The sequence below is a fragment of the Cimex lectularius genome, unplaced genomic scaffold, assembly GCF_000648675.2.
Source record: "Cimex lectularius strain Harlan isolate CLEC.00 unplaced genomic scaffold, Clec_2.1 scaffold77, whole genome shotgun sequence".
NCBI lineage: Eukaryota > Metazoa > Arthropoda > Insecta > Hemiptera > Cimicidae > Cimex > Cimex lectularius.
The window spans coordinates 1,081,924-1,154,012 of record NW_019392836.1 but is presented as its reverse complement, the minus strand read 5'-3'; the positions used below and the strand labels follow the sequence as shown (position 1 = coordinate 1,154,012).

Genomic DNA, 72,089 nt, shown 5'->3' with positions numbered 1-72,089 from the left:
TCGGCAAAAAAATAAGGAATTGTCGTTCTGTTGTGACCTCATCGAAGATCCTTTTTTTCAAGTTAAAATAATGAATAATCGCACTGATTAATGGTAATGGAAACATACGTGAAATTATAATATTAATATTCAACCGAGATTTAAACGAACAAGTAAACATAACTAAATGAACAATCTAATGTGATATAATTTTTGTGCAATAAAGTATTAAGTATACCCTTGCACGTATAAATTGTATGTTAAAGTAATGTGATATTTCATGGCTGGTTTGCAATCAATAATTTAATATTACACTTTAAAAATTGGTTGGTTTTTCAATAGCAGAGTTATTTTATATAATAAGTTAAGAACTTTATAGCAATATATAGATTAGATAGGTTAAGTTGTTCAGAAGTCCGGAAATCCGGATAAATCGCCTACATTTGGGGTTGCTGAGAGGTCGGGGGTCAAGATGGTTCTTAAGATGTAAAAAATGTAGGGCATTCAAGTAGCGAGTTAATGTGCCATATTGCAGCCGAAAACATGTAATGCATTTTGTGTCAGGTTTAAATTGATATTTTTTTCTACTAAACTACAAAAAAATTGTTTATTACTGGTCAATATTAATTTGGTAGATTAGACGATTTTTTGTTATACTAGTTTTTAAGTATGTCAAGTTCGACTGCAGGGCCTCTGGTTTCGAACCCGGGACCATTACCTTACAGTATGAGCCGTGTAAACGCGTAAACCGTTGCGGCCGCCGACGCCCCCCTAAACTACTTATTAATTGTAATTATAATTTTACTTTGAATAGTTTCGACAAAATGATAGTTTTCGCCAAAAATTCAGACCTCTTTTGAACACTGTTTCTTAGATGGGAGCAGCTGGATTTTCAAATATTTAAGTTAAATTATGTATGTCGTTTTTTGGATATAAGGACATTGCTTTTGCCATAACTCTTGTTATCTTATAGAATTAAGAATTTTATGCACATGAGTACACCATTTGAAAGGAATCTTCTTATTGACTAACAAGATTTTTTTACAATAAGTGATCGGGTATAACAATGGTTTTCGCCAAAAATTCAGTTCTCTTTTGAACACTATTTCTTAGATGGGGGCAGCTGTTCTAATCGGATAAAAAGCTAATTGTAATGGCAATTGTACATTGAATATATTTATGCTTCAAATGTCAGCAGATATTCTATGATTTTCAAATATTTCAGTTAAATTATTTATGTCGTTTTTTTGATATAAGGACATTGCTTTTGCCATAACTCTTGTTATCTTATAGAATTAAGAATTTTATGCACATGAGTACACCATTTAAAAGGAATCTTCTTATTGACTTATAAGATTTTTTTACAAGAAGCGATCGAGTATAACAATAGTTTTCGCCAAAAATTCTGTCCTCTTTTGAACATTATTTCTTAGATGGGAGACGCTGGTTCTAATCGGATAAAAAAACTAATTGTAAAGGTAATTATACATTGAATTTATTTACACTTCAATGTCAGCAGATATTCTATGATTTTCAAATATTTCAGTTAAATTATGTATGTCGTTTTTTGGATATATGGGCATTGCTTTTGCCATAACTCTTGTTATCTTATAGAGTTAAGTATTTTATGCAGATGAGTACACCATTTAAAAGGAATCTTCTTATTGACTTATAAGATTTTTTTACACGAAGCGATCGGGTATAACAATAGTTTTCGCCAAAAATTCTGTCCTCTTTTGAACACTATTTCTTAGATGGGGGCAGCTGGATCTAATCGGATAAAAATGCTAATGTAATGGTAATTGTACATTGAATTTATTTATGCTTCAATATCAGCAGATATTCTATGTTTTTCAAATATTTCAGTTAAATTATTATGTCGTTTTTTGGAGCTATCAGGTAGTAACAATAATTTTCGCAAAAAATTAAGACCTCTTTTGAACACTATTTCTTAGATGAACGCAGCTGGTTCTAATCGGATAAAAAAGCTCGGAATTCTTCGCGAAAGATGTAATAAATACTTTAAGAATTTTATTTGTACTCTTTCCAATTCAGTCAGTGGTGAGTCTAACATCTTCTGTTTTCGGCTATTTGGAATAAATTAGTAGATCCAAAGAATTGTGTTTACAATTGTCATCACGCTACCTTCAGTAACTGTCCGCATGTTTCTCCCGCGTTAGTTATTTTGCAGTGTTTGAATAATATACTAGATGAACATTGGAACAGTTATGATCAAGAACTACAAAACTGTATAAAAAATTCGGTGGATTTACAGAATTGATTGTGTTTCTCACGCCTTTTTCTTTCCCCATCTAGTAAAAGTAAAATAAATCATTGATCTGTTGTATTTTTTTCAGTGGTTTGGTCGGGGCTATTGTTGCTGTTTGTTTTGATCAAACTTGAGAGCACTCTCACTATATTCGGTGACTGTCCTCAGGGTATTTCTCTCGCTCTAGTTATCTTACAGGTTCTGACTAATAAATTGGTAAAATAGAGGGACATTAATGGTATTCTGCTAAAAACCTGTGTATAAAAATTTAATAAAAATATTACAGGGTTTTAAAATGAAAAACTGTTTTTTTTATTTTTTTTTATTTTTTAAATTTGGCCTTATGATCTTTGCATATTAGCCATGACGAATTCTTATATATATATATGTTGTCCAAATTGGGGGTTATCGGGAAAAAAGGGCCAGAGGTGACGGTGGGAATCGAACCCACAACCGCGGCGTGAGAGTCTCTCATGCTAACCACTCGGCTACCGCGGTCCCCAAAACTGTTAATATTTCCAGATTCAAGGTGTTAAGGAGTTTAATTAATGATGTAATCATCTAGATGTTAAAAAGTTGTACTTATAAAAGAAAATAAATTAATAAATTTTGATTAATTTTGAAGGAGCTTTTCTACTTTAGGGTGGTACTAATGTATAAATTCCTACATGAAATTAATTAAACTAAATAAAAAAGCTTTAATTGAAAATAAAATATTGTTTTGCAAAACGTAGTGTCTAGACTTTAGGTGCTGAAGAAATTTAATGGGATGACGCTATCTTGTTTAAAAAGATAAAAGACCTCGTAGCGCCATCAAGCTCGGCGATTATGAAAAAAGATATAGAAGAAATGAAAGAAGAATTATAAAGATGAGAGTGTTGAAGATTTTAAGATGTGTTACATACACGGCGTTAGTCGTAAATGCGTGCCGTGTTTGCATTACAACTCCTGCTCTATAGACGTCGATCCTACGTGGATTTTCACCATTTTCCCCCTAATCCCTGTTAATTTTATTACACGGGCCGTGATGCAATTGCAATGTCGGAGCGGATGAAGTGACGTCAGGCATTGTCGAAGCACGTCTCTCGTTCCCAGCAGTGGCCACGTAGAAACCTGTCCACGTACCCACTCTAATCCACCGTAACATACTACTGTGGGAACCGGTCAACCCTCAAACATTTACCTCCAGTTAAGAACGGGCCAAATTTTCGTGGGCGGTGATCGTCCTCCAAGAGTCGGCCGCGAGGGTGGAATTCGCAAAGACGCTGGTTCTGGATAGATTGATTATTTGGATTATATTATGTTACCAATATCGCCCGGCCACTGAAAAAAAACAAAAAACTTTCATCTCATGTATTTAAAGATAATCAATCCTACCAAATGAAGTGTTTTTTTTAAGCAAAAGAATTTACATGCTCGTTAGTACAATTATTATTTCAAAAGTGCATACAGTGGCAGGTAAGGGAAATAAAGATGAAATATGAAAAATTCATTCTATAAAAAACAGATATATAGATAAATAAGAAGTTAGATGGATAGATAGATAGATGAGGTAGATAGATGAACAGATCGATACATAAAAAGAGAAAGAGATAAAGAGATAGAGAGTGAGAGTGAGAGAGAGAGAGAGAGAGTGAGAGAGAGAGAGAGAGAGAGAGAAATTAAAGAGAGAGAGAGAAGGAGAGAAAAGTAAGAGAGAGGCGAGAGAGAGTGACAGAGAAGTGAAAAATAGAGAGAGTGAGAGAGAGTGAAGGTGAAGGAGGTGAATAGTGAAAGGGATAGATTATATATTAGTCTTTATTTTAGTAACGTCTTAGAGTGAATGGATATTAGATGAAATATGCCTCTCCCTGCTTATAACCCTGACATCAACGTTTTGCCAACAATTGACAAGAATAACGTTTCTCAACTATTTATTACTAATGCACTTGGTTTTTTGATTAAAAAAAATACATCTACCCTGGCTTTCCCTGTTTATATCCCTGATATCATCAGTCGATCTTTTGCAAATAATAGATAAGTAAAGCGATAATGGCCTATTTATCAATAATAACTTTTCTACACCTCGTTTGAGGGTAAAAATGCAGCTAGTGTCTTGCCTGTCCTACTTATTACCCAGATATCGGTTCAACGTTTTGCCTGGATGCAAGGTTAGTGGTTCTTAGCTATTTACCCAGGACAACCCTTCTAGGCCGCGTGTGAAGGTGAAATTTGAAAAATGAACTGAGTGTGATGCCTCTCCATGCATATAACCCAACATCGGTCAACCTTTTGCCAATTAGTGAAAGGAATAGGTTCTCAACTATTTATCAATTATTAGTTATTACTATTTATTATTCAAGGATTATTTTTCTACATGTCGTTTGAAGGTAAAAAATGTAGCTAATGTCTTGCCTCTCCCTGCTTATACCCTAGATATAGGTTTAATATTTTCCTATGAATTGGCAAGAATAGCTGTTATGAACGATATACCCAAAATATCCATTCTGCAAATCTTTAAAGATTAGATTTTTAAAAAAGTCTTGCATCTTCCTCCTTATTACCCTAATAACATTTTAACGGTTTGTGAACATTTTACAAAAATAGTGGTTCTCAGTTATTTACCCGGAATAACCCTTCTGCACCTTGTTTGAAGATAAACTATGTAGCCTTTCTGAATTTATAACACTGACATATGTTTTACGTTTGGCCGGGAATACGGTTTACAACTATTTACTCATGAAAACTCTGCGCATCATTTGAAGATTAAAATAAATATTGCCTATTCTTGCCTCCCTCTGTTTATATCCCGGTTCAACCACAATTTCAGAGTGTATAGGTCGTTAATTTTAATGTATATTTAACTAATTACAGTAAAATACTTAAACGTGGAACGCTTTGCAACTTCTGTGGATAAATTACATAAGACATTTTTATATTCGATTATGTATAAAAAATTTTAATGAAAACTCCAGGTAATAACTTTCTGGTGCAGTCAACCTGCCGTCATACGCGATAAAACATTTGATGAAATTCTAGAAGTTGAAGATTCATCTCCGGCTCTCTGATAAGCAAGCCTCGAGTTCCGTTTCCTAGATGACTATGCCCGACCTGACCGAGCGAGAGTTCAGTAATCACTGGTAGAGTTGATGATCTCATATCTTCCACTCATATCTCCCTCCGCGATCTAACCTCACTTCAACCCTGCAGAAGGGTTGTCCTGGGTAAATAGGATATTATCGCTTTTCTTATCAATTCTTGGCAAAACGCTGACTGATGATGACAGGGTTATAAGCAATGAGAGGCAAGACGCTTTTTTAACACGATGTAACCTCACTTCAACCCAGTAGAAGGGTTGTCCTGGGTAAATAGAGTATTATTACTTTTCTTATCAGTTCTTGGCAAAACGCTGATGATGACAGGGTTATAAGCAGGGAGATTCAAGACACTTTTTTAACACGATGTAACCTCACTTCAACCCAGCAGAAGGGTTGTCCTGGGTAAATAGGGTATTATTGCTTTTCTTAACAATTCTTGGCAAAACGCTGACTGATGATGACAGGGTTATAAGAAGGGAGAGGCAAGACACTTTATACATTTTTTTAACTTTCAAACCTGATGCAGAAGTATTATTATTTATAAATAATTTAGAACTGCTATTCTTGGCAAAATTGACTAACTATCTCACGAATTTTTCAAAAATCGGTTCAATATTTTTCCACGAATTGAGAACAATAGCGGTTATGAACGATATACGCCAAATACCCCTTCTGCACATCTTTAAAGATTAGATTTTTAATAAGTCTTGCTTCTTCCCGCTTATTACCCTAAAACCTGGGGGGCGCAAGCGGCGCTTGATCCCGCCTGACCCTTGTTGGTATATTGCGAGAATAGATCACGATGTCCAACAGATAATTTGCATTATAAATTGTATAATGATGAAGAAGAAGAAGAAAAACTAGTTTATTTGACCAAATATTTACATATGTGCAGATTGCAACCTGACTCTTTTTACATTTGCGTTAGAAGTCCGAAAGACACTGGGCTTTATAACCTTCTACAACCTTAATATTGTAATCATTTTGTATTATGTAGCCTGTTTCTGCGTTTAGCGGGGTCTCCCTTCATAACGAATAAATCTTTCGCTTTTACTAAAGATTTCCGTGGAGGGGGACTCACTGATGAGTCTGTAATGAAATTTTTTTATAATGATGAACTGTCAATGTAATAATGGACTATAACTAACTTTATGCAAGAAGATCACTGACACGTCCACCCTTTCAGTTTTTATTTTGAGAAAGGAAGAAATGCCTGTACCAGAACGAACCAGCACGGATCGGTGGACCACGATAATGGCAGACGTTTGCTGGAAAAGCTGGAACCCGTCTGAACCTGACGTTGCGAGTTTATGCGGGGTGATCAATTACAATGGTAAACAGATAATTATTCTTATCGGTGGTACACATTTTCACAGCAGCGAGCTGACGGATACAAAACCTCGATTGGAACCAAGAACGAACCTGATCCTAGAAACATAGACACTCCCATCCACCCATTCACTAGTTATTGGTGAATATTAGAAATAACGGGATTGGAAAGCAGAAATCGAAAAGAAGATACAAGTTATAGCCCAGAACCTGATATCAAATACAATCTGTATAAAGCAAAAGGAGAAATGGACTACTTCTAGACTGATCCATAGCATAAATGATTAAAGAAACCTTGTCCAAACAAGCAACCGCATTATTTCGATTAGGCAGGGCAAATCTCAAAAGGGTTAGAGGCTTATCTGAAAAAAGTCACCTACGCAGAATGGATTCAACGATGACTTCATTTATAGGTTATGCAATGAGGAGGACGAAACTGCCACGCGTATTCTTTTCTTACCGTCTAAAATGTTAATTTTTCCGCAATACTGCGCGTGGCAACTGGTAGAACCAAAAATAAAGCTATAACAGTCCTTAAAGGCTTGCTGTTGTTTGTTATGCTTTTGTTTTGTGTTAAACTGTAAGATGCCAGAATTTAATAAAAAAGGAAAAATTAATCAATTCTTTCATTCAAAATGCAAGCTATGCACTCGAAAAGTACTAACAAATGACACGCTTCAATTCGCGCCGACATAACTAACTTGTATCCTAACATCTAATAGCCTACTCCTTTATACGATAGGGGGTGTATATACTACGAATGAGAGTGTAAGGACAGGTTAGAAATTAACAAAACAAATGTATTGGTCTGATTTAATTAATGCGTATTTCAAAATAAAAATACGCGTAAACAAAAACGGCTGTATAATTCATGGCTGCCATGTTGGTTACCTATGCCCTAACGGCTAGTGACTACGCCTTCGACCTAACCATTTAGGTACTACACCATTGGCCCTACCCTGTTAGATCCAGCAATGTGAACTAGCCGACTCTTACATAGTCTGTCATCATTTTTCTCTAACACGACCTAGCAGAGTTAACACAAAGATCGTGAATACCCCTATTGTCTTCGAATGCGGAGCAACGGCTCAATGAAGACATATGGACAGATGGACGAGGACAGTCAAACTAAATAATTTTTATTTTCAGTGGTTTCCATTTCACAAAAGTGATAATTAATCTATATAGGAAGATTATGGCAAGTAAAAAAATTGCATTAAAAATCACGACTGTTCGTGAGTGTCTTCAGCAGAAATCTGAGACTTTTGGAAAAGTCCTGAATGAGAGCTCCAAATGACTTAGCTCCGCCTCAACATTTATTGGCAGGCTTAATAAGTGCTCCAAGGGCTAAATGAAAGAAGGGTAGTCATTGAGACGGTCCCCTTAAACAGGTTGTTGACTGGAAGAGCAGTTGTGACATTTATAAAAAGGCTCAGGTGTAGCAGAGGGAGGTGGGGAATGCATCGGCAAAGGTCAACGAGACAGAGGCTACACGGCTCTTTTTTCTCTTTTTTTCAACAAGTTTCTCGGATCCTATTAATTTTTCCCACACAGGCTCAGGCGGGCATGCATTCACACACACGGGCCGGACACGGAGGCAGACACGCGGGGCATCGACGATTTGGGAATTACAGGGCAATTAGAGGATACCTCCTATGCCTTAGCTCGGGGTCCCGACCCCGACGTCCGTTTACCGAATTCACTGTATTAAATCCTTCTCAAATAACTACCCTTGGCTTAAACTACCTTCAATTTTTTTAAATTTTGCACAAATTGTATTACGTTCACAATAGTATCGACATACTGTGCAGTCAAAAATTTAAGGAGTTTAGTTATGTAACATATCTTTACGAGAAAAAATTCCAAATTTATTTTGTACCTCCTTCCTGTCAAAATCTCTGTAATAAATCGAAAATTAAGATTAATTACCTTATCCACCCATTGTCGGTAATTGATATGACCGCGCCCACGCAAACAAATTCAATTGAACAATTTGACAATATTTAAAGATAACAACCTTTTGAGGACAACCAGTCAAAACGAAAGTCAATAATTTACAACAGGACTAAGTTTTCAAATTTTAAATGCCCCAAAACACATCAAAACCAATTTGGTCCAATCAGTTAAATAAATCGTCTTAACCACGTTTATTTGCTTCACAGCAAAGTGATTTGTTCATTTTGATCTTTCTATCAAAGTTTGGCCAAAAAAGACTGGATCAATCTAGAAGAGAGACTAGTTTCGTTTGGTTGCAAAAGCCACACCCTTCCATTAAGAATAGCCAAAAAGCCCCGCCCCTTTTCTAGTTTTATTTCACCAACCTAACGATATTTAACATATGGATAGACGTAAATGCACTCAATGTCAAAAGCAGTAATTTCAAAAGAAAATTGCCGTCGAGTCGCAATAGTGGATATACAATAAATCTCGACCACCCCCAACAAAATTTAACAACTTAGCCACGCACACTTCTAAACCCCTCAAAAATGAATACAGATATTTATAATTTATTCTTATTCTATTAATTTCAATTAAATTAACCGATATATTGTTGTTAGTTGGATAAAGCCAAATAGAAAATACAAACCAGAAACAAAAATTAATTCATTTTTAACAACAAATTTACTTAAGAATAGTAAAAGTAAAGATTACTCAATTCGTAAACAAATACCTTTTCTCGTCTTTTATCCATTTTAATACAGTTGTATTCTCTTTATACATGGAAAGAAGTCAACATGAACCAGAAGTTCACAATATTATTGTGAGAATCGAGGTCACCAGAAAGTGGATATCGCAGAGGCAGTCGGCGATTCTCAGAGCATTGGCTTTAGCTCGACTCCGACAGACTGGAAGTGCCAACAAGAGGCTACTCGGTCGTCGGCGGTCTTCGCAGCGAGCGCCTGGAAGAGAACGCCAATGCTGTTATGTTTACTGAAGTCGTGTTTACGTCTGTATAGTGATATCAGGCGCCAAAGAGTGTACCAAGGACAGGTACGAGATGCGTACACTGCCCTAGTTCGTGCTCCCTTTAGTGCAGTTTGAAGAAGGCCGGGTAATTGTCTGGGGAGGGATTTACACTGGAGGAACTGGACTCCATATTCTTGAAGGCAGCCTCACTGCTGTACGTTATGTCCAAATAACTATCTAGGAAATCATCCTTCAAACCAGGAATCTCATTGGTTGGGATTTTCGATTGGATGACAATGCCAGATCTCATAGAGACCGAGTTGTTCATTTAGGTTTAGAAAACCTGAGAATTTTCCATCCGTCCCTTACCCCATTGTCTCCAGACCTCAATCCCACTGAGCTCATGTGGGTTGCGTTTCAGAAAAGGTTTTCGATCACATGTTGTCCTGGAACAACTGAATGCAGCGTTGTAACTGAGAGAAATTGTTTATGAAATTAGTGATAATCTAATTAACAGTGTGGCTAACTGGTGCACAGAGGTTTTAACTAACACAGGAAATTATACACGGTATTAATTGTTTAAAAAAAATATGTCCAATGAAATTAACACCTTTTATTTTTATCCCTTAAATAAATTTTCCTTCAGTAAAAAACATAATAATTTCTAATAAATCTTGATGCAATTTATGATAAAAGTGCTGGTGAAAATAAATACTACAAAATCCCTAGTCATTTTTGAGCAGTTTAAGTTAAACGTGGGATTGACACTCAGGGTGTCAGTGTTTGAAAAAAGCCCATTTCTATCGGGTTCGAATCTAGGGGCACTGGATTCGAACCCGGCTTCTTTACCTAATAGGTGCGCCGTGTCAGTGCTTAAGTCGTTTTTCTCCACCCCTTAATTTATGTTTTTGTCAAAAAGATTGGAGAAATAAATCCATTCATTTTATATCCACTTATTGACCACACCTTAAACATGATCACCATAGCCACTTCTTAATCATTGAACAATAATGCAGTAAAACGTTACTAAACATTTTATCATTCAACATAAAACTGATCTTTGACGGACAACTATTTAAAATCAAAATCGATAATTTTATTTGTAAAGAGTTTCAAAATTCCAGTTCATAGGAACACAGTCGTCAGTACCACAGGCCACGCCCACCCATTAATAGCAATCAAGTTAGCCAAGCCCACTCGTTTTGTAGCAAACTCATTAAGCATTCTTAACGTCTTTATTGTTGTGCGAACACCTCAATTTGAGAAAACGTGATGAAGTTCAAAAAGAGTTATTGTTCGATATATCAAGGTAGGCCGAAATAAGCCGGTTTATCTCTCTGTACCGGATATACAATTAAAAAGTTCAAAGTCTTTTAAGAAAATTGTAAATCACGTCATGTCGATGTGGAGAGAACAACAGGTTGCTCCTCTTCGCATCTGCACCAGGTGAAAATATTCATGCAAATCGTAAATTCGGTTCCACCATAAAAAAAATCTCCTTGCTTGTTGAGCTGTTTTTTTCGAACGTTTTTGTCCATATTTTAAAAACAAATTAAATAAATTCAAACGGCTATGTACGTTTTTATTTGAAATGCAAATCAGAAGGAGAAGGTTTTTATATCAAAAGCCAATCGAAATCTGAAAACCCAGGGAAAATTCAATTTATAAACGCTCTATTATTATTATTTTCTTTATTACATGGGATATCGTTTAGTGTTTTGCTATCGCAGTTATGTCCAAATAGACAGAAAGCAGGAAAGCAATCCAGACCAGTCATGTTACTTTTCAAATATTGACCACCCCCACCCGTTAAAGACAGTCGACATAGCCACGCCCATTTCGAAGTCAATGGATAGTTTCTCAACCTAAATTAGAAATTAAGAAAAACTGATCTTTTAAGAAAAGCCAGTAAATGAAAAAAAAACCAGCAGAGAATTGTGTTTTCTAACCAAATGCCTGTAAAACTGGCCCGAAAAATCACTACGCCTACTTTTAAGTCATTCGACACTTGAACGAAACTAAAAAGTGAACAAAAGCAAACGTAGTTAATGCCAAAATAAATAACTTTAAAAGACAATTGGTTCTCTGAATTCACATGCTGTCAAAACAACCAGTAGCCAAGCCTTAAGCCAGGAACATACATAACCGATGCTACGCTAGGCTACTCTACCCGATGCTATCCGTCGCCTTGCCACGTTTTGGTGGGGTGTGCACATCTATCCAACGCAAGCACACGTCGCGGAAAGTCCACAGCGTTTATCACAATAATCACTATCACAATCGCAACGCATCTTTTGTTCTTAATGCACTATTTTGAGCAAAACCTTGTAATAAATTGTTAGTTAAATTTTATGAACACAACCATCTAATAAATTGTTTGTTTAACTTAATTGTTTTAAATAAAGTTACTCCTAACCATCATAATTAAACAACGTTTATAAAAACTTATGAATTTTTGATCTAGTTTAATTTGGTTTACATTAAAATAACATGTTGTAATTAATATAACGACAAAATTACATGTACTTAGTTTGAAATAAACTACAAAAAATATGAGTGTCCTGTTATGATGCTACCCTATGAAATGAATTGTTAATTAAATTTTATGAGCAAAACTGTGTAATAAATTGTTCCAATTTTAGTATATGTACCACCGAAGCGAGTACAATAAATTGTTAGTAAAATTCGTTATATCAAAAAAGTCGTATTCCGGTGTTTTGATTAATTTTCTACCAAACCATTAAAATTAATTTTTTAAATAAAAACTAATTAATATTTAATCACAGTTACTTTGGTTTATATTTAAATAAGTATGTTGTAATTAATATAACGAGAATAATACATGTAGTTTGAATAAAAATATGAGTGTCTGGTTCTTTTGTCTTCGACTGTACTCGACCACCCGACGAAAATCTGGACAATGGGGATCGCAGTGCGACGGGTAGATGTGCACGTGGGTAATGCTACCTTATGGAAAATCGGAGTTTGGATTTGCGTCGGGTAGCATCGGGCAGCGTCGCATGGCGTAGCATCGGGTAAGTGTGTTCCTGGCTTTACCAGTTGGTTTAACAACTTATTCAAAGCACTTATATGACATTCGATGTTCGATTAAGCTAACGATACTCGGATACATAGTGTATGGAACCAAGTCCATCGTGGCCAGATTGGTGATATTGAGGGGCCAAAACATAGATAGGTGACGTGTCCTACACTGGGCCAATATTGGTCGGCCATTGTTTCCAACCTTTCCAACCAGATTTCTGTCAATTATACACTCCTGCCAAGCGATTTCATTGACCTCAATAACCATCAAGGCACAGGCAACTTAAGGCCATTGAGGAATGCAGGCGCAATCTTAATACACTGTATGGAGCTAAACTCATGGCCAGCATGGCATAGTGCCCAGCTTGGTGACCAATGCATTGGCCCTTAGTGTAGAGGCCATTACAACTTAGACAAGCCCCAACTGATCCGCAATTTAGTACTTTTTGCTTTATGACCGTCTTGATGAATTCCTTTATTATTTCAACATCTTACGAACACTATTTTACTGAATTTGGTAAAATAATAAAAAACGTACGATCCTTGTAGACCATTAGATGGCCGAATCTCCCAAAGCTTATGAATAATTTTTAATAATTTACCAACAACATTGAATTGAACGGTCACTACCAACTACCATTTTCCTAGATCAATAATATTTAAGCTATAATCTCATATATTGTTTATTATTTCAACGATCCTAGTTAGAAGGATCTGGTTGAAATAGACTAGGACTAGAATTCTCACGTTGTCCCACGGTAACAAACCCTGAGAGGTGGCTGAGAACGGATCAAACCGATATGACACATAACTTCCTCAGTTTGAGTAGACGTAAAGATCCTAGGATTTGTCATAATCATGTGAGTTAATTTTGCTGAACAAATCACTTCAGATGATATTTTTTTCTATTTGTTCACTATTCTAGTTTCATTTTGAACTATTCATTTGAAAGGCTTTGGTAGCTTTTTGAAAGAATTGGCTGAAATTTTATTTTTATAGGAATCTAAATGATATTTTAATAAACACATCAAAAATATTATTTAAGATTGCTTTTTTGTAATATTGATCAATGAGAACCGTGAGTGAATAATTTGCGTTTATTTATTTGAATCGAAAGGACGGAATTAAAAAATTCCACTGGCTTTTTATTTTTTCGAATTTATACCCTTTTCCGCTCCTTTGTAATCGACTAAGTAAATCATATTGAACCTCGGAAAGAATTCGAATACCCTGGAGTTTAAATGACCCCTGGCCGTCTACGAAATAAATTAGAGGACGACTCGCCTGACTCATCCTTTCCTTTATGGAAATGATATTGTACAAAGCCGTGGGCGGCCAATCGGTCAAAAACACACCGATATTGGTTATTTTACACTTTTCTTTATTATTTTTTTCCTTTTTAGAATCTAAAATGTGATTTTTAACTGGTTGCTAACATGCCAGGATGATCAAGGATGATAGATTACATGATATCCCTTTATTATTTCAAAATACACAAGAGGTCTGCAAATATTAAAATAATAATAATTTAAAGAAAATTTAAATGTAGAAGATTATTACAGATGTAACCAAATATTGTGGTTGGCAATGTGGTAAATTTAGGATAAATTAATTAAGGTTTTCAGTTGAGATAAAAAAGTCAATGGCACGAGCGGGATTCGAACCCACGATCTTTGGCTTGATACGCCGCTGCTCTACCACTTGAGCTATCGTGACCTCGATCCACTCGGACACCAACTTCCCATCTCAACCACACCTTTTGAATCTTCCCTCCTTTTTGCCATTTTGTGTGGTGAGGCATAATGATTTGTGGCCAACAGGACAAATTATCAAAGGGGTTAAAAATTGTGTCTCCGTGTCAAAAATGTCGTATTTGTTGTCATTTTGGAAAGTGTCATACTCAGTAAAACAGAGAAGAGGAGCGAGGCGATCGAGACTGAACCTCAGTGAACGAAGGTGCTCTTGAAAGTCTTTCCTCCGAAATAGGCACCATTGAACTGGTACATGGTTTTTTCGGAAGTTCTTCCACTCTTCTGCTATACTTTTGCCAACATTTCTTCGTTTTTTCTATTACTAATAAAAAGTTGCCCCTTCCAATCCTGTACATACTACCCGGGTGGGTAATCTGAGTATGCCAGTTTTAAACTTTTAACTACAAGAACATGTCCTCGCCCATCCGCAACGTTTTCCAAGTTCCATCGTCGTGTGAAAACACTAACCGATATATCGAAAAACTTTGACTAAAAAGCTTTAAAATAAATAATTTAAAGAAACTTGTTTGCCCGTCGTTATTTTTATGATGGACGGTCTAGTAGCAATAAAGTGGGAGTGGCTTAGTACAATAATTAAGAGTGGCTAATCATTTTGTTGACCTGTTCCGACGAATTTGTTGGTTAGATCTTTGTTGATAAATTTGTTTCTGAACTTGCGAATTCTGTCTTTGGGCTGGTGTTTGTAATTTTGATTTGGTCTAAATAAATCAAGCTGGGCGTGGTTAAGGTGACTGGGCGCGGTTTCGGATTTTTACTGGTTTCATGGAACTTGGAAGTTGGGCCCAACTTTTCCTTAAAATATTCTTAGTTTTATTTAAATATAAGTTGTTTTTTTAACTACTTGTTGTTAGTAATTTTTGATTGGTCGAGCTACGTAAAAGAGGGCGTGGCTAAATAGAACGATTCACTGTTTATACATGTTTTACGTGTGTTGGCCGGTTCCACAGAATTTGTATGCTGCTTCTAATTCTATCTTGGTGTAATTTTTACCTAAACTATTTCTGGTGAATTATATTTGTATGTTCGTCGTTTATTAGTTTAAAAAAATATGTGGGTTCAATAGGAGATCATAATCGTGACTTTGTCGAACCATTGTGAAGATCCGTATGAAAGTATTCTTATGATGTAATTAAAGAATTGGTTCAACCTGATTACATTTTTTGATAATGATGAATATAGCGAGACAAAAATTAGGATGTTTATTTATGAGAATAGGTAATTTTTATAATCAACTTTAGTATTCTGATTAGAATTCGAAATATTGAAATGAACTCGAGGAATGCGAAAAAGTTGCGTTGTTATTATGGAATTTCTTCATTTTTATAGTACATGAAATATTTTTCTTGCAACTTCTGCCTTTCTCTTTTACGGGGTGCCGAGAGGACGTCATCACTTCGATCTGTAAAAATTACAAAACCGGACGGTATATCAATCACACGGATTCCCAGTTTCTACATTCGGGAAGCGGTTTTTTTTCGAATCGTAATCTAAGTGGCAATACATTAGAATGTTATGCAGGTGGAGATGCGCCGCAAGGATGAGACGTTAGAACGAGAACGGTAGAGAGAGTCGGCTCCGGGTCCCGCACTGACTCTAATACGCAATCCTCACCCTTCGAGGAAGTCTGAACTTTGCACCGGTCACTCTGACCCTACGAGAATGAATTAGAAAGGAACCCGGCCGAGAGACTTTCTTCAAAAGACGACAATGTAACGATGACGGTCCTCGACGATGAATCCAGTAGCTGTTCGGCCCACTTTGATCTCTTATCGCTTCTGCTTGTGATTAACGATGAGGAAGTTCGTATTTAGGCTCTTTCCATTTGAATGAAATTAAACGGTAGCCGCTTCAACGGATTATGTTTCAAATAAAAACACACGTTTTAAAGCCAGAGACCTAAATCTTGACTAATCCCAATCGGATCCACGAAGCGTTATGTACTCATAATAATATGATGACCACTAATATAAAGAAGCAAAATTTTGAAGCACACATATGCTGCACATTGATTGATTACAATCGTTTTGAGAGCGAGCAACTGTCTTTGAGACTTCAAAGAGGATTATTCGGAAGAAACCAGGAGGATAGTTGCGGTACGTATGGATTAAAATTGGATTGGAGGTTAGCTTTGAATGTTGTCCTAGCTGGATTATGCAACATCCTTTATGAAAGGCACTTTTAGGTCGTTAATGGTAGTGCAGCTAGATGGATAATGGATCTAGGAATTCGTAATAGTAGAGCCTGGATTCTACGGCGATTGGAAGGTTGGTTGAAACGACAGTTCTATGCCATATGTCTATATGAGTATTTTGTGGTCGAGGGAGTTTATATTTGTTGTATATCTTTAAAATAATCGGTATATTCTGTTCAATTCTGTCTTTTTCAGTCGTATCGGGATTCAATGTCAGTCGCTCCTCTTGATACTGTCCATGGCTGTGGATGACATTTTCGGTAGTAAGGGTGGTGACGTTAAGGTATAATTGATTGAGGTAGAGTGATGCCAAAAAGTGTGAAGATTATGTTTTGGAATTTTCAGGTCTTGATCTGATTTGCAATTTTTTATTATTGTTCAAAGAAATAAAGGTGTTCCTGGAAAGTTCTTACCCTGAAATAATGACCACAAGACGAACCCTAGGTCAGACTCAGTAAACCAGCAAATTAAATGGAGACTAGATGTTTCAGCCGTACAACAATAATAAATAAAATCAGACAATCATTCCTAAAAATGAGGATTGATCATCCTACACTGTTGTAAAGGAGAAGAAATCAGGAGAAAATCAAAGTCAATCATATGCTATACTGATGGCTCCAAAACAACTGAATGAACCAGATCAGCTTTATTCTGTAAAAGTATAAAAGGAGAGCAGTAGGATAGTACACCTTAATCTTTCAAGCTGACATACAATCAACCGAAAATCTCAAAAGGTGTTAAAATAAATAAAAGTTATTTGGAGATCGTGAGGTGCGGTCTGGTGATGTGGTCACCAGACCGCACCTCACGATCTCCAAATAATCATTGGTTAACGATCACTAGACACCACACATAAATAAAAGTCCTCAAAAGTTCAGACAGCCAAGCAGCCCTAAAGGCATCAGCACATACAGAGGACATCAAAAATAGACAGTGCATCCGCCATTGAAAACACAAAAACCTTACAATATCTTTGATGTCAGGACACCAGGACACAAAGGAGTTGTGGGTAATGAAAAAGCAGACAGAGGTTCATTTGCAAGTCCAAGTCCCAGAACTGTCTTTTGTATCTCAGAATGAGTCTACAAAAACCAAAAGGACAAATGGATCAACTCCAGAGGTGCAAGACAAAGAAGAACCGTCACCTAAACTGGCATACACATTGCTACAGTTAGAAAGAGTAAAACCCACTGGTTTAATAAGACTTGTCATTGGTATTTGGGAAAACGCCTACAAAATGTGCATATTCATTTATGACATTTTAGGTTGCATTGAGGAGGAAGATACTGCCACCCATATCATCTTCGAATGGGAAGCAACTACACTTGATTTAGTCATAACCAAGGTTAGCAAGAAGAGAAAAGAGTGTAGCCGATAGCATTACGTAATACTTTTTAAGAGAAGGATCGAATCAGTTGTACTGAATTATGATTGAAACTGTTTAGAATTGTAAATACCATATAAAGAAAGAGTAAGTACTGGTGGCGTTTTAGACATGACCCATTCGATGATAGAGTATGGAGCCCAATAATTATATAAAAAAACTAAAACAGATTCGACCCAATCCTTATTACATAATCAATAAACTATATCTAACGTATCACAGCTTTAGAGTAAGTTGCGGCAATGAGTTCTCGAACAAAAAAATCAGTTCAAGCACACAGGCATATTTTTGGGCACATCTTATTCACGTACACTAAAGGTCTGTCAATCCAATTCTATATATAACTAGGAACATCTCGAGCTCACTGAAGATTCATCGAGGAGGAACTGCCACTTGTATTTTTTTGAATGTGCAATGCAACTCTCAATGGGCTATAACATAAGGTAGAAAGAAGACCCGGTAAAAAACAATCGTATAAATGACGTTCAATGGCTTGACTTACTACTATTACTTATAAGAGCATGATGAGTTAATTGATCTAAACTAAAGAACTAAGATAAGTACAATAAGGCAAAATTCGAAGAACTGCTTGCTAATCATAATCATCATAATATAGTACGGATAGTACGCTAAGGTATTAGTGGGCCGGATTTAGAGGATAAAATGGCAGTCTAGTCAGCTTATGTAAGGAAAGTGGTCTCAGGATGGAAGGGGATACAAGCAGTATATATTCAGTACAGAAGCAGACGGAGAATTGTACCCTGAACGATGCCCATTTCCGCCTTGTACAGAAGATAGTGAAAACCCGACTATGAAGATGGTTATTAAAACCATTGTTGTTGTGTTTATGAAGGATTAAGGGGATAAGGTCAAATCCAGGAAATTTCTTGATGGGCAGGCTTTTAATTTTGTTTGTGACGTCAGGAGAAGGATATGGTTTTAGGTGTGCAGTAAACCTTGGTGATATTGTAAAGATTCTTGAAGTTTCGAGTCAGCAATGAAGCTATGGATGGTTTGTACTGAAGACAGGTAGGGGGCAAACAAGGAAGCTCTTTCCTCATCGGTTGACACACTTGTGATCATCATTCTTTTCCCTGCATTCCGTGATTATGTGTAATAATGACAGTAGTTCGTTCTTAAGTTGTTTGGTATTCAATAAGAGGTAATCGCTCTTCAACAGCGAGATTAGATGAAATATTAGACAAAAGTTCCTTCCTTTTGCCCGTTATGCCTCAGGCGTCAGACTTAAACATCAACTACCTTGAGTACCCCAAGGAATCTTGGACAGGATTAAAGACACCAAGGTTGAGAAAGCGCTGAAAGCGCTCAAGGATCCGAGGTCCGGTGATTCAACAAAATCCCGGCTTATAAAATAAAAGCACAACTACCCTTTGTTGCTGAGTATTTTGCGAGGATTTATGATCAAACGGGGCTTTATCTTAATTCAGTCTCTTATCTGAGCAGAATCCTACTTCCATCGTTAAGTCGTGACCACAAAACCTCTATTTTCATTCTTTATTTCCCCTCCCAGGGGTGCGTTTCGTGTCGGATCCTGCCGTTTCTCTTTCACATCTTAAAATGTACATTTAATTCGGTTTTTCAAAGTTGCATCACGTTTTCACGGCACAAGGCCAACAGTTTGTACAATAATTCGAAATCAACAGCCCTTGAATACCACTTAGCAACATTTTTTAAAAGGCATTATCAAAAATAAATCTTTCCCCATTTAAATTTAATTTATAATAAAGACAGAAAATTTTTTTTGTAGGTAACTTATAAAAATAAAATTTTCAAGATATTTTTGCGTAGTGACAAAATCATTACCTCATACATTCCTAACTTGTGATCTATTGTTGCTGAAGTGAATGCACATGACATTTTCATGTAAATGAATGCTGATAATTATATAAAGATAAACATCCGGATGGCGTCATGATGGACAAAATAAAAAAAAATTAAATTTTGATCAATTTGCAGATAAAAATATAAAAAAAATCTTTGTATATAATGTTGATGCAACTCGGTAAAATGGTGGTAAATATTTTCCTCAAAGCTCTTTTTCATATAGTTTTGCATGGTTGATATTAGTAGCTGTATTTATAAAGGATGATAAAACCCTCATGGCTTAATCCAGGATTAGACGGTTGGACATTCACCAGCTTTCAAGTCATAAGTACAAAATGTTAGAATAAAAAGAATCGGATTTGCATAACAAATTAAGTGTTATCTTTTTTAATCTCTTATATGCAATATTACAATGTTTCTGCGCTTAAAAACTGCTTGACTGTAAATCTCAACTCACATGGGTTCATTGGTTGTCTCTCTGTCGATTCTCGTCTTAATCCTCGAGAATGTAGTATACTTTGACTGATTGTCACTTGATTCCTGACTTCGATATGATTCGCCCCATATTAATATTTTGTAGACTAACAAGATTTTCTTAAATAAAAATAATTCCATCAAACCTTTTAGTGTCCATCTAATATTTCTCGATTTGGTTACTACAGTATGCTTATAATAGCAGTTAATTCTAACAGAGCAAAATAGTTTTGGGCCTACATGCTTTCTATTAAGAGCCAAAGCCACAGCTCTATTATGAAACAAGTATGCACATGTAAATGACTATTTAACTCAGACTTACCCCATACTTAAACTAAAAATGAAGACAGCCAATCTACGAACGCTGTCTGTCAAAGCGATAATATTTGGTGAAAGCAAAAATCCGTTGGTTATGTATAAAGAATGACAGATGCAAGAAATAACTTGCAGATTACATCTATCAACAGTCTACCAAACTACAAATTCTAATAACTGCTGGCCTACAGGCTCATTATAAAGAACCAAAGCCACCCCTCTAACTTTGTAACATGGAGAAAACCTGCACGCCAGTATTTATGGGAACACGGTGATATTTCAGTCAGTTTTAAAACCTCAACTAAAACAAGGACATTCGACGAAATGGCGGACATCAAACAAACCTGAAAAACTTGGGTGAAAACAGAAATTAGTTCTTTATACTAAAAAAAGACAGACTTAACAAAAAAGCATTAGACCTACACAACAAATTACTTACAGATTTACATTTGTCAACAGTCTACCAAGCTACAAATTATAATAACTGCTGGCCTACAGGCTCACTATAAAGAACCAAAGCCACTCCTCTATCTTTGTAACATGGAGCAAACCTGCACACCAGTATTTAGGGGAACACGGTGATATTTCAGTCAGTTTTAAAACCTCAACTGAAACAAGGACATTCGACGAAATGGCGGACATCAAACAAGCCTGAAAAACTTGGGTGAAAACAGAAATTAGTTCTTTATACTAAAAAAAGACAGTCTTAACAAAAAAACATTAGACCTACACCTGTCAGCAACCTACCAAGTTACCAATTCTAATAAAAAATGAACTACCCTCTCTATAATGAGCCAAAGTCACCTCCGTCCATACTTGGGAAGCGTCTAGAAAGAATCCAGCTAACACTCAAATAATATTGCGATGCCGCCAACACGATGAATTTAGTAAATTGATGTCAGGAATAATACAGGTTGTGGATGGGATTTCCTGCTGGCGCTAAAGGATTAGCTTCTCAAATATTTTTTGGAGGAAAATTGGGAATCTTGTAGGGCGGCAAAGGAAACATTGTCAGATGGCTTGTAACTGTTTTGGATCATGCAGATTCCAGAGACTTTCCATAATTCCATAATTTCCGTAATGTGGAGTGAATACAGTTGCAAGGTGTGGCGAGTAGTTATGGATATTTCAATCAGTTTTGAAACTTAAACTAAAAATAAAAACATTTTATCAACGATTGCTATCAAAAAGCCTGAAAACGTTAATCAAAACATAAATCTCTTCGGTATACATAAGTCCATTATATTTAGTGGTTTGATTGACCAAATTACTTCTTTCAATTAACTAGTTATTTTATGTAAGATCTTGGTTGAAATGAAAAAGTTAGTTTCACGAGCGGGATTCGAACTCGATTAGCCGAAGGTCGTGGGTTCGAATCCCGCTCGTGACACCAACATTTTCATTTCGATCAAGACCTTACATAAAAAAATTAATTAATTATACATAAGGCTACACAAAGAACAACCTACACTCGTCAACACCATAAAATCAACTAATTCTAATAAATATTTGTTTACAAGCTCTGTATAAATAACCAAAGCCACTCCTCCATTTTGTTTTAATTGGAGCAAAGCAAACCTGCACACCAAAGTTATGCCAGTTCTCAACCACGGATATATGTATATACCCAGTAAAAAGCAGTACCAATTTAACCCCGTTTTACACCAAACATAAAATAAAATAAAAAAGCCCGAAAAATTTGACTGAAAAGAATTTGTTTTACATTCAGAAAGACAGACTCAACAAAGAACATCTACAGAATTACTCCTGGCAGCAAGCTGCCAATTCTGATCATAATTGACCTACATGTTTTCTATAAGGAGCCATAGCATCTTCTAGACTAGATGTTATCAATCTACTCCCTCAGGAAACCATCACTGACTTCATAAAAATCATCCAAGCAAAAAAAAAACAACTAACATTTGCGTTGGTTACTCACCATTAAACCGCACGCGTTTTATGAACTATGAACTTAATGTAACAAAAGTTTATTCAATGAGACAATATTATATAATTGATTAATATATACTATTTAATTTCATTTGTTTGATTGCATTCAAAAAGTTCATAAAATTAAGTGAAAACGGACCAATTAAGTGGCATAGGCATATCCAGCATCTATTTTAATTTTCAGCTGAACAAAAAGTGAAACTTTTTTTATTTAGTTTGGTTCGGTGGACGTCTGCGAGTTGTCTTTCACGTTCCTCCTTTTTCAATTCAAATAAGCAAGAAACCTTGTGTTGGATTTTTGTTCAGTCCATTAATAAAGTTTCAGTGTCAAACATTGATTTGGTTGGACGTTATGCTGACTTTAGAATGGCTATTATTGAAGTATTGACTTTTTAGTACTCCGTACTGTCTTGCTATCGCTAATTATCTTCAATAGCTGATTCTAACTGAAATTTTTAATGATTTTATTATTACTTAGTTATAAATTATTTACATAACAAATGACCCACATTTGTCACTTGATGTTGTCCAGTTGCAAGGAACATATAATTTTTCAGCCTTTTAGTGTGGGAACTTTAGTCATTTAATTTATATTTGTATGAAATCCCGATTTAGTTTATAATAGTTTTCTTGATGATGTCCTTTAACACCTGACTTCTTTTTTCAAAATTTTCACTCCTCGGTACGATGTTTTCATTTTTCTCTACCCATGGAAATAAATAAAGGGTCGTCGTCGGGTTCTTGGTAGAACTGGTAAGAGTGTGACCGCCCGGAGGCAAGTTTCCCCCCTAGCCCATTCATAGCCGAGATCCATTGAGCTACCGTCCAGTGTCTGCCATTACTGGGCCGGTCCATTTAACAACACGGTTCGCCCCCGGGCTGTATTACATAAACGGGCATACATTATTCAGATCAACGGTAGCCAACCGGGCCGGGTTGTTATTAACCCTTTAATCTGTGAATAAATGAGTTATCCGAAGGAGTCCATCCCTCTATTAATAAGTGTTAACACCTAAATTGTCATTTAACTATGATTATAACCTTTGAAATTAATTCTTTCTTCACGCCATCTGATCTAAAAGAAAGTCTTGGATATGAAGGGATTATTCATTATCTTATCAGTTTTTAATAAAAGTAATTAATTTCAGCAAAGGGGATTTGATAACCGCAACGGTTAAAGCGGGGAACAGACTTATCCGATGCAACGCTATGCAACGATACGCGATGCTACCCGACGCCTTGTCACGTTTTGGTAGGGTGTGCACATCTATGCGACGTCAAGCGCACGCCACGTAGAGTCACACAGCGTGTACCACAATAATCAGTATGACAATCGCAACGCCTCTTTTGTTCTTAATGCACTATTTTGAGCAAAACCTTGTGGTTAGTTAAATTTTATGAGGTTTTATTAAATTTAATATATTACAATTAATTAAGGTTTTTAGTTGAGATAAAAAAGTGAATGGCACGAGCGGGATTCGAACCTACGATCTTCGGCTAGATACGCCGCTGCTCTACCACTTGAGCTATCGTGACCTCGATCCACTCGGACACTAACTTTCCATCTCAACCCTACCTTTTGAATTTTCCCTCATTTTTGCCATTTTTGGGGCTTGGTTCGAGTCCAGCGCCCCTGCATTAAAAATAAAAATAAAATAAAATAATTACACTTTACTATTATTTTAATAAAGATGATAAATTGGACTCTAAAAAAAATATACAGTCAAAAAACTTCCTAAGATAGTTTCACAAACAGTCTTAATCAAATTTATGGTTATGTTCTTTACAGATTAAAATATAATACCCTGTATATTCGTTTTTGAACGTTTTTTTAACATTAGCATGATGGTGTAGGTGGGGAAACGTTTCACACAGATTTCTGAAGAATATGGCAGAGGTATTTAGTTTTGGTTTTTAAATAGTATTATTACACTGTAAGTCAAATATGTTTTATGGTTAACGTAAACAAGATTTAAAAAATCAATATACCTTTTATTGACTTAGTTTTTAGAAGGGTCGTTTGGAAAAAGAAATTCACTCCAAAAATTCAATATTATGATATTTATTGTTGTGATTTTTACTCTATTTATGCACAATAAAAATATATCGTATTGTTTTTAGCGTATTTTATGGAAAATTAGTAGAAGGGTTTGCTGGGCCAATGATGTTGCTTGTCAACTAAGTTTAATATTTATTATTGGTAACCGAACACGTCATTAATCTAGCAATTAAACCAATTTTTGAATGATCGTTTAGAAAAATAAATGCAAAGGAAGAAACATTTAAAGAAGGCATTTCAAAACTCAAAAATCAGTTTGTTTGTATTCATAATTATTTTAATTTAATAATAATAATTTCATAATTAAATTTTTTTCTGTTTATGTAGAATACGAATTATTGTCTTATGTTCACTGTTTTTAATGGAAAATTAGCATGATGGTTTAGCTGGGCCACTTTTCAAAGAGATTCCTTAAGAAAATGGCGGATTGATCTTATTGAAGAGCCCCTCTTTGCTTGTCAAATAAGTTTAATATTTATTATTGTTATGCCAAGCAAATATGAAAAATAAAAATAGAAGATGGCGGATCGGTCTGAATTGTGTTTTATGTTGTATGTAAACAAAGAATTTTTATACACTATACAACAGCTTAAAAAAATGTCCTAGCTCACTTTTTTAATAAATCTAGTTTATTAACTGAATTTTAATGGTTGTTATAGACAAATCTAAAACAAAGGACCTCCATTGCTTTAAAAAAGTTTTAATATGTACGGTTATGAGCTTTATTCTATTAATGAACAAATGAATTATATTGCATTATATATTTTCAGAATGAGATTTATTTACTGTATAAGATAGTAAACTAAACTTACAGTTTCAGTGCTCACGTAGACACAAATTTAGAATTGCATCGAGAGAAGCTTGAAACGCCTAAATCAGAGGCCAAAAGACATAAACGCCAGTATATTTCACGACTAAGTGGAAAGGCATGGGTAAAACAGAGATACGAACAGGAGCTTTAAGGACATGACATGTTTTACTTTTATAAGGGAAGGGCTAAAACTATTATAAGTTATAATGAGAAAGAACGACACACTAACAATAACTCGGGAAATAACCACTGGCTTCAGTAAAAATCCCAGGATCGCACAAATACAGTAATTCAACAAAAACATGATCGTAAAAAGGAAACAGGTAAATCTCTGAGCACACCAAAACACAAAGTACAACACACTGATAAATCTAGGCACAAACAAATTCATCACAATCGGAACAAGCCTGATAGAAAAAAAGTAGGAAAACACGACACAAAATCAACCAACAAAGAATGAAACATGACGTTACACAAGAATCGGACAGACGACAGACGAATACGGGGTACAACGATCGTACCACCGAAACTCAAAGAAGTGGAAATATTTTTTTTATCATGATGCATAATGTTAGATTTTAGGAGAGATTCATCTGTTACACCACATTCACTCTCTCAAGAGCCCAAATAATTAAGCTGTTGAATGGTTTGGATCCCCGGGCTTTCATAAGGTTTGCTCATCACGCCTTGAAGTATAGATATCATTTAGTCCAGGAATTTAATTTTTAATTTCGTATATACCTTTCCTTCATTAAATACCATAATTACAAAAACAGTTAATGCTCTGGACGAAAAAGACATTAATTTTTTATGAATTTATTTCTATTCGTTTTATGTTCTGTAATTAATGCATGTATACCCAGGGTTTTATGATTATTCGGAGATCGTGAGATGCGGTCTGGTGTGACGTAGGTTTTAGAAGCACATGCCAACGTTTCGATCTTTATTGAGATCATCTTCAGGGCCTGGGATATATAAAAATTGTTTAAATTTTACAAATACATGTAGGAGGTGAGAAAAAAATATGAATTTATTCAATGCTATGAAATTTTAGAGTAAAAGAAAAAAGGAAAGAAAATTAGTTTATACAATGCTAGAAAATTTCAGATAAAAAAAATGAATTTGTACAATGCAAGAAAATTTTAGATTAAAAAAATTAAAAAATTGTAATTATTTTTTATTATTTATTTATTTTTTACTCTAAAATTTTCTTCCATTGTATATTTTTTTTAATTAAAAATTTTCTAGCATTATATAAACTATTTTTTTCATTTAAAATTTTCTACCATTGTATAAATTCATATTTTTTCTCACCTCCTACATGTTTATAAAATTTAAATAATGTTTATATATCCCACGCCCTGAAGATGATCTCAATGAAGATCGAAACATTGGCACCATAAAGTGAATGTTTTTCTAACTCCTACGTCACACCAGACCGCATCGCACGATCGCCGAATAATTATTGACTACGGCCACTAAAAATCACACATTTCTACCAGGGTTTTATGTTTATTTTTTCAATTTACAACGTGCTCCGACGACAGACGGATTTAATTCCATGTTGTATATACTTTTAATTATATATTTCATGATGTGCTCCAAATTGTAAAATAAAGTATTTCTATCTATCTATAATGTTTTCCAGTACTTTATAAACGAACATACATAAGTCTGATGTGATCGCCTGTTGTGAAAATAACCTGCTCATGATGTCTCGAAATTGAAATTTTCAGCATGTTCATTTAGCTTGTGTTCCTAAAGTGATTGTATCATGATCTGCGATTTTTTTTATTTGTTTGTTTTGCATGTTATGCGTGTTTTTGTGACGTATATCATAGCTAACTTGTTCACTCTGGCCCTACTAGTTTTGCTGGTATTGGACGTGCTGCTAGCTTTTGTTTTACCCTGGTGATATAAATAATAGACGATGTCTGACAATTCAAGTCCGTACATCAGTAACTTGATCACAGTTCTATAATCGGTTTAATGATGAGCAGTGGAACATAAACGGTTTCATAACCGTAGTTGCGGTTATGTTGCTATCTATGGACTTTTACTGTTTTATGTATTTTGTCCCGTTACGTCTGTTTTCACTCATCTAATCTTTGTATAAGTTCGTATAAAAGTTTGTATAAGTCATTTGAGGTCTTCTTGGATTCCGAGCGGAGGATGACATACTTTCCATGGACTGTTCATACTGTGCGAATGTTCACATGTTACTCTCATGCCGGTTTGGTTCTTGTTTTTGGTAAGTTGTACCTTTTTCACTCGTCTAATCTTTTTATAAGTTGTAAGGTTATTTGAGCCAAACCAAGGTCATTTTTGGATATCAATTCATTGGCCTGTTCTTATGTTGTGGATGCCCACATGTTATTCTCGCGCCAGATTTATCTGCTCTTTTCTCTTTTTTTCGTTCATTAGTCGCCTGAGTCAACATGAGGCATGTTTGCAAGTCGAGTAGGAACTCTTACCAGACTAACCTTATTTTGTGAATATCCGCATGTTACTCTCGTGCCAGTTTATATCTTGTATAAGTGCTCGCTCATATAATTTTTTTATAAGTCGTAAAACAACGCTTGCTTTCTATGGATCGTTAAGTTTTTAAGTTATCTGAATCATACTGAGGGTTTTTCAAATGTTTAAAGGAGAACGTTTGCTTTGTATCGCCTGTTATAATTTTTGTGTGTCCGCATATTACTCTCTTGCCAGTTTATTTCTTATATTATGGTCTGTGCTCGCTCATTTAATCTTTTTATACGTTGTTAAGTTATTTGAACCAAACTGAGGTTAGGGATAGTTGTCGATTTTGCTAGTTGAAAACTATAACCAAACTGAGGTTATTTTTGATTAGTAGAAACACGCTTGCTTTCTATAGAATGTTTTTATTTTGTAAATGTCCGCATGTTACTCTCGTGCCAGTTTATACTTGAGTTATGGTCTCTACTGGCCTATGTAATCTTTTTATGCGTTGTAACGTTATTTGAACCAAACTGACGTTATTTTTCATTAGTAGAAACACGCTTGCTATCTATGGATCGTTTAGTTCTTCAGTTATCTGAATCATACTGAGGGTTTTTCAAATGTTTAAAGGAGAACATTTGCTTTGTATTGCCAGTTATTATTTTTTGTGTGTCCGCATATTAGACTCATGCCAGTTTATTTCTTCTATTTTGGAATTATCTCTGTTCTTGCCGATTTAATCTTTTTTTTATGTTTTTAAACAATCTGAATCAAATTGAGGTTTTATGGAGAAATGAATAGGAGGACATTTGCTTTCATTGTACTGTTCTTATTTTGTGTATGCCTGCATGCTACTCTCGCGCCAGCTTATTTATTTGGCCAGATTTACCTGCTCTTTTTTTGTTTTTATTCGTTCATTAGTCGCCAGAGTCAACTTGAGGCGTGTTTGCAAGTCGAGTAGGGAACTCTTACAAGGACTAACCTTATTTTGTATATGTCCGCATGTTACTCTCGCGCCAGGTTACGCCTTGTCTTTTGGCCAGTTATCTCTGTTGTCACCGGTTTAAACTTTTTTTAACTTTCTAAGACAACTGAGTAAAACGTACCTTTTATGGGAAGTTGAATAGAAAAACATTTGCTTTCCATGGATTATCCTTATTTTTGCATGATACTCTCCTGCCAGATTATTTTTTTATATTTAGGCCCTAATCTATAATAATGATAATTAATCCATTTACGTTTTAGTGGTCCATTGGCCAACTTACTTCTTTTAATTAATTATTCTTTTTATGTAGGGTCTTGGTTAAGATAAAAAGCCAGTGTTACGAGCGGGATTCGAACCCACGACCTTCGGCTAAATATGCCGCTACTCTACCAGTTGAGTTATCGGGACTTGGATCCTCTCAGACACCAACTCTCCATCTTTACCTACAACCGTTCGAATTTTCCCTGTTTTTGAAATTTGCAAATGTCGTGTAATCATGATTGGATTCTCAGCGACTTATGAATCGGCCACGGGGAGCTGTTTAGTGAAGTAATACTTCATTTGCTTATTGAATATTAATCCATTTACGTTTTAGTGGTCAATTGACCAAGTTACTTTTTTGAATTATTTTTTTTTATTTAGAGTATTGGTTGAGATAAAAAACAATTGTGATTATACGACATTTGAAAATGGCAAATAGAGGGAAAATTCGAACGGTTGTAGGCTGAGATGGAGAGTTGGTGTCCCAGAGGATCGAAATCACGATAGCCCAAGTGGGTTAGAGCAGAGGTGTATTTAGCCGAAGGTCGTGGGTTCGAATCCCGCTCGAGACACTGATTTTTTTATCTCAACCAAGACCCTACATAAAAAGAATAATTAATAATAATAATCTATAATAATTTTTTTATTAGTACTTAAGTCATGAATGTCCGCGGTTACGATGGCCGAGTCGTTAGCCCAGCTCAATTCCCGTGTTAGTAACGATAGTTGCTCTGGGTTCGAATCCAGGAATAACCCATTTATTCTATTTGTTTCTCACTACTTTCAAATAGTATAGTAAAGTCAATTTGTAATTTTTGAGATTGAACTATATTTCTTTGGCTTGTTAGCGATTTTTTTTCAACTTCCTTAATTACTTTTATTATCATTTTGATTTACCACTTAATACTTGAAAACATCACGTATCACAGTAGATTGTTTCAGTGAATCGCAGTTAACCCATTAAAGAGTTTTGTTTTTACAGACGTTTTATCCATGGGGATCGTGAGCCGTACCGGTACTTGGTAGGACAACCGGTCATTTCCCATTATGAACGGCCGGGGTTCAGTCCTTTATTGCTTTATTATTAATAATAAAGCTTTTTGCCCACTCCCTCCGCAATCGGTTTAATGACATCGGCAGGTAAGCTACGTGATGAGACGTATTCAATTTGTTTCGAGTAAAAAGGGCCCGACTTTTCATTTCACGCGAGAGTGAAAATTAAATAAAGAAATGTCTCCGCTCCCACGGCGATCTGGGAGGTCCACCAGGGGACCGTTAATTAAAAATTAATGTCATAACTGCACACTGAGCCTGTTTATTTATTTCGGTGTGAATATTTCAATAAATATTCACTATGAGGATGTGCGATCGATTTAGATAAATTTCAGTAAAACGATTTTGAGAGACCTATTAATTATATTAATTAATTAATCTTTTTATGTAAGGTTTTGGTTGAAATGAAAAAGCTAGTACCACGAGCGGCATTCGAACCCACGACCTTCGGCTCTATACGCCGCTGCTCTAACCACTTGAGCTATCGTGATTTCGATCCACTCGGACACCAACTCCCCATCTCGAGTTTAATACAACCTTTCGAATTTTCCCTCCTTTTTGCAATTTTTTGGTGTCCGTATGGATCAAAGTCACGATAGTTCAAGGGATACAGCACGGCGTATTTAGCCGAAGGTCGTGGGTTCGAATCCTGCTCGTGGCACTAGCTTTTTCGTTTCAACCAAAACCTTACATAAAAAGATTAATTAATTGAAAGAAGTATTTTGGTCAATATACCACAAAATATAAGGGCGAAATATTAATCTTACCTTCACAGTATTTTTTTATGTCCGATTAACTCATTCGAGTCTAATGAAGTGATGTCAGGGTTATAAACAGGGAGACGCAAGAAACTGACTCGAACCGTTCCTGGAGTTCGGCCTATATCAAACACTTTAAGAACTAGGACGAGACCTTTCCGAATCCGCGGTACTGAAATTAGCAGTCCTTGCCTGCGTTTGAAGGTTTTAAATTCCTAGATATTCCACCGCGGTCATTATCTACTGCCACAAATATAGAAGATCTGGCCTTATTGAACAAAAGAGAAACACCTCCTCTGTTGATCAGGGCAAAATTCTTGCGAATTTCAAATAGCTATCCCAATTATAAAGTTTTTTTATACCGAGTGTGCAAAAATGAAATTGGTGTAGGGTGTGGGATATTTGCTGGTGAGTACAACTTCATCTGGTCTCTGCCGAATGAGGCTAGAATATACACTGCTGAACTTCATGCAATCGGAAAATCATTGAGCATTATAAAGAAATCGCAATTTATAATGCCATTATTTGCTCTTATTCGAAGAGTGGTCTCGAAACCAACAAAAATAATTTCTCAGTTGATCCATAAATTTTAGAAATTTACAAATCTCTCTATGAAATCAAAGCACTTAAGAAACAAGTGGTATTCGTTTGGGTTCCTAGTCATGTAGGCATTTCTGGAAATGAAAAAGGTGATCAACAGGAAAAGGAAACCTGCAACCATCCACAAAGAACAGATCAATTTCCTCTCTGCCCAGATGATAAAGTCGTTTATGTTAAAAACATTATCAAACGAAAAGTAGGCGGCAAGATGGAATGTCTGTAGAGTTAGTATGAAAGAAATTAAACCAGTTCTACATAAATGGCCAACTGAAGCACTTGAGAGAAAAAAACTTGTGATTCTAGATTGCGAATAGGTCATATCAGGCTAATCCGTGATAGGCTTTTAATAGGCAACAACCTTCCAACTTGTCCTCGATGTATGCTAAGTGGAGAACGTATCATTCTAACTGTGAAACATATTTTGGTTTTGTAACCCTTTAGGCAAAGGTCCAATCTTTCGAGTGATTTGAAGGAGTTACTGGGTCCTCAGTGTTTCTTCGAAGATCACTTTTCAGCTTTCTCAAATTTATTGGAATTTATAATGAGGCCTTTTCCCCAAATTGTTATAACATTGAATGTTTGTCTTCTAGTTTTCGAATGAGAGTTGTGAGGGCAAGATTTATTTCTTTTTCAGGAATTTTTGAGACTCCGGACAGGAAAAATGAAATAGAAGAAAATACAAATTGCGGGGGTAATAAATAAACTGCATGATTAAAATCGCAACTTAAATACGAAAGATAGCTACCTCCAAAACAAAACAAAAAAGAGGATGATAAAGAAAAAGGAGTGTTATTGTGTTTTTATTTCTTATTATTGTTAAGTAGCATTAGTTTATTTACCATATTTGAATGAAAGAATAAAAGGATAACGATGAGCCTATACTCATGCTGACACTGTTGCTAGTCTGACTCCATTATTATTATTATTATTGGTTATACAAGCCTATGGGAAATATTTAAATTGTAGAACAAAAATTCGAAATTCTAATTAAAAACAGAAATAAATATAATTTAAAATGAGATTCTTGCATACATTTGGCCTTACAAATTAAGAATTTTAAAAGGATAAATTAAAGCTTTGATGGCAATAGGATAGATTAGTTTATGAGTAAATCTTCGGAGCTTTATAGCACTCAGAAGGGATATAGCTAACCTAAGATAGAACTTTTTATGCAAGTCTATTAGGTTTCGTGGTCCGATTGACCAAATAAATTCTTTTCAATTATTAATCTTTAATTAAGGTTTTGGTTGAGATAAAAAAATCCAGTGTCACGAGCGGGATTCGAACCCACGTCCTTCGGCTAAATACGCCGCTGCTCTACCACTTGAGCTATTGTGACTTCGATCCACTTGGACACCAACCTCCCATCCCAACACCACCTTTTGATTTTTCCCTCCTTTTTGCCATTTTTCAAATGTCGTGTGGTCAGGATACGATTCGCGGCGACAAATGAAATGGCCACGGAGAACTTTAGTGAAGTTTATTTCATTTTGCTTATTACATCTATTAGGTTTCGTGGTCCGATTGACCAAAAAAATTCTTTTCAATTAATTAATCTTTAATTGAGATTTTGGTTGAGATAAAGTCAGTGTCACAAGCGGCAAACCCACTAATCCCTGACCTTAAAACGTGCAGCATGCAGATGTATAAAGAAAAAAATAATTATGCATACATGTGATATCAATGACATCTAGATGGAATTTTGTAAATGAAAGAGGGATTGGATCAAGGCTTGAGAAATTCGGGTAAAAATTTCTCGTTTAAATTTTTTTTGATACCTTTTTCGATTGTTGAGTAATTAATTTTGGTTTGTTGTTAAATCAGTTGTGCAAAACATAGTTTCTAGATTTTTTTAACTCAAAGGAACTGTTTTTCGAAAATGTATCATTCTTCTCTTTATCGATTATTTCTATGTAGTCTCGTTGTTTTAAACATATGAATAAATAAGGAGGTTGCAAAATAAAAACAAATATTGGGTTTATTCATTTGAACATAACTTATAAAACTCGCGAATGTCTAAGGTGTAATGTAAAAAAACCTATATACATCAGTTCTATTTATAAGCCCCAGCACATGCACGGTTCGGATCTCAAAGATGTTTTTCGCTCAAGTCCCAGCCAGGTCGGGAACGGTACAGAGGTAGTAGGAAGAAGGAGAGACGAAGCTCATTTTTTGCGCGGACGATGAACTTTTCTCTCATGGCGAGACGACAAAGCGGGCCAGATTGGAGAGCTTTTGTTCGAGGGAACAGCCGGCCGGTGAAGAAGGCCGGTCACTTTGAGATCCGAAAGCAGCAGCAACGCGAAGTGTTGTCGAATTCGTCGTCCGAGTCGTCGTCGTCGATCTTGGTCCGGAGGAAACTCGGCTGAGGGTTGCCCTGGAAGACGTCGCTCCAGGAAGAGTTCATCGTCGTCTTCGGGCCGCTGATCGTCGACCAGGAGGTCTCTTCTTTGCTGCTCGAACGACTCCTGGTGATACGGCGTCGCGGTGATCGTTCCGGGATGTATGGCACCACCGTCGGCTGTTCCTCCTTCCAGGACACTCTCTTCGCAGAGCCGCCTGTAAATTTTCTGAATAAATTGGAATCTAACCTGTTTACTTTACACTTCTTTATGTCCAACAAAATAAACTTTCAAAATAAAACTAAATTATTATTGTGAGATTTTCTTTTGTGTTCGGCGGATTGGTGACCTAAAGTTTGGAAATTTCTGATCACTTTTTTCTGCCTATTGCATTGGTCTCCCTGACAGACTTTGCTTTCTCGCCATCTTTCTCTCTTAACAAACACGGAGAACATAAGCAAACCTTAAAGACTGAGCCGACCAAATTACAGGTTTACTGCACAGTAGTCGCACGAGGAATTCTTACAATGATTCATTATTGTCCATAGGACTCCTCTAGGCTCTTAGATATTAACCCCTCGTTTAATGAGAAAACCGATCGCTTTTCAGGTCAGGGTTATAAATAAGGAGCGGCATATCTTGAACATTAGGAGAAACCGAAACGACTAGTGGCTCCAAGAAGAAATACACTAAATTGACTCAAACCATCCATGCTGACACAAAGTGGAGATCATTCACCGACCCAGCAGACCACCTAAGAGGAAAACTCACAATGATTCATTTTGGGGTCACTTTTAGTTATTCGCCATTTTAAGTTTTAAACTGATATTGTGTGTTAACCAAAAAGGAGAAGTTAGATCAATTTGGATCTACAAAACTAAAGCTTCGCCTAGCAGTTCTTAATTCTTCAATCTTGCCTATTAATTATGTCTGCTCAACTGTCATTTGCGTTTCGCCATCTCGCAATCTTCAGTGGTAGCTTTCTTTGTTATTAACCACTAATTTTATTAGAAAATTGAAAGCTTTTCATGAAAGGTGTACAAATAGGGAGAGGCTTATCGTGAACATTGGGAGATGACAAAACGAGTCTGACCGCTGACCCAAGAGAAATCAAACTATCGATAACCTTAAACCTATACTCACACAAAATGGAGCTGATACACCAAAACAGCAAGTTTAAGCAGATCAAAAGGATCGGAAACTAAACTTCAGGTTAATCATTCAGTAGATTCCAACATGATACATCACCATTTTATTTTGGTCTGCTTATCGCGGCGGCATTGGTCTATCAGATGCTGTTTGGCTTCTCACCATTTTCATTGCCACCAAAATACAGCTACACAGCAGATCCCAAGAGGAAATTTCAAAAAGTTTCATGTCAGTCAGTAAGAAGTATTTCGCATTCTCGCCATCTTCATTGGTAGTTTTATATGTTTTCAATTCTGTCCATTTTTATGAGGAAGTTGACGGTTTTCAAATTTCAGATATAATAGAAAGAAGTAGTGCCTAAATATGGCGAGAAGTAAAAACGCTCATGATTTACCTAATAGCCAGAATATAGTGTTTGGTTAGGGTTTAAGTACAGGCGCGAGTTGACGATGGCGAGAAGCTGAAACTATTCTGTTAGACCAAAACAACTTAGATTTAGGCAGTTTAGTCTTTGTTATAAGTTTTAAACTGATATTGTGTGTTAACCAAAAAGAAGAAGATAGATCAATTTGGATCTACAAAACTAAAGCTTCGCCTAGCAGTTCTTAATTCTTCAATCTTGCCTACTATTTTTGTCTGCTCAACTGTCATATGCGTTTCGCCATCTCGCAATCTTCAGTGGTAGCTTTCTTTGTTATTAACTCCTAATTTTATTAGAAAATTGAAAGCTTTTCATGAGTTTTGGAAAGACGCAATCCGATGATGGCGAGAAGCCGAAACTAGTCTATTCAATGATAAATAATCGTAAATGATCAAAATGCACGTTCGTCACTGCATAGACCTCAAGAAGAAACCTCAGAAAATTCCAGATTGGTCTGCTTCATCTTGCTGTTTTGGTCACTACCAATTTTTAGCCCTGTCTTTAAAGCATTGCATTCTTTTTTAATTAAAATAATTGAAAGTTAGGGGGCGTCGGTGGCCGCAACGGTTTAGGCGTTGACACGGCGCTCACCACTGTAAGGTAAAGGTCCGCTGGATTCGAACCCGATACTTACAATTTTTTTTTTTTCAAAAACACCGGCACCCCGAGGGTTGATATGATCTCTGCTGTGGCGAATCTTCATTAAAAAAAAGAAAAAAAAGGAAAGTCGTCTGTTTATAAGTAAGGGTTATAAGTGGGAGAAGTTCGAAGCCAAAGGTACGAAAGGATAAAACTTAAGAATCAGTAAGTGGAAAAGTACAATCTGACATTAGATGTCGACCGTCCACTTGACAATTTGCCAAATCAATTAATTCAAACCACCAACACCAATAGAGATGATAGTTTAAAACAACAAGGATAGAAGTAGTGTGTGGTTGGGTTATAAGTAGGCAAAGGCACAACCTGTATGAGGAGGAACACAAATGTCCCTGGCAGGCCAATGCTACAGCTACCATTATTTGCAAATTTTCTTGCTTCCAAGAAAATTTTCGTTTCACTGTAACTCGTTATCTGGCCATCTTAATCACACAATTATGTACAGAAGAGTACTGAAAACGTAAAAGGTAAACGTAACGAAAATAGACCCAAAAAATTTAAGTTGATCTGTTCAAATTTTCATCCACTCGCAAACCTTCCAGCACGTCTGCATTGAACTGAACGTCACTTGATTACTTCACTGTGTACGCCTACTCTGGCTGGTTGTTTTGCGATCAAAGGTCAAACAGTTCAGCATGTATCCATCCACTCACAGACTAACCTAACTGTATACAATAATTTGTCTTACCTTCCTTCAAAGACTTCCTGTACATCGCTGGAAAAGAAGCAAGGGTTAAAAAGAAAGTCTTTAAATAAAACAACTACAACAAAAAAAGACCTTCGTCTTTGACTCTTTTGTTCAAAGTCGACTCTTCTGAAACTTTGGCTTTAGACGCGGGGATTAAAATCTCTGTAAAATCGTCAGGACTCGTCTCATCATCTGCAATAAAAAAGATCGGTTTTATTTGAGTGTTTTTTCCCTTTAACATTATCTGTTTTACCAGGTTTAGAAGGGTAAAGATGAAAATCTGAAAATTCAAAAAGTATAATTTATCGCCGTTAAAAAATAATTTAACTAATTTGTTAACTAAATGTGTTACCGTGTTTAGAAGGTGCTTCCGGACCTCCTGAAAGCATCGAATGATTTTATCTTTATTTAATTGGACAGTAATTAATGTAATAAAGGGACAAAATCTTACTATCCAGTTTTCCCAAGGACACGAACTCTGACAAAAATAACAGATAATAATGTATGTAAATAAGCAAAAATCACAAAGTAATGTAGAATATTGACATCATCATGACAATATAAATATAATAAAACTTTACAAATACGAAAAATGAAATATTTTATAAATACCCACCTCTGGGTGATAACAGCGAACTCGGTGTCCTCTCACCTTAAACAAAAGTGTATATTTTGTGAGCGAAAGAATAACCTACAAAATTCTGTTTAAAATGATCTCGCAGCCAAAAATCTAATTTCGAACAGTAAATGATTTAAAAAAATTAAAAGTCACTTGAATCACTAAAATTTAAAATAATCAATTTAGAATACTGCTAAAGATGTTCATTACGTTGGACAAAATATCACACTAAGAGCCTGGAATAATGGAAATTTATTTGGCCTGTACAAATTAAAATTCCATTTATTCATTTGCACCTGAAAGTACAGAACCGGAATAATTACCTCCCAGGACAATGGGCCAACACTTTCTTGCAGTCCCATTCATTACAATTTAGATTCTGTTAATTAAAATGGATAATTAAATTGCTTAATTAATTTACACGTCTGCCATCATTGAAACTGGTTCATCCATCAAGAAAGTTAAAAAAGGCTGTTTCCATTGGCCTAATTAATCAACATTTCTGTCAATTACACTAAGCAAATTGAATAAAACGTTTGGTCAGTTTTCCTATTTTCATCCGGCATAAACGGCAGATTTTAAAGAAATGAGAATGTAACATGCGGACGTACACTCAAGAGCTTATCGGAAAGAGCGAAAGTGATTGATTGATTGATAGTTTTATTTAATCACGTAAAGTTAGGTCTCTTGGACCTTTTTTTACACCTAGCGTGAGTTCTACAGTTTACATTATACATTCATTATTTATTTAGTATCCTTTAGACTTTACAATGTATTTTACAATTATAATTTATAATGAAGGGAAAAATTCTTTTGTTTCGTTTTTTTAATAATAATTTGACAATATAATTTTTTATATGCTGATTTTTTCTTTTTGTTGTGATTTTATAAATTTATATGACATATGTATCAACAAACGAAAAACAAAACGTAAAATAAAAACAAACAAAAAAAGATACTTTGTGTTATTTGCATAAGTCAGTCTTTTATTATTATTATCATTGAGAATACTTTTGTGAATAAGTAACAAACAAAAAAAACAGAAAACAAAACATTAAAGAAAAAACAAGTCTTACATACAAATTATAAGACAATATATATAAATGGTAATGTTTGACAAACGCAAAACTACGATACAAAAACTTTAATCATTAATTCATTATATTTAGTAGACAAATGACCAAATTACTTCTTTCAATTAATTAATCTTTTTTTATCGTGCATTCTTATTTACAAAGATTTATTATAATTATTCAAAAATCGTGAGATGCAGTCTGGTGTGATATAGGTTTCAGAAAAACAAGTAATTCAAATGGGGTAATTCAAAAAGCTTTTAGTCCTAGCAGATTTTTGATATTACATTTAAATCTTTATTTATATATTAATATTGAAACGAATTGTGCCCAATTTTGAACTTTTTTGTAACTCAAGGGAGCCCAAAGCTCAGAATAAAAATTTATTTTCTTTTTCTACTTCTTTTTAACCCAACCCTACCGAACTAAACCTAACTCATACGCACACACGTTCTCGCAAAAACCAACATTTCATTACGGGGGGGCGGAACAAGAAAGAGAGAAACCGAGAGAGAGAGAGAGAGAGAGAGAGAGAGAGAGAGAGAGAGAGAGTGNTACGGGGGGGCGGAACAAGCAAGAGAGAAACCGAGAGAGAGAGAGAGCGTGAGAGAGAGAGAGAGAGAGAGAGAGCGAAAAAGGGAGACATTTTCACAATGCTTGTAGAAGACGTTTGATATTACAATAAAACTTTTATTCATTTAACAAACAAAAATAAGTCCGAATAGCTATATATAAATATATAGATCGAACAAATATTTAAAATATTTATATATATAATCGAATATAATTTCTGAACATAAAATTCAATGGGAACGAACACATTCATAAATTTTCTACTGTTTAACATTTGTTGTATTTCCCGTTGCTTAGAATTTTATGATTTCATCAAGGAAGGATATATGAAGAAGATATGAAGGTAAATGGTAAATTGTAAAATAGTTTTAACGTTAATACATTGTTCAAACTGCTATTTCAATTTCATGTTTATAACAAGTATAATTTTCATCATCCCATTTTTCTACCAGTAGACATACTATACAGGTAAGTATAGAAGCTTAACAGATCGCTAATTTCTAAAAAATAATGAAAAATGAACTAACAAAAACGTTATATTTTTACTTATGTACAAATAAAGAGATATGTAGTAGTACATATTTCTCATTGTGTGTCCGCATGTTATTCTCGTATTATTATTATTCGTAAGTGTAGAGCTATCAGAACTTCTATGAGTTTATATCAGTCGAAAAATCAAAAACATGCAAACTCATTTCAACAAATTAATTTTGAGACTACGTGTGCGAATTGTTTTATTTTACACTATGATAATATAAACGAATAAATTGGCTAGGATTTGTTTTAATCATAAAAAATACTTACCGCTCGAAGATCTTCCATCAGCTGTAAAGAAGAACAAATTATTAGGATTTATGATTATTTGGAGATCGTGAGATGCAGTCTGGTGTAACATAGGTTTTAGAAAATTTATCATGTCAACATTTCGATTTTTATTGAGATCGTCTTCATGGCCTGGGATTTATAAACATTATTTAAATTATACAAATACATGTAGGATATGAAAAACTGAATTTATACAATGCTAGAAATTTTATTACTTTTATAGTATTGTATAAATTTATTTGTTCATATCCTACATGTATTTGTATAATTAAACAATGTTTATAAATCTCACGACCTGAAGATGATCACAATAAAGGTCGAAACGTTGGCACGATAAAGAAAATGTTTTTCTAAAACCTACGTCACACCGAACCGAACCTCACGATCTCCAAATAATCAGTAACTAACGGTCACTAAACACAACAATAATTGTTAAATATTAAATTATAATCCACTAAAATATAATCTAACAAATAATTAAACGGTCAACCGATAAATATATGTGGATTAATTATTTAATAAGTTTATTGACCTAAATCTTATATTTTTATTTAAATATCCATTAAAAAACTGCAAGAATTTATTAAAATTAACGAGGGTGGGTACGTTTTTTTCCGCTCTGTATATAATAATTTTGAAATGCATGCATAATAAAGGTATATAACCTATAAATATTAAAAAATAAAGATATATTAAAAAAATAAAGATAGATAGATTTCAGCTCCAAGGGCCCCATTAGGATGAACGCTGGAAAAAGTGTCTACTATATTTAACGAAAAATTGCTGAAAAAAGTTTCTTTCAAATTGGTTTTCACATGTAGCCTAGCCTTGTTAGTCAAATTGATCTTTTTTAAAAATCAAAATGCACTTATATAAAAATCTGCCCTTTCTCATTCTTCCAAAATTCAAACCTTTTATTTATTTTAATGTGTAAATATTGCTTTATTAATTTTTTTATATTTATACCAGAAAGGTATAATCTATACGGGAAAATGGTTAATTTGTAAGAAAGAAATATTTACTTTTATAGTCCGGCGGTGTTTCGGGTTTGTCTGTAAAATCTGAAACATTCGGCTTGTATAAATAACTGAGAGGAAGCGGGTTCAAAAGTTTCAAATACCTTTTTTAAATGAAGGCTTCTCTTCTCCTGAACAAACAAACGACCAGCATTTAACGGATGAAATAAAAGATTATTCCTGAATAATTTTATAAAATAGGAAGATACACCAACCTGCTTTTTCCATTCCTATAGACTCTGGAAACATCAAACACTGATTAAAATATATTTTTATTTGTTATTGTGAAAGTTTGAAATTAGTTTAACTCACCTTGGTGATTTTTTTGCCTCGTCTGAGATATCGATTCTGCAGGGGTCAAAATCGTTAAAATCAAAATCGAAATAATATATTTAGAAATACTCACCTAATTTTTCAGTTTTCCCTTCTCTCGTTTCGATTTTTAAGATTGATCCGTAGGATTCCACGTGTGAAAGGGGGTTGACTTTTTCGGAGATCATTTCTTGTTCTGTCAGTTGGATTTTGGCTGATTTTGATTCCTGTGGCTGCGGTGTCTCTAATTTGAAAGGGATAGAATTTTTTCATTCAAATAATTTAAAGTATAAAGAAAAAGTTTGCCCTTTACCGTTTCCTGCACGCTGAAGATAACTGACACCTAAAAAAAAAAAAAAATCATAATTGAACAATATAAAATAACGGAAAATTTTACTCACTGTTCATCAATCTCGAGTTTCGATTTGGGATTTCATCTGTTAACACATACACATACTCATATATATAACATAAATTTTATTAACAATAAAAGTTAAATTTCCTGCTCACCGGTTCGCGAAGAAGTCTCGACTGGAGTCGATGGATCTAAAACAGTTGTACAGTATAATAGGTAGTAAAAACATGTTTAATTTGTCAAATATTAAAAAAAATTAAAAGTACGGAAGGTTGTTTGGGAAAGACATACATTCCTACCTTTATTGCTTTCAATTTTACTGGCGTTCGTCATGATGTGCATCATTGCTTCGTCAGCTGGAAAAAAGAAATGCAGAACATAGAAGCAAATCATGACGGAATATTTGATGAATATTTTATAAGAAAAATGGAAACTTCAATTCGTGTAATTGAGAAATTTTCGAAAAAGTATTTCAACAAAGCGAAGGCCAAAATTGGTTGACATGGCCAAACGAGAAGAGGAGTTTTCTGATACGCATGCTCGCTTCTTATAAAGGCTCACAATTTGAATTGAGATATTTTAGTAAACATATTAGAACTTTATCAAAGGGCAAAACTTGTCGTCATGGTCGATCTAGAAAATAAATTTTCTGATACGCATGCACGCTCCTCATAAAGATTCACAATTGGAATCGAGAAATTTTTGTATAATTCGACTTTATCAAAGGCAGAAACTAGTTAGCCAAACAATAAGAGAAATGTCCTCTTGGGCTACAAATGCACGCTTCCTATAAAGACTCGCGATTTTAATTGAACAAATTTAGTCAACATGTACCAAATGTATTGAAGATCAAAAGTGGTTAATATGGCAAAAATGAATGAAACATTTTCTGGTGGGCATGCCCGCTTCCTATAAAGACTCACGACTTGAGTTGAGAAATTTCATTATATTAAAACTTTCTTGAACGCCAAAACTGGTTAACCAAACTAGAAGAGAAATGTGCAGTGCTACGCTTCATATAAAGACAAATTATTAAGAATTTAATTCTTCTGTAAATTTATTTCTTCGAAGTTCATATGTGAGGTTAACTTGGGCAATGTGAATTAAATCCGATTTTCGATTTTCAAGTACTAAGGAGATTTTCGGAAGTTCTGCGTATAATTGATGTGAAAGCTCCTTATAAAAACCCGTGATTTTGGATCAAGGGATTATTTGTAAAAATAACCATGCTCTAAGTACCGCCCGAAGGTTATGTGTTATGCACTGCTTCCCAACCTGCAGTTGGCCTCCTCCAGTGCTACCTTATCGCCTTAACCGGTAGGGACTTGGTCCACCATTGTACACCCTCGTTCTTTTGCCTGTTTTGTTTGGTGGTGACTCCATGGGTCATTGGACAAGGATACTCCTATCTAAGACCTCTGTGGAAAATAAAATGTGTAACCCCTAGGAGAATTGATGGATAACTCCTCCAGTTTATACCATCGCCACTCCACCCTCAGCTTAGCTTTTACATGGCACATCTCTTGGAAGATTGTTTTTATATATGACATGTTGATCTAACTACACCCTAAAGTGTAGCGGTGAAAGGTTAAAAGAGTTGACATTCTCAGGCTTTAGTGGCACTTGGAGAAACTTAGTCTTTGAGAATTACAAAGTACCTACTCTTAGATTGCAAGTTCTTGGTCCACCACACTACTGACCCACATTTCTACATGGATTCGATGACCTAGCCTTTATTTTGACATTGAATCACCAGCTTTTTGCCACTGGGCATCTGCACCTCCTCTAGGCAATGCATAATATTGTTTAGATGCTTATTTCATGCGAGGCGTGGGTCTACGATGACCCAAAAATATTTGATCTCTGTCAAAAATAAAACGGTAAATTGTTCAGGCTTGGGAGTTTAGGCCTTGTGCCATTATTCTGTAAACAGTACAGTTGTAGTCTTGTCAAGTTTACATCATCAAAACCCCACCCTCAGCTGTAGCTGTTCATTAACATGGCATAATCTTGTGAATGGTTGTCACTGTAAGAGCCTATGAGCAGTTGTAATAGGTTCTTCTTGAATGAGCATGCGTAACGTTGGAAGGTTGAGTAATATTTCCAAATTTGAAGTTGGTATAGACGTCATAGCTCCAGTGACACTTGGACAACCTTTGTCCTTTGTGTGCACTAAGTAGCTTGATTGTTTTAGCCTGCAAGGTCTTGTCCATCGCACTACTCGTCTTATGTCAAAATTAGTCTGATGATGCAGGTGTCCGGCGTTTAAAGGCACCGAGCGTTCTGCACATTCTGCAAACACTCTTGCTGTTTTTTAGGCGCTGGTTTCATATGTCTCGTGAGCCTAGGTGGACTCCAAAATATATAGACCTCAAGACACATTAGATCGACTATACATCTGTGGAAAATGGAATCTCTACCCCGTTTTGTCTTGGGAGTTTAATACTTCTTGTGTGCCTTGAGATTTCATTATATTTTATTAGTTTTCTAATACTTATTAAGCAAAATAAATAATTACTACAATTGGAAAAAATGTGTTTTTTGCCGTTTTGCTCAAATGATAACATTTCGCGCGGCTTTCAGAATGGGCGTAAATAATTAATTTCCGACGGAGTTCACTCGGATCGAATCGGTTCCCGCTCTTACATCTGTACTTAAATAAATTTTAATTGAAAAAGTGGTCGTAAAGGATAACTGCCGGGGCACCGCACCGGCAAACAAAATTGGGTAATAATTAAATCTCGAAAATAATATGAGGAAAGAATAGTTAAAACAGTTTACCTGCAAGTTCCAAGTTTGGATTTTCATCTGTAAAAACATATTATAAAAAATACATTTTCTTCCTTGAATAGTCATATTGTATACGTACATAAAGCAGCTTCGCTGGACTCTGAAATTAAACGGATTATTAAGTTGAATCAAATTCGTATTTATATGATTAACTGACATTTCATAATTTTTTTAACCTGGGTTCTTGAACGATGTACGAGCTACGACTTCTCGACCTAAACCGTGAAAAGCAATCCTTTTTTTATATTTGGATATAATTCGACTATTAAATACAGACCTTCTGGGGCTTTGTCACGTTTCTGGTGAACACGAGGAACTAAAAACAAAAATTAAAATGAAGTTAAAAGTACGAAGTCTTGAGTTTTCATAAAAACTTACTGACGTAACTTGCAGTCCATTCGATGTAAGGTTCATCTAAAATAAATAAAATTGTTTTTTCGAGTAAGTAAATATTTCAAAAATCCCCATATTATTTACCTGCTTTGAGGGACGCCTTCGAAGCTTAAAAATAAAAATCAGATTAACAACGAATTTATTCTACATTTGGCCTCGTCAGAGAGATTTTGCATAACGTTTCCGCTATTTCACGGTCACCGTTATATTTAACTTCTTTTAAACGTTGACGCGATTTGGAAACCTTTTACATAAGGGATTTTGCCGCTAACGCTAAATTTCATTGATTTGGATTTGAATTTATATAGGCTGAAATCCGCTTATGTATGTAACATAAAACTAACTTAATTGAGGGTTGAAGGAGTACTCAGTATTCTGCCATCTCACCCTAGTAAATACATTCACTCTCAATACAAGCCAGGGAAACAAAACCATATACAATAATACAATCAGGTTTCTTCCAACAATCAGAACAGGGGACCCAATAACTTCTAGTCATGCTCAAGCATAAATTTCAAATCCGTGGGATTCCTACGCGCTCTCTATATAGAGCCAAGGAATTGTACTGTAAGTGGGACTCATGGAGCAATCTTTCTCTGCATGCTGGACACGTAAACGGGCTTTGGCCAAAATGTAAGTGTTCGTGTGTCAACCTCGAATGGCCTATCCTTAATCGGGTGACGATGACCCTTCTACTACGAGTCAGATCCTCCGAGGGCCGCCCATCGACAGTGCTATTGATAGATGAGAGCTTCACTCGACCTGGCCTGTTGAGACTGCACATTCTTTTAATTATGTTTTTATTGCATTTCTAGCTGACATTCCTGCTTGTATGTAAATAAAACAGCTAAATATTTTAATGTTAAAACACCAAATATACATAAATTCATAGTAGTTGGGATTCATGAAAACTTGTACGAATTGTGAAGTATTAGTTACAAAATAAACAATTTTATTATATTCCTGTATATTTTTTAATTAAAAAATACTACAACAAAAAACTACTTTGTTGACTTAACCGTCAGCTGTTAACTAGCACGCTATTCTAAGTCAACATAGGACGCAATTTCAGCTAGCGTTCCGTTTAACGTACGCATGCGCACTTCAATAAATTTAGCGTTCACGCTAACGTTATGCAAAATCTTCCTATTATTTACCTACCTCCTGGATACATTTTTTTCATGAGCTTCTCATGAAAACCTTCATCCGCTGGAAAAATCACAACAATCAGCTATAATTCCAAAGACAAACCTTTGTTAACGTACAATCGCTGCTGTTTCTCCCCTCTTCGACCTTCATTGTATTTTCTATTTTGTAAAATGAAAAATCAATAGAATTTTATAGTTAGGGCCGAGTAAGGTAATTTTCACTTGCCTGTTAGAAGCGCGCCGTCCATTTCTTATCACCTCGATGGCTCACCTAAGAGCAGAACAATTGATCAATCAGTTACATAATATTTATTTTTAAAAATTAATTAACAACTAGGTTTTTTAAATATTGTTTGAAACTCCCTGAAATAATGGAAACAAAAGCAATGTACTTTCCTAGACATATCAAGTCTACGCTAAGTTAACCAATGTAAAAATATGGCATTTCTTAAAATTCTCCTAGCCATTTTTTAAAATTGTCACATACCACGTACTTATAATGGAAATGTTTACGAAAGTATCACAAAGAAATATGTTAGATTGAAAAATGAAGGTTGTAAAAATAAAATTTTACCAAGGCGGTTTTAAACAAATAATCCAACAGCTTTGCTTTTATACTTATCATTCGCATTAATATGTTGAAAATCTCAAAATTTCTTATATATTCAAACATCATGAGTAAAATCACATGGACAATGAAAAACAACCAACTTAAATGCACTTGAAACCCCGCTAATCCTTCCTTCATTATATAAATATTTATATAAAGAGAAGAAAGAATGAAGAAGAAAGAATCAGATGTTTTCTCAGATGCCAGTGACCGGTTAGTAGTCACTATTCTGAGTTTAGCCCTCTCCATTTAAACTCCAAAAACAATCAGGATAAGCTAAACTCTTCGAAACAATAAATTAAATCAGTAATAATAATAAAAATGAAATCAACGAGCAATAAAATCAAATCCCATCTCTTAGTAATGGAGATTGACTAATAATTTCTGTAAACTCTCTTTAATATGGGATGGTATGGTGAGAAAATACTAGGAAGCAGGGTTTGTACTCCTCAGGAACTGCAGCCTTCTGGCTTATTGTACCTTCCTAGTTCCTTAGTTCAGTGCAATAGACTCTATCCTTCTCCTTAGAAGTATCATGTCATTGAATGTCGCTGCTACAATTTCATTCCCTTAGTTTTTTCCTATGTTAGGTTGAATCTCCATTGAGCTGTTGCTTCACAGTCGAAGATGATATGGGTGGCTGTTTCCTCCTCCTCATTACATAATCTGCAAATGAGGTCTTCGTTGAATATACCCATGTTATGTAGATGTTTGCTCAGATGCCAGTGACCGGTTAGTAGTCCTATCTCTGAGTTTAGCCCTCTCCAGTTGCAGCAGTGATTTTGCCAGTCTTGGTGGGTTTGTTTCATGGAAACTCTCTTTACAACATCATATAAAGTTTTACCAGATTATAAAGGAGAAGCAGAATTTAGTAAAACATCAGATACAATGGTATGATATTCAGATGGCTCCAAAACACATCAAAGAACCGAGTCAGTTTTTTGAACAAGCCCAAAACATGAGAAATCAAAATCATTAGGGAAGCTTGATGTTTCAAGCTGAAACACATGACATCAACGCTTATACCTTGGAAAATTTTGAAAGAGGTTAAACTGACAAATAAATGCTTTTAAGATCGAGGCAAGCATCTATTAAAGCATTAGCATGTAAAATTTAGTCACTGGATGTATCCAAACCTGGATGATGTCTTGAGTACCAGGACAAAAAGGAATCTTGAGTAACAAAACAGCAGACACACTGGCAAGAGGAGGATGTCCAAATCCACAACCAATTTTTGCGATAACAAAACCAGAATCCTCCATCACAGAATGAATCCAAAAAAGACAAAAGAAGTAGTAGGTAAACTCTAGACATAGAAACTTCTGCTAAAACAACCCTCACCAAGACGGGCAAATTCATTTCTACAGTTGGAAAGGGCTAAAATCAGGTGGGATTATTTACTGGTCACGGGCATCTGAGAAAACATCTACACGACATGTGCATACTCAATAATGATCCCTTTTGTAGATTATGCATTGGAGAGGAAGAAATAGCTACGCATGACATCTTCTAATATAAAGCAACCGCTCAATAGAGACATAACCTAGGATACAAAGAAAACCCAGGGAAAGGAATGGTAGCAATGACAGTCAATGACCTAGCACTCCTTAAGAGAAGGATCCCGTCGATTGAATGAACTAAGAAAGTTCAATAAGACAAAAGCCTGCAGTGCTTGGAGAATATAAACCCACACTTCCTATCTCATCATTATCAGGAGAGTAACATTTTTAACATAACAATTTAATTAACACGAAACAATTCTTGCGTGAACTGCCTAAATATTGTTTATACAAACAATTATTAGCAATAAAAAAATAGCCAGTTATGAGCAGAAATACATTTCATCAATATTCACCCGACAGGGCAGGTTCAGAAATCAATTTTTTCGAGTAGAACCGCTCAAAGTAAATAATCTCCGTTGAAAGGTGGGTGTTTGCGGTTTTGGTATCAGTGGAATATGATTTATGACATTTCATGATGGGCATTTATGCGGGTTTTTAATGCCTGCTGGAAATCGTTGATTGATATACGGTGATGCCGGTTTGAAATTGCACTTTACGACTCGGATCGACTTGGTTTTATTTCCCTTTCTGAAATTTGAAGTCTATTTCCATGTTGTAATGCAATTGATTACTTTCGCATTAGAACGATAGTTTTTACCTTCTTGGTCCGCCCGCTCTCGCGGTAATTCACAATTTTATGATAATGAAATTTATAACTTAACAATCCCAATATAAAGCTATTTAGCGATACGGCTAAATAAAATGAATTCCAAATTATATGCCCTAATAGAAACCGCAAAAAAGATACATGATTGCAGAAGCGTGCTGGTTGCGATTTCATGAGTGTTGGCTTGGTTTTGTCTTAATTATTTTATCCTGTAATCTGACCCGTGTTAATTTGAATAATGAAACAGGAAATAGCATGTCAATAGTCGTCCTGGTCCACCTGTTCTTGCTATCTTTGACAATTCAAAAGGTTTTTTTTCTCCATTGATTTAATAAACCTGTCAAACCGTTGATTATAACACACTATTATTACTCTATTAAAGTTGAATCTGAAATATAGGAAGTATGTTCGTAGGGCTCGATCTTCTTCAATAATATCACAGGGTGCAGCTGTTCTTTTAGCCGGCTCTCTTCTATATTCGGGTTTCATAAAGTTATCTGTTATCCTTTGGTCCCAATCATGTTATGGATTTTTTTTTAACAGTTATGTTGCTCCTTTTTGGCACGCCTGACAATTGTATGACACAAACCGCTTCGGCGGTACATATACTAAAATTGGAACGATGACACAAATCTAGATTGGTTCAAGCAAATGGTTATGAAATTTCGAATTTTGTTCCGCGCCCTTATTTAAGACCTAGTTCTCCAGTTGTGTTTTCTCTCTCACTCTCTCTCTCTCTCTCTCTCTCTCTCTCTCTCTCTCTCTCTCTCTCTCTCTCTCTCTTTCTCCCTCGTTAGGATTGTTTTGTCTCAATGACCACCTAAAATAGGTCGAAATCTCGGTCTTAACTGAAATTGTTTTTTCATCTACTTGTCTATCCGAGATCCAAATTGTGCTACAACAAAGAGTAAACTACAGATCTGCCCAATGCCGTGGAGACTCGCCCATTGTTTAAAATAATTGTATGTATTAAGATCGTTTTCAAGATGTTTTTCCCAGGAACATGCAACAAAAACTGAACATAAAATTAATTTCGATGATGTTAAGATTCTAGGTAAAGAAAAGAATGATGCCAAGCTAATAAACTAGAAAATATCTATATAAATTTAGACGACAATAATATTAACGTGTTTGTGATCTGGTTTCTGGTGAGGTAGAGGAAGAAGTAGACTCTGTGATCACTTACCAAGCTTTCGGCCTTTATAAGACCATCATCAGGGCCTGAATAAATATTACATTACATTATTTCTTTAATTTAATTAAGGTTTTTGGTTTGTTTTAACTTACAGCACCCTATTTCTTATATTAACATTACAGAACGTCGAAAAAACGCGACGACATCGACTACGAGGTCTCGAAGTACATGAGGTTGGTTAAGTAAGTCTTAATAAGTAATAATAATAATCAGTTGGTTTGTTTTCATCTTTGTTTTGTTTGCCCAAAATACGTTCCGAACAATAATAATACTTAAATCTTATTAGGTTTCGTGGTCCGATTGGCCAAATAAATTCTTTTCAATTGATCTTTAATTAAGGTTTTGGTTGAGATAAAAAGTCACTGTCACGAACGGGATTCGAACCCACGATCTTCGGCTAAACACGCCTCTGCTTTAGCACTTGAGCTATCGTGACTTCGATCCACTCGGACATTAACTAACCAACTCAACCCCAGCTCTCGAATTTTCCCTCCTTCTTTGCCATTTTTCAAATGTCGTGTAATCTATTTGATTCTCGGCGACAAATGAAATGGCCACGGAGAACTTTCTTGAAGATATACTTCATTTTATTTATTAAATTCAATAGCAGCGAAGCTTGACCAGCATGATTGGAAAACAACCTAACTACGAAAAAACGTCAATGAAAAAAAGTTATTGGGCAAGTGAGTGAGAATGTGCGTGTGAGTGTGAGGTTGTGTGGCTGTTTGCATAAGCAAGATTGAGTGTGTGTGTGAGAGAGAGTATTGCCATATTAGGGGTATTCACGATGTTTGTTAGATGTTAACTCGTGTTAACTCGAATAGAGAAATGTCCAGTAGTTCGTGAATGCCCCATTCTTTTCTTAGCATCTTAAACGCTAATTTTTCCGCAATTCTGCGCGTGGGGTTTGGTAGAACCAAAAATAAAGCTATAACAGTCCTTGATGGCTTGTTGTAGTTTGCTCTTTTTCTTTCTTCTTCTAATTCTTTTCAATTAATTAATCTTTAAGTTAGGTCTTGGTTGAGATAAAAATGGCAAAAAGGAGGAAAAATTCATAAGGCGGGGTTGAGGTGGGATTCATCACTCAACCTTTTGTCAGTGAATTTTGCTGTTTTCGCGGCATTTGGTGTCAGCCAAATGGTACGACCTCCTGTGGTTACAGGTTGCATTTTTCGTATCGTTTGACCATCCGGTTAAAAATGTCTCTACTTTTTGGTCGTGAAAGCAATGAAAGGCAATTTAGATGCTGAAACACGTTACCGTCGGTCAATTTATGAGAAATTTGCATGGTTAATTTGATATACTCAGCTTCTACGCCTTCTTAAATCGATGTAAGCTAAAACGAATTCTTTCTCCGCTTCAACTCTGTGGTGAATTGCTAACATATTTGACTCGAATAATCATAATAATAACCTATAGAATATAGTGAAAGAATACGTCATAACTCAATAAGACTAACCACCATAATGGTACAACACATAAGAAACTTCGATTTTATGCGTTTCTAAAATTGAAACCAGGCACGTGTCTGTTTAAGCATTTTAACCATTTAATTATGTTTTATTTAAAATTTTATGGAAAAAATTGTTCTTAACTGTAACTTTGTAATTTTTACTATGTAGACTGAAGTGGGGAGGCTGGTGCCCCTGAAATAGATATCGCTTTAATAAAATGATATGTGGAAATGATGGTGTGTTCCTAGAAAAAAAAACGAAAAAAAAACGAACAACCACGAAGGAAGAAGAGCAGAATAAATATTGTACATACTATTTGACAGGTAATGCTTTTGAATGTATTTATTAGCGCGAATGAGGTTGGGACCTCAGTTCACTATAGAGCCTGTACTGTATTGGTAGTATGAATGTGTATTTTTATATCATCATATATGGAAGGCCTAAATCGTTTTAGTAGCCAGTTGATACAATTTAGGGGGAAATAATTTTTTAATGTCAATGAGGTACTAATTTTTGTACTAAACCTATAATTAGCGTACATTTTCTCCTGACTTTGCTGCGTATTTCTGATTTTTGGTAAATCTTATTTTTGGCAATACGCAATACACTAAACGATAAAGTTACAATTCGAATGTAAAAAAAGCCTTTAAAGTTTAAAATAAAGATGTTGCAGTGTTAGAAAACTATAATTTCAATAGAAAATTGAATTGTTTCCTTAAAATGATGTTAGATTAACCCTTACACCGTTGGAATCATAATTCCATCGTGTTACACTCATTAAACTGAGTTTTAGTCGTATTTTGTGAAACATGTTTATCTCCTTGATGGTTCTTTAATGAAGATGACGTGCTTTAATCGTCTTAGATTACATCGTACAATTATAAGGTAGATGTATAAAAGGGCACCCACCGAAAAATAGAGAAAACGAATGTATTTTTTTCCCTCCTATATGATTTTTTATAATAGTAACAATATTCCCGTACTTACATAACTGCATCATTAGATAATCCATTGTCGCTGCTCCTCGTAGATCAGCAAACAGACGAAAAATGGATTCACAAGGCACATACTCGGATTAGGAGGTTCAAAAACATTTAAGACAAATATTTATACGATTTTTATGTATTTTTTACGTTTTCTCATCAGATTTTATTGCCGGTCAAAATATCAGATGTCTTTCAGCCAGTCGAAGCGAAATAAACATGTGCTTAGTTCCAGTGGTGGAATCAAAATTTTCGTATCATACAAAATGTGACAACACGAGTTGAAAAGAAATAGTCTAAACGAAACCAACTTTATTGTAATTGGATTAATTATGCTGTTGTTAGACATTGTGCACTTCGGTCGGTATCAATATTTTCAGCCTGAAAAAGAAAGAGGGTTCAGTGAAAGAAGGAGAAAAAGATGGGGTGCAGGTACCTCGTAGTATTGGCTAGTCTACCACGTCGACTGATGTCATAGTGCATTGTTTCTTCGGCCTTTGGTACTTTTCGGTTTGGACGCAGGAGTCGATCTTAGGCTTTCTGACAGGGGGATCGAATTCTCCCCTGAAGAAAGAGTAGCCGACGCCTTCCTGAGGGGCGTTTCTCCTGTTCTGCGGGGAGGCGCCACGACGTACGTCCGAGAGCGATCGGTTCTTCCTCGGCGAGCCGCCGATCATCACGTCGCTCGGCGAAAGAGGAGGAATGCTGCCGAGCGACTGGACGGAAACCGAGACGTCGACTTGTTCCGTTTTCAAGGCGCTCTTTTCGCTCGGTTCGACTTGCGAGCAGGAGACGTCCGTCTTTTCGCCCTTCACTTCGACCACGGCCGTTTGCACTATGACCTCGGGCGCTGCAGCAGGCTTTTCTGAGCTTTCTTCCGCCTCGGGCTCGGTCTGCGTCTCGTTCGTCGACTCCGACTGGCTCGATGACGTGGTGGACGTCGTCGACGTGTCGGACAGCTTCTCGGTCTGCGTCGAACTCATCGCCGCCAGGGACTCGGTTTCTGCCAATTGGGTCACACTATCCTCGACGGTCACCGAATCTCCTGCTTCCAAGTTTTCCTTCCTCGTCGGAGATTCTGAAAGAAACGAAAGTTGAACCGGCGAACAGTCTAGGACTTAAGGAAAAGTGGCATACGCGAGGATTGGCGAACCGAAGCTGAACGGTCTCCGTGTTGAAGGATGTTCATCTTCGCCGGCGCTGCGTGAGGCAAGATATCCGATATTGAACGCTCACACACAACAGGGGGGCATTCCGACTTTATCTCTAAACAATAAAAATCTCCTTTTTTAAATTTAATCGATCTTTACTGCGAATAATTTAGTAAACCTTTGGCCCCTAAGTATCAGTCGGGTGATGTCTATACACTATAGACATGCAATTTGTAGTGAATTAATTTTCATAGATGTTAAAAGAACTAGTTATTTGATAAGTCTTTGAATTGGCAGAGTAGATGATATTCGGATGTTATTGATATTTTTGGCTAAAAATGGCTAGAAGCCAAAACAGCGGTAGACCAAACTGAATTTTTGTGAGAACCTGAGGGTTGTGGAGTGATGAACCTGTATTTCAGTCATTCCGATTGTCTTGGTCTATCCTAGCTGTTTTGGTATAACAGTCTAGTTTCGGGTTCTAGCTATCTTCGGGGTGTGTCTGTCCGAACCTACGACACCCTACTTTCTCCTCGCTACTTCGCTATGCTGCTAATTTCGACCTTTGTAGCTAGATCATTGACCAAAACTGATCACTTACGATCAAACTGCAGGTTCATCACCCCGCAAGTCACATGAAAAAATTTAGCAGGATATATTTTACCAATAAGCTCCGTTACGACCGGAGGTGGCTTCCTGAAGAATCTGTGACCGACGCCATCGCGCATGTTCGTTCTCAGCTGTTCCCCCTGCAAGTAGTCGCAAATGGAAATAGAACCGGCGGTCGAGGAATCAAGAAAAGACTCAGCCGACGGGTCTCTTTCATTGTGGTGCACATTCATAACAGCAGTTGTTTTGTGGATGTGTATCAAAGAAGACTCATTTCTTCCAGCTTCTGAAACACAGACAGATAAACACAGGTTCTTCCTTTACCAGGTTTAATACCAACCTAAACTCGTTTTCTGTAAAAATTGCTCAATTCTGTTTATGGACGGCTTGGGTATTTCGTTCGGGACACCGGTGATCTCGATACTCGAGGTCATCGGAGTCCTGCTGAGGCAGCATTTTTCAGACATTTCCGTTTTCCCTTCTTCTTCCCTGGAATGTTCTTGTTTGAAATCAGGCGGCGACTGCTGGACGTGCTGCGTTATGAACGATAACGTCGGGAGGCTCGCTAAAAGCAACATCCTCATAAGTGATTCGGACAGTTTGTGATTAACCAGAGACTTACAGGATAGACAAGTAGTACTGTCACCGTCCGTATTCTGCTGTTGTCCGGAAACGTACAGTTTACTCTGTGAAAACTTTTTCGCCCTGACTGAGGGCAGAAGTACTGGTCTCACTGGTTCCACTTCTTTCGGAAACCTCTCTTCCATTCTGCCAGAGGAAGTCCTTTTCGAAGAAACTTTTGCTTTGAGAAACAAAAATATGGTATGAATTTTTGAAGATAAAAGAACAAATTAATTTTTTGCTATAGTAGATCAACAGTCGATGCTATCTTTCGCTACTATTCTATCACTGCAGGAACGCTGTGAAAGGATACCTACTTTTTCTCACGGAAATTTCAGACGTAACTTTCCTCGATCCGCTGTACATGAATTTCTCCGTGTCCAAACCCGAAAGACTGATGGACCTTAGGGTATTCAATGTATCCACGCCTGACACGACTGTCGAAGAATGCTCAGGTTGAAGTTGGATAATCCCCCTCGGGTTCTTTAGTTTGGGCGCTTTCTTTCCAGGCGAGTTCATCCTCGTTTTAACTAAAAATTATAAGGATTACTTATTATTAAGGTTGAACTGTGGGTTTGCTTACCGTCGCTCAATTTACGAGTGGTCTTAGTGTGTGAGGTTTTGAGTATCGAGGGTAATGGAGATTTCAGTATGGAGTGAATGGGTTCCGCAGGTGGGAACGAATATTCTATCAATGGATTGTTTATAAACTTGGAATCGCCTATGAACGATTTTTGTGAGCTGGATGTATAACTAGAGTAAGGTTTTAACGACGAAGCCATATTACGTACGAACGGGGACGAAGGTGGAGAACAACGGAAGACTTGTTTCTCCTGTTTGCTCTTTGAAGGATTGGAATTTTTAGATTCTTTAGGGGACATCGATTTTTTCGTGGAACAGTTCCAAGGAAGGGGCAAGGAAGAAATCGAAGAAAGAGACGTGGAGGAAGTGCTAGAGGATAAATACTCGTTTAGGTTTTTATTCAATTCGGGGCAGAAATTACAAGTATTTCGATCGAATATACTAGGCAAGGGAGTAAACTTTTTCGGCAGACGGATTTGGTCGTTCAGAGCATTCTGGCTCTGATATATCTGTTCCAAAATCGGATCAGGAATTTGCACAGGGTAAGTGAAAAGATTGCGCTTTTTCGTTTGTGAGCTTTGGAAGTCGCCGTTCGTCGTTTTAGAAAGCGGACAGAGGGGTTGCCTTTTCCCTGGCATTAACGGTGGCGGAGTTTCAGTTTGCATGGAAGAACTCGTTTTCGTCGCTATCGATTCCAAAAATTTGACATGAGAGCTAGGTTTCCTCAACGGCGGTAGGCTCTGCCTTATCGGATGCTTGCTCTTGGGTTTCTTTAACGATATCTGCACGATAGCCTCTTCTATTTTTTTCTTGAGTTCGTTTAGGGAATTTTCTTTCTGTACCATTTCCATATTGCAATTAGACGTAGACGATTTATAGGCGCTTGAACAGTAACAAGTAGGAGTGGAAAACGACGATTCGGATTTTTTCTTAGTTAACTCCGGAAGGGATGAAATAGGGGAGAGCATGTCGGGATCACCGACGGTCGAAGTCGGACAAACTGCGTACGTCATGGATATAGAAGAGAGCGTGTTGATCCTCTTGCAGTAGCAGTCAGGCGTTAGACAGTCGTCGGTGTTGCTTAAAACTTCTTTGCTCTTCTCCGGCGTGCTTGTCAAAGACGGGAAAGATGTCGCGAGCTCACTGTCCACGGAATATTGCCCTTTGGTAAAAGAGCTAGAGTTGTCGTTCGTTTTGGGAAACTTGGTCTCGTGGAGGGCGGTGAAAGTGTTCAGAGGTTTTTTATCTTGGATAAAATCAGTTTTCCAAGTGAGAAAATTTGGGTAGTCTGTGTTTTGTGAAGCAGACTTAGGCTTGTCATTAGTCAAATACTTTCCGAACGCTCTGTCCATCTTGGCGCTCGGTGGAGGAAGGAGGACAGGCGTCAGCAAATCGTTTATAGCGTCGCACTCTTTAAGAATGCTTTTAAAACTGTTTTCAAAATGTTTTGTGTCTTTTTCATCTGCGTCGGACAAGTCAGAAAACTCGAATTTCTTTTTGAAGGTTTTCTGCGTCGACGCGAGAAGATGGTCGAACTGTTTGAAACGGTTAGATATGTTCGCTTTTGATGTTGCTTGCCTGTCTCTGCTGTACAAGTTGCCAAGTTCCCTGTTCCCAGTTCGGGACGTGTACAGATCATCATACAAACGTTTTGGAAAGACTCGTCTCATGTCATCTTTTCTGTTGACGACGTCTTGAGAGAAATCAATCGCCGGAGGCTTCTCGAAACTCTGTTGTACGTTCAAATGCGTTGGTTTACTTTTTGCATTTTTTGGCGACAGAGATTGTCTTTCCCTTTTTTCGTTAGTCGTCCCTTTTTGCATTTCTTTATTCCTTATCGGAGGCCGGAATTGGCTTATGGGTTTCAGCGGTTCGAGTTTTTTTTTCTGGAGAGAACTCGTTTTATGCGTTACAACATGCTTGGGAAAACAGCCTTTGAGCCTGTCGGCGTTCCGCTCCAGGAGGGATTTTATGCTGTGGGTAATCTTAAGACAGTTGGGAGTTTCCAAATACCTCGATTGAACAGTTCTTAATTTGGGATTTTTTTTGGGCGGTGTCGGCGGTGTCTCCGGCGGTGTCGGTTTCGGCTTCTTCGGCTCGAGGTACCTAGGCTGAATATGCTTAAATTTCCTCTTGTGGGTATTTTTGATCGTGAAGCTCTCAGCCGGCGCCAACGGCTCGAAACGTTTGGAACTTACCCATTCGGGCCGGTTTTTAATAACATCAGAACTACTCCTTTTGGGGCCTTGGTTACTATGCCTATTAAATTTGTTAGCGGTTTTTGCGTTTCGACTGTCTGCTGTTTCCCTCCGATCGCTTGGTATCACCGTGTTGGGCTTTTTCCTTGTGACCTGTCTCCTCGGCCTTTGAATTTTTTCAGAGCTTTCTTCGAAATCCGAAGATTTTCTCCTTTTGTAAGGGAAGCCGGCTCGCGGGTTGTTGCGTTTATTCCAAGGGATTTTGCTCTTCGGTTTCGCACCCCCGGAGGAGACGTCAGTCTCTTCTTTGTTCCTATACGATTTAGCCTTCGGCTTTGGTTTTTTCTTTTCAAAATCCGATAAGAATTTGTTATTGTAGCTTTTCCTCGAGCGTCCACTTTTGTGGCTTTTGTTGGTTTTTTGGCTTTTTATTATACTGTTGTCTTCTTCGAAATCCGACTCGTAATCTCTGTCCGTGTCGCTCGGCTCTCTGCTACAACCAACGTAGTACGTTTTCGCAGTTTTCGGTTGTTGCGGCGGCGTTTTGGGGGTCACCTCTCTCGGAGATACGACTTCGGTGAAGCTCGTCGTTTTCGGTCTATCTCGCGAAAAACCTCGAGTCCTCTTGTAGCCGGCGGACTTAGGCCTGGATACTTCGCATCTCCTCGGCTCGAAAACTTCCGCTTCCGGTGACGACGTTTTAACGCTCCTGTCTTTGCTGCATCTTCTAGGAGATATTGTTCTGTTCAGTTTAGTGACCGTCCTCCCTCTCCTGGGAGAAATAGCCTGGCGTGTGTGTTTCATCGTTTCCTTTCTCGTGTGGAGAAAATCCCAAGAGAGTGGAAGCTGTTCTACGTAATCATCGCTCATAGCGCGTCTCGGTTCGATCTCGCTCCGTGATTCGATCTCCGAAACGGCTTCCACCGATTTTTCTTTCTTGGGAGTGTACAACGTGGTGCCAATCGTGTGCTCTTTCGGCGACTTGACAGGTTCGGCTTCTAGTTTGTCATTGCCGGTCAAAAACTCGTTCTCCATCATAGCTATTTTCTGGGCTTTTCTCCGGGCGTCTATGCGTTGTCGCAGTCTTTCCACTAACGTCAACCTTCTGGTGCTGGTTTTGGGAGTGGGTTCGTTGTCTGGGTTGAAATTCATCTTGGGCTTGTTCTTCCTCGGAATGTCTTTACTCCTCGCCGTCTGGTCCCTGATGACTGCCGGTACGATGTCGGGGGGTGGTTTTTTACTCGTGGGTTGGTATTTGTACTTAGAACCTTTGGCGAATCTCTTGACTAGACCCAACGTGTTCTCGAACTTACTGTCTTCGGTCCTTCTAGGCTCCTCTTTCTTCTGCTTTTTCTCAGAAGGACGGTCGATGTTCATCCACGGCTTGCTTTTGCTCACCGGCGGGCCTGTCTTACTGAGATGGGGCAATTTAACGGGTTGGACCAGCTCAGATTCAATGGGGTACTTCTTCTCCAAAGGGATTTTTGAATTTGTGGAATGTCTGTTATAAAGCGAAGGTAACAAGATAGGCTTAACCATTTCTATTTCCTGGGGATATCTTTTTTCTAACGGTAGGCCATTGTGATTCGAAAATGGTACCATTTTTGCTCATCTCATCACAAAAGAGCCTTAAATTTATGTATATTTTTTGTTTTTGAATTTAGGGAAATTACAAACGCACTTGTAAATTTTGAATTTTAAACACAAATATAACTCATATGCTAAAATGTGAGCTTTGAGAAATAATTGTCGCCACAACGACATTTTCCCCGTCCATGTCGGGCTCATGACGGTCCACAAGTGGCGTAAATTAGATCTTAAATCGATTTTTCAAAAACAAAGGAAATATATTATTTAATATAAATAATCACATAAAGGGGTTTCCAGAAACGGACACCTGATCTAATCAATCATAATGACACGGCAGCGTGAGAAGCATGTGATTATGGGAACCTTTTTTCAATAAAACTTTAGTCAAACCCAAAATAATTGTTCTAAACAGGAGGTGGTTTCTATGTGGTATTAAATTTCAATTCTACTCGTGATATTACTTCTTTCAGTGAGAGTCGCCAGAAGTTTATCCGTCTCCGAAGCAGTTCTGCCGTACTGGCCCCATTCGTCTACAAAAGCGTCGCTCTTTTCAGTCGACGACAGGTTCGTCGTGTCTTTCGACCCGGAAGACTTTAGTATTGCTTGCTGAGTGTAGTCCAAAAGCGACTGGGGGACGTTGTGCTTCGTCTGCACCCAGTAGGCGTTCGTCACTAGAAACAAATCACAATAAAAAACGTATATTTTCAAAATATAAAAAGACGTACTGGTATTAGTTGGAATATAGTTTTTCAAAGACCAGGACAGCTCATCTAAAGTATTTAACGAGGTTTCTAAAGGACCATCGGCAGATAGATCTGTAAATGTTTTCAGGTTAACGTTATGGAACAAATTAAAAAAAAGGAGCGTATTTTACTAGTTTCAAAAATATTGGAGCTCGCTGTCGTCTTCGACAAGTCACCCATCGCCTTTAGCTTAGTTTCAGTAACCCTTTTTCCATTTTTTATCTTTCCTCGCTTTGAGATTTTTTTCTGTTTTGACTTGATTGGGGTGGGTACTTCTTTGACAGCGTTGTTAATGGCTTGGGCGTCGTCCTTTCCGACATGAGCCGCTTCAGTCTTCCCAGGTGCCATTTGTCCCTGATGCTGCTTCACCTTTTCGACGAAGTGTTCTTTCTTGCCCGTTGTATCTTCACTGACTGCAAATAATGAATAAAACAAAATACGTTGATCAAAAAACTTTTTTTCTGAGAAAAATCTAAAACAGCATTATACAAAATAATACTAGCTGTGCTAATATTCATGAGATTTAAGTAGTATGAAGTGAGCTCACCGTATGATGTTTCAGTAGGAGTTGTCATTGAATGACCATCGAAATCGGTGACTTTACTGCTGGACTTTTCGTTCGTATCAACAGTTTCAGCGAGGTTCTTTTCCGTCGAAGGCAAACTGCAACCATCGCTCTGTTTCTCCAAATTGTCCAACGCCTTGTCTAACCCTTTCGCTATGAGTATTTTATCTGGAAAAAATGAAAACAAAAGTATATTAGAGGAGGGTTTGACTTGTGGGCTGGAAAGCATACCCATGTCGGTCTTAGGCTGCTGGGTGATCGTAGGCTGACGCATCTGGATCGTCACGACCGTCCCCGAGGTATCGGGCTTTTTGCAGACATTGGGCTGTGAGTGTCTATGATGTTTGGCTTTGTCGTTTGAGTTGTTCAAGTATTCGCTGAAAAGCCTGTTTTGCTGTTTTCGGTAGCGCAGCTCTTCTGTCAATGCTTCTGGAAAAAACTTACGGCCCAGTCGCTGCCATTCTGCAAAAGTTAACGATAAAGTACGGGCTGCTTTATGCTTTATGGTCTGCTAGTCAATGAACATGTACAACTGATCCACTAGGTCACGTTAATCTGATCAGTTCTACAAATAATAAAGAACGATTTTAAGTTGTATACCAAATGAAACTTACTATGTAGGAGAGACTCGTCTGTAGCTTTTTCTGCCTGTTTCTGAAAGAGTACATTCAGTCCTTCCCTTCTTCCAAGAGACTTGGGATCTGGAAAAAAAGATAAACAATACTGAGTGGTTTTTAATTAGATAGCTTTTATTTACCTTGTGATTTTAACAGTTCATCCTGTGTCTTTGAATTGTGAGTGATCGACATGAACTTGTTGAAATTTCTCCTGCAATCCTCATCCCTCTTCGACCTATCCTTTTTAAGGTCTTCCAACAGAGTTTTCCTAGAGGCTGTTTTTTATTTGTTTTAAGTTAAAAAGCTCAAATTTCGTCGATAACCTGTTGAATACCGTAAGTCGTCTTTTCGTACGAAAATCTCCTGCTTGAAGGCCTGGAAGGAACTTCCTTAGTCCTAATGGAGTCGTCGGAGCTTTCGATCATTGAAAGATAACCCTTTCCTTGCTTTTTGATCCTTTCGAACGGAAGTCGAGGCAGCTTCATTGATTTTACTACAAAGTGATTTTTAGAAATGAAATTGATAAAACGGACTTGAATATTTACATTCGATGTGCTTAGGGGACGCCAGCCTGGGTTGCTCCTGTTCCTTCTTTATTTCCTCAGTAAGTCTGGTAGACGGTCTCAAATCGTCAATGTTGACGCCTCCAACGCCTAAACGGTCCTCTGTCACCTTGATCGGAATTTTTTTCTCCTTTGTTTTCTCTTCTATCACTAAAGAACGTCAGCAATTTAAAATTTCACTGGATATTTACCAACAAACACTCACGTTTCGACGGTTTGACAGTGACGGTTTCTACGACGACTTGTCTGTTTGTACGTTCGTACGGGCTGTCCTTATAAGGAAGGATGGTCTTTTTAAGGTTCGGTTTTATGAAATACTCTTCCGGAAGCAAACGTTTAAACCAGGAGATATCATCTTTCATATGCTCTGCAAAATTTCAAATTCAGAGGTTTTACGTCGAAAGATTGTGTTTTTTAATTTCTCACCGCGTTTTCCGAAGTCTTTCAACACAATTTTATGTTCCGTCCTCTTATACGTTTTATTTTCTATTAAATAAATATATGGTTTTACAATTAAAATTTCAAAATTGTCAATGAAAAAAGTGAATCTCATTACGCATTTCGACGACTACTGGATTGACCGTAAAATTTGTCTTCGTTGGAGCCACGACATCGGTCTTCTTATGCAACAATTCTGACACCCTATTAGCTAAAATACAAAAAAATACTTTCAATGAGAAAAACCAAATAGAAGTTGTATATCGTACCTAGTCGAGGTTCTAAAGAATTGGGCATCGGTGTGGGAAGCCTTGTATTTTTGGTCGTCACTTCGCTTTCATGACCTACGACATTCTTATCGCCCGATTGTGCAAAGTTATACAGACTTTGTTTCCTTCCTTAAAAAAAGAAGATTAAAACATAAAATAAACCCGCAATTTAAATTCACAACACGCCCATCCTTCGGACGTAATTGCCGGCTTATATTAAAAAAGAGAGAAAATAAAACGAACATACAGCCTTTCTTGACATGACAATCATTAAAATCTATCTACATATACAAAAAAGATTTGCATAAGTCACTAACAGAAAATTCAAAGTTAAAATCTCTACTAACACAAGTCATGATATTAAGACATAAAAATATATTTTTGTTGAATAAAACTGTTTCAATACAGAATTCGCCGAAATATTTCGACTCGCTCTCCTTATTCCCTGATTTGCAGCGATTTTTAATACAAGAGATGGCATTAAAACATAATGATACTTTCTTGCCGAATAAAACTGTTTCAATACGAGGAATTCGATATTATATCTCGACTCGTCCTCCTCTCTGATGTTCTGCGATCTGAATTTATAATTTCAGTCCCATTCAATGATGCATCATTAAAACACTGATCTTTTTAAAACTATATCGTAACATTAATTTTAATGATTTTTCGGAGATCGTGACATGCGGTCTGGTGTGACGTAGGTTTTAGAAAAACATTTTCTTTATCGTGCCAACGTTTCGATCTTTATTGAGATCATCTTCAGGGACTGGGATTTATAAACATTGTTTAAATTTTACAAATACATGTAGTATGTGAAAAGAAGATTTAAAAAAATAATTGAAAAAATGAATTTATACAATGCTACAAAATTTTAGATTAAAAAAAGAATGAATTTATATAATGCTAGAAAATTTTAGATTAAAAAAATAAATAAATAAAATGAATTTATACAATACTAGAAAATTTTAGATTACAAAAATAAATAAATAAAATGAATTTATACAATGATAGATAATTAATGTTTAAAACTAAAATTTTCTATCATTGTATACATTCATTTTTTTTAATCTAAAATTTTCTAGCATTGTATAAATTCATCTTTTTCGCATCCTACATATATTTGTGAAATTTAAACAATGTTTATAAATCCCAGGCCCTGAAGATGATCTCAATAAAGATCGAAACGTTGGCACGATAAAGAAAATGTTTTTCTAAAACCTACGTCACACCAGACCGATTTATAATGAAAGAAAAAAGGAAAACAATCACAGTTGAATGTCATAGAAAAATATAATTTTGATGCGTAGTAGAGACTAACTTCAACGGAAACTATAGACGTACAATAGTGAAGAAAAAGGTCAAATTACAGACACACAGTAGTAAAAAGAACAAATTAATATAGAGACACATAGCAGTGAAAAATTATACAGGATTATAAAGAAACGTGATAGGAAAAAACAACAAACGAAAAATAATAAAGCAACGCAATAAAGAAGAAAATGAACAAGTAAAAGGCAAAATGAAATATAGTAATGTAGAAGGAAGGAACAAGAAAGAATAATATAAAATAATGATTAAGAAAACTTATTGTACAATAAAGATAAGGACAAGAAAAATATTTTTAAAAAACACAAAATAATAATTAAGTAATGCCCTTCTTGGCCTGATAATTATTAAAACATATCTACATATAATTCAACTTATAAATATAATTTGCTCAAGCAATTAAACAAACGAATCAAATTTAAACCAATACCAACCCGAGGTACAATAAAGATAATTTAACAAGAAAAGACTCACCGAAAAATAAACATTTAGCAAAGCATGGCCAATTTAGTTAATAAATTATTATTCAAGACGTATTAAAAAGGGAAATTAACTTCTTGGCAGATGGTGCCTATAAATGAGACTCATTAAAATTTATGTTTTGGCGAAATCTAGCTGCGAACATGAGATGGTTTTCACGCATTGAACGTCATTAAAAGTATGAAAATTTTGAAAGTATGTTATGTGAATATGAAAAGCACAAACCAGAGGCATTTCTATTTAAATGTTTTTTTTTAAAGTGTTAGTTTACAATGCTGATCATATTAATCAATGATGTTTAAGGCTTCTGTCACATCAGGTCTTTGTTATATTTCAAAACATCCTTTTTCAGGATAGTAAATCATGGTTTGTTTTTAACCGGATTGACAAAATTGACTTACTTAATTCAGACCGGTCGGATAATTTGGCAGCGTTTCTTGTTTTTATTGTTGTGAAGAGATCCGCACTGTTGTGGTATCCGGCAGCTTCCATTTTCTTGAAATTAGCGTCGACCGTCTTATGGACTTAAAGAATAGTTTGATGATAGGAAAAAACAGTTTTTTTAATGAAATAAACCATTTACTTACAAGTCACAAAATCTATTTTTGGCTTATGCCTTTGGTATGATTTCAAATCGAACGACCTTTTCGTGTCGGCTTCCAAACTCTGGATCATTTTCGAACTTTCACCTTTAACAAAATGACACAAAGGTGGATCTTTTGTTTAGACTGGGGGATTTTGACCATTTACCTATTGGGTAATCGGGCATCAAGGGTTTCGACAAACCCTGGATTGCTCCGTCGCTCCTCCTTTGTGACTTGAGCAGTGCCATCTTGTCCACCAGATGCTTTTGCTCGCCTAAAACCCAAAATGATTGGATTTAATTTTAAGAATATAAATACAACCGAATACCGTTTTTGGACGGATTGGCCTTATCCCGGCCTCTGCTGAGATGAAACGCAGAAGCCATGCCCAACGCCGCTATCTTTTCATTCCGATGACGTCCACCTCTTCTATTGGCCATCGTGTATGCGGTTTTGTTCGGCGAAGATTGAACTTCACAGCCAGACACTCTGCCTGCAAAAGCGTAAATATTAAAGACATAAATACCACGACTTTCTAACAAGGCAATCTTTGTAAAACTGGATTGCAACTTTGTTCCAATCTCGAACAAGAAGCCTGGTATCTCTTAAAAACCTCTTGATAAATAACACGGCAAATGTACATGAATCCCATGACAATAAATCAGAATGTAAACGAGTAGTAAAAACAGTTGCAATGTAGTTCAAAACTTGTTTTTTATTTTCTTTTTTGGACTTAGTGACTATTGCAATCTGAACCTCATGTATGTTTAAGTACCGACTTACAAGCCAGAACAATTGACAAGTCGTGTGATTATTTTTTGCATTATTTCAAATTTTGCGTAAATAAGGCGACACGGTTAGAAACATGAAAGTCTTAGGTGCAATCTGCTTTAAACGTTACAGTTCATTTTCACGCTGCGACGCTTCAAATAATCGTCTCAAGATCAAGTTGCGGCCTGTCGAGTTATCCAAAGCGTGACGGTGCTTCTGCCCTCGGGTTTTTTCAAATGTAAAACAACGTGAATGAAATGGGCAAGACCTGTTTTCATTTTGCCTTTTTTCCTCCCGGAGTGGATCAGACCGCAGAGCACGTTTCCTTTCCGTGTAAAAACGGCTTCCAAGCACGAGCTGATCGGTTGCATGCTTTTTCTCTCTCTTTCGCGCGAAAGTGCGCGGCCGTGGTTTGGCGCCGGTGATTGATCTTGTGAAACTGGTGATCTGCTGAAAGGGCACGACCCTGGTAATCGAGTTGGGCTCCCTTACCGTTACCCAGATGCTCCCTTTGACCTCGCCCGTACGATAACCAATATCCCAGAAACTCTTCGACACGATCTACCTCTCGATCGAATCGGCAAATTTCAAACCTTCGAAAGATGTAAAAAGAGTCTCTTTATTGACTCCATCTTCACGTTCTCACTTCTTTTCATTTCACCAGTAATTCCTCAATTTCTTCCATTTTGTGATATCGTATAGGTCAGAGTAGTTTGATCATTGGGATTTCTCAATCAAACCCGCTGTTTTGGGTCAAATTAACCAAAATGGAACGAGTTCTGCTCCTTGGATTTAAAAGAAATAGTGGCAGTAAGATGACTCAGAACAGCCTTTCCCTGTTTATAACCCTAAAGCCATACCATCTGACCTTATCTTCCAGTTAATTGCCTTTATTGTTTCAAAATAGTATCTCTAACTAAATTTATTGCCAAAAGTACTGTTAAACAGCGTTTATCTTAACACGTTCATATCACGTTAATGATTTATGATAGTTGTAAAAATAAAACTGCTTCTTGACTCGCCCTGCTTATTTCCCTAACGTGAAGCCATTTGACGTTTCCCAATCAACGTGTCATCATTTTAGAAAAACAGCTCTTTCAAAACTGCTACGTGATAATAATTTTAATGCGAACCCGGAATTCCTCAAATATCTCGCCTCGCCCTACCTATTTCCCTAATGTGCAGCGATCTGATTGTATTTTCCTATGAATGGTTCATTTTAGAGAAAAAATTGTTTTTTAAAAACCTTTGCATAATATTAATTTTAATATATTAATCCATATATATTTAGCGGTCGTAATTGACCATAATAATTATTTCAATTAATTATTCATATCAACCAAGACCTTACATAAAAAAGAATAATTAATTGAAATAATTAATTTTAATAAAAAAGCAGAATGCCTCTGGTTATCTCGCCTCACGCAAAGTAATATATTATAGATTCTTAGTACAAAAAATAAAACAATGAATAAAACAGTAAAGAAGAACAAGTACGAACAAAATGGACAAATGATAATAATAAATGGATAGTAGAAAAAGCTGGTAATACTGAAGAATAACTATGAAAAATTAGATAACACTAAACAGAAGCATAGAAAAAAAATGTCGAGAGAAAAAATAAACGTAATAGCTATAAACACTTTACTTAATTTGTTATCCTTTCTAGTAAAGTCTAGTGGATATGGGATATATATATTTGCATAAAAGTAAACAAGTTCAACAAGTTTTGTATTTGTTCAGCTTGCTCCGGTTGTTATTTAAATAGGTTGGAATCTGTCTTCTCGACAGTGAACATTTCAAAAGTTAGAGGGAAAATTAGCAGGCAAATAAAGAACACATATGACTTTTGAGGAAAACTGAACTTTGTATATAGTGTTTTTTGAATCTTGTCTTTTAGATTACGAAGTGGGAATTTTTGTATTTTATAGAATTTTTGTATTTTATAGTGTTTTAGCAGATATTTGGTTGTTTTACATATTTTCTACTTGTGCTGATCTATAAGACTCATTAAATTTTTAAATTTTCTTGATTGCAAGTTTGTTTTTTATTTTTATTTTTACATATAATCCGGGCATGGTATTGCCTATTTCAAGGAAGTGATGTGACTTACCATTATGCTTTCCGATGTCGGGACGCTGCCTCCGCTTGCAAGTCTTGTCCATAAGCTGGTTTATGTCTCTTGGGAATTTCGAGTAGTAAATTTCAATCCATGGGTTTGTTAAAAATAAAATAATAAATCGGTGCACATGATCGCGATTCAAGGCCATCATGATCGCGACCCGTTGTCCGCCCGGTTTTGTTGACTCCCAGCGCAGACAGTTGGCCGACATCCAGCGAGACCGGAAGAGGGGACCGCTTTATTTTAAAGCCCAAATCAAGGAAGCTCACTCCTCTAAAAACACTTTCTGTCTAGGTCAGTGCCATGGCACCTTTCTCTCTTTCAATTTGATGATCTTTAGCCTTATAAGCGGATGACTTAGCCGGTCTTTGTTTTTCACCTTGTAGTCCCTTATCCTCCTCAATAGTGAAACACAAATACAATTCAGCAAGTCTGGGCTAATTTTAAACCGAGGTTGCATTTAACTCGTCTGAAATATTATAAACAACCTAGACATGTTCCTAAAGAGGAACCCTATCTTTTTTAATTTTATCACTTGTGCTATTTCAAGATGTCTTACTTATCTTCATGACAGAAAGTTGAATATCACACACACAACCTGATAATATACATTCTCTGTCAAATACGATCAGGGTCTGCCATCATTAGACATCATTCCGACTTATAGAAGCATGCTGGGGTCTTTCTTGTACCTTACACCGATGAATTTCCGTCATCTGAAAACTCAATGACAATGTAACCATCCTCACCCTTGTCATTAGCCGACCAAGGTCTACAATGTCCATAAAACTCCATATTTTCATCGTGCACCAAACGGAAGGTAAAAATCAGTGATTAGAACATAATACGTCATGATTAAGGAAAATACAAGACCGAAACAAATCCAAATTCAAACCAACTCCTTTTAGGTTCAACGTATATTTTATAGTTTATAAAAAACATCTTTTCCATTTGTTTTGCCACGTTTCGACCTTTATTCGGGCTATAATTAGGGCTTAAAGTGTGCTTTTCTTGTGGTGTCATATTGATGTTGTGCGAAATTGCTGTGAATTGCCTATTTGATGCTTCACTGATCCGGTCTTTTTTGGATGTACCTCCTGATTCTTGGGAGCTATTACTTAGTTACATAAACTTTCGTATCACTGCGTTTCACCACAGTAGAACCAAGGTCTTTGACATCTTACATACATGACCATACCAAAAGGTGAAGATGAACCACATCATCGCGTCAAAGTTGTCCTCAGCTTTAATACTCTGTTTAGGAGATTGATGATATATATATATATATATATTAGTAATAATTTACTAACTCCCGGTATGGTGAGAACTCAGTACACATTGCCTTAAAAAAAGCTATTTAATGTTTGACTGAATTTCCATCATGTCTGATGATCAGGAGTCTAGTCTTTTATAGTCTTTTCTAAGCAGGGAGAAACGAAACTACGTTTAATAAGGCTAAGTAGATTGAGGATTGGCCATACGCGGTTGACGTAGGGCACCTGCTTTTTGGGCCAAAGCCCGCACCGGTGCCCCTTATGCAGAAAAAGATTGCTCGATGTGTCTCACATAATAGAGGCTCCATACAGAGAGCGTGCAGGCATGCCGCCGGATTTAAGAATGGTTCTCGGTCACGGTAACGAGTTTCAGCGTCCCCTGTTCCGCTTTTTTGAGGGGAATTGGGAATTTTTTATTGTATATAGTTCGGCTATGTGTTTTATGTTTCTGTATCTTGTACGAGTGAATGTATTTATCGGTGTGAATGGGGAAGGGCTACTGGCAAAGTAGCTTCTCCATCGCCTCTCAGTTTGTGTGTATGACTTGGGTCGGAATATTATAAAAGTACCCCGTTGGATATTTTTATAATACTGGATAAAAGTATCCCAATTGGATTGGTTTGTTATTGTGTGCACGTTGATGTAGGAATATTGAGTACTCCATCCACTAAATAGAATGAATGCAATGTATATAGGTGGGAATGTATTTATTTGTGTGAATGCGTATTGAATGTGTGTTGCAATATTTCGCATGCGCTTGGGGCTCCAATGGCCAAGATGTCGGATGCCCCATTGCAAAACAGAAACTTACCAGCAAAGTTAACCTAATACCAAAAACAGTCTGAAAAGTCAAAACATCGAGGTTAGGAGAACCGATGCTCAAAATTAGTACAGGAAAGAAGGTAAATACGATAGTCAAACAAGCTATTGAAATGTTCCGGTATTATCAAAATTTCGTACAAATTGAGTTTTAAAAACTAATTAATGTTTGACTGAAATTTCGCCTTTCTGACAATAAGTCAGGTTATAAGCAGGGAGAGACGAAACACGGTTCTATAAAAGAAAAGGCCCATGAAATCTTTGGGATGTAACAGCGCCGATTAAAAAGAAGATTACCGTAGATTATTATTAACCGTAATAGGCAATAAAACAGTGTAATTTATCCATAAGTGCCAATGGCAGTGTACTTCATCTTCACTCCTGTTCCTGTGGTATTTATTATTTTAGATAATATATGCCGACTTAAATTATTTTATTGCAGAATGTATTTCACAATGTATAAAACAGGAAAAACTTTAAATAGTAAAACTTATGACAAAGAAAGAAAAACTATTGGGTACATAAGGCGAAATTAGCTAACTCCCACCGTGGCAAAGCACTGCTAAACGTGACCGCTTGGCTTTGATTTTTAAGTGCATCCTTTTATTTTAGGCCTTTTATTTATTATTTTTTCCTTCTCATCTACAAGGCGGGTTAAATTAGCCGGTGGAGCTGGAGGAGGAATGCACGCCTCCACGTACTACCTATTAATACCCATTACAGGCATACCCTTAAAACAATAGAGTCGAGACCACCCGCTTGACCGCTTTCCGATTACAAAAGATTGAGCAGAGATTTTTTAAAAACTCAAAAGAAGGGAAGGGTTTATTTTAAAAGAACCCTTTGGTGGCAGGGAAAGAATAGACCATTTTTTTCCCTTCTTGTCTTTATTTAGACTTTCCTATTTACTACGTTGTTACAAGCATCCTCTACATGTAAAACTGGACTGCTTGTCTGTCTTGTTTTACAAAAACATCTATAATTATTTAAAAAATACAAATGCTTAAAACATTTGTGTAAGTTATAAAACAAAAGTTTTATTTGTACATAAATTTGATTGTATTGGTCAGACGCGGAATTTCGGCATTTTTGTGCCAAATGCATTGAATTGGAACGTATATGAGTTTTGCTTTTCCCTGCTTATAACCCTGGCGCCATGCCATTTAACTATATTTTTCACTCAATGGCTCAATTTTTTAAATAACTGTATTTAGTACTATGACAATCAGTTATACGGAGAGATTTTTGCCAACAAAATGAACTATTTTCGTATAAATAATATGAACGATAATATACAAAAATGTACATTAAAAATAGATTATTCGGAGATCGTGAGATGCGGTCTGTTGTGACGTAGGTTGTAGAAAAACATTTTCTTTATCGTGCCAACGTTTCGATCTTTATTGAGATCATCTTCAGGGCCTGGGATTTATAAACATTGTTTAAATTTTACAAATACACGTAGGATGTGAAAAAATGAATTTATACAATGCTAGGAATTTTAGATTAAAAAGAATAAATAAATAAAATGATTTTATACAATACTAGAAAATTTTAGATTAAAAATGAATTTATACAATTTTATTATTTTTTTGATATAAAATTTTCTAGCATTGTATAATTTTTTTAAATCTAAAATTTTCTAGCATTGAATAATTTTTTTGAATCGATAATTTTCTAGCATTGTATAATTTTTTTAATCTAAAATTTTCTAGCATTGTATAATTTTTCTAATCGAAAATTTTCTAGCATTGTATAATTTTTTTAATCGAAAATTTTCTAGCATTGTATAATTTTTGGTTAATCTAAAATTTTCTAACATTGTATATTTTTTTAAATCTAAAATTTTCTAGCATTGTATAATTGTTTTGGCAATGATTGGAAATAATGCTGAATATGCTAGAAAAATAAAAAAGCTAATGGTGATCATGTCAGAACTCTGTAGGAATTTTCCTGATGGTTTTAAAAAAAATATATTTGACTTGTCGTGTCGTCCTATCAGATCCTTACGTTTTAAGCTGGGAGAGAAATAACCGAGATACGAAATAAAATAAAAAATACTAAAAAAATTAGAACGGATATTGCCAGTAGTAGATACAAATTGTCCTGAAATATCTATTTAAAATTTGACTTGTAGTTTCGTCTGATTGCATAATGTCAGGGTTATAACATGGGAGATACGAAGCTACCATACCGGTAAAATGCCCATTTCATTTTGATGAATTTAATAGAAATTGACCATTGCAGTTGGCGAAATGTCGAAACACTTGTAACGAACCGAACAAAGCGCGGATAGGCGGACCAGGAAGCTTAGAACGGGCGAAACGAGATAATAATATCAAGGAGACTGTAAAGAAAACAAAATAAATATGCTCGAAAAATTTGAGTTGAGAGCTATCTTCGAAAAACTATTTACCATGTCAGTGGTCTTTTCGTTAGATGACATGGCATCATGAGGGATATAAACA

General features: G+C 36.2%; 2 protein-coding genes and 1 non-coding gene across 9 annotated transcripts; 1 reads left to right on the top strand and 2 right to left on the bottom strand.

Annotated features, from left to right (window-relative positions):
• Nucleotides 1-6,335: 6,335 nt before the first annotated feature.
• Nucleotides 6,336-6,453, top strand: LOC112127515. The gene has a single exon (XR_002910606.1). It is a non-coding gene; the product is annotated as a U5 spliceosomal RNA (small nuclear RNA).
• Nucleotides 6,454-33,394: 26,941 nt separating this feature from the next.
• On the bottom strand, nt 33,395-52,473 carry LOC106669567. 3 transcript variants are annotated; one of them, XM_014399121.2, is made up of 27 exons: nt 52,301-52,473; nt 46,112-46,156; nt 46,003-46,044; nt 45,899-45,946; nt 44,822-44,845; nt 44,723-44,758; nt 44,622-44,660; nt 44,521-44,559; nt 44,424-44,444; nt 44,336-44,362; nt 41,854-41,910; nt 41,710-41,745; nt 41,601-41,636; nt 41,513-41,542; nt 41,294-41,443; nt 41,200-41,235; nt 41,103-41,126; nt 40,992-41,018; nt 40,894-40,932; nt 39,851-39,871; nt 37,398-37,433; nt 37,233-37,259; nt 37,134-37,160; nt 37,035-37,061; nt 36,872-36,973; nt 36,782-36,808; nt 33,395-34,083 (listed from the first exon to the last, which is right to left on the bottom strand). In XM_014399121.2, exons 2-27 carry the CDS (start codon nt 46,131-46,133, stop codon nt 33,797-33,799), a joined length of 1,287 nt encoding a protein of 428 aa, XP_014254607.2. In that variant the 5' UTR covers nt 46,134-46,156; nt 52,301-52,473; the 3' UTR covers nt 33,395-33,796. The 3 variants fall into 3 exon arrangements, with proteins under 3 accessions (XP_014254607.2, XP_024084361.1, XP_024084362.1); XM_024228594.1 differs by having other exon boundaries at nt 33,926-34,083; nt 36,782-36,798; XM_024228593.1 differs by lacking the exon at nt 39,851-39,871.
• Nucleotides 52,474-52,577: 104 nt separating this feature from the next.
• On the bottom strand, nt 52,578-67,872 carry LOC106669566 (serine-rich adhesin for platelets-like). 5 transcript variants are annotated; one of them, XM_014399117.1, is made up of 25 exons: nt 67,520-67,872; nt 64,964-65,128; nt 64,802-64,909; nt 64,639-64,740; nt 64,453-64,575; nt 62,243-62,371; nt 62,092-62,184; nt 61,962-62,021; nt 61,741-61,902; nt 61,518-61,685; nt 61,307-61,465; nt 61,113-61,247; nt 60,970-61,056; nt 60,587-60,817; nt 60,338-60,523; nt 59,922-60,203; nt 59,773-59,862; nt 59,509-59,718; nt 54,995-55,207; nt 54,679-54,858; nt 54,397-54,621; nt 54,112-54,342; nt 53,434-53,562; nt 52,733-53,374; nt 52,578-52,677 (listed from the first exon to the last, which is right to left on the bottom strand). In XM_014399117.1, exons 1-24 carry the CDS (start codon nt 67,737-67,739, stop codon nt 52,746-52,748), a joined length of 4,317 nt encoding a protein of 1,438 aa, XP_014254603.1. In that variant the 5' UTR covers nt 67,740-67,872; the 3' UTR covers nt 52,578-52,677; nt 52,733-52,745. The 5 variants fall into 5 exon arrangements, with proteins under 5 accessions (XP_014254603.1, XP_014254605.1, XP_014254606.1 ...); XM_014399119.1 differs by having other exon boundaries at nt 61,518-61,679; XM_014399120.1 differs by lacking the exon at nt 67,520-67,872 and having other exon boundaries at nt 64,453-64,567; nt 64,964-65,061.
• Nucleotides 67,873-72,089: the final 4,217 nt, after the last annotated feature.

What these genes read in the sequence shown, in the direction of transcription:
- LOC106669567 (XM_014399121.2), bottom strand. Translation starts at nt 46,133, where the DNA reads ATGGACGGCGCGCTTCTAACAG. An exon ending in TAAAATTGAAAGCAATAAAG is followed by an intron (nt 41,746 to 41,853) that starts GTAGGAATGTAT and finishes CAACTGTTTTAG; the next exon opens with ATCCATCGACTCCAGTCGAG. An exon ending in AACACCGCCGGACTATAAAA is followed by an intron (nt 39,872 to 40,893) that starts GTAAATATTTCT and finishes TCTTCTTTACAG; the next exon opens with CTGATGGAAGATCTTCGAGC.
- LOC106669566 (XM_014399115.2), bottom strand. Translation starts at nt 59,059, where the DNA reads ATGGTACCATTTTCGAATCACAATGGCCTACCGTTAGAAAAAAGATAT. An exon ending in TGAAATTTCCGTGAGAAAAA is followed by an intron (nt 54,859 to 54,994) that starts GTAGGTATCCTT and finishes TGTTTCTCAAAG; the next exon opens with CAAAAGTTTCTTCGAAAAGG. An exon ending in CAGTACTACTTGTCTATCCT is followed by an intron (nt 54,622 to 54,678) that starts GTAAGTCTCTGG and finishes TGTTGCTTTTAG; the next exon opens with CGAGCCTCCCGACGTTATCG.